General features: G+C 47.9%; 1 protein-coding gene and 1 pseudogene across 1 annotated transcript; both read left to right on the top strand.

Moving 5' to 3' along the window:
• The first annotated feature begins 7,093 nt into the window (after positions 1 to 7,093).
• LOC135885066 (paired amphipathic helix protein Sin3a-like) lies at positions 7,094 to 34,849 on the top strand (annotated as a pseudogene).
• SCAMP5 (secretory carrier membrane protein 5) lies at positions 31,951 to 51,154 on the top strand. The gene is made up of 7 exons (XM_065411683.1): positions 31,951 to 32,034; positions 38,607 to 38,673; positions 39,118 to 39,246; positions 43,112 to 43,268; positions 46,148 to 46,249; positions 46,943 to 47,060; positions 49,019 to 51,154. The coding sequence occupies exons 2-7, from the start codon at positions 38,667 to 38,669 to the stop codon at positions 49,211 to 49,213; spliced, it is 708 nt and encodes a 235-aa protein (XP_065267755.1). The 5' UTR covers positions 31,951 to 32,034; positions 38,607 to 38,666; the 3' UTR covers positions 49,214 to 51,154.
• The last annotated feature ends 275 nt before the right edge of the window (positions 51,155 to 51,429 follow it).

Raw genomic sequence — 51,429 nt, 5'->3', positions numbered from 1 at the left:
AGAATTAGTAGGGAAGCAAAAGTGGATGGGAACCTGGGAGGCAGTAACCATGAGATGGTCGAGTTCAGAATCCTGACACAAGGAAGAAAGGAGAGCAGCAGAATACGGACCCTAGACTTCAGAAAAGCAGACTTTGCCTCCCTCAGGGAACTGATGGGTAGGATCCCCTGGGAGAATAACGTGAGGGGGAAAGGAGTCCAGGAGAGCTGGCTGTATTTTAAAGAATCCTTACTGAGGTTGCAGGAACAAACCATCCCGATGTGTAGAAAGAATAGTAAATAACAGTGAAATCCTTGCTGATCTTAAACACAAAAAAGAAGCTTACAAGAAGTGGAAGATTGGACAAATGACCAGGGAGGAGTATAAAAATATTGCTCAGGCATGCAGGAGTGAAATCAGGAAGGCCAAATCACACTTGGAGTTGCAGCTAGCAAGAGATGTTAAGAGTAACAAGAAGGGTTTCTTCAGGTATGTTAGCAACAAGCTAATGTACTCAGTGCTTTTTTTGCCTCTGTCTTCACGAACAAGGTCAGCTCCCAGACTACTGCACTGGGCAGCACAGCATGGGGAGGAGGTGACCAGCCCTCTGTGGAGAAAGAAGTGGTTCGGGACTATTTAGAAAAGCTGGACGAGCACAAGTCCATGGGGCCAGATGTGCTGCATCCGAGGGTGCTAAAGGACAGGGCCGGCTCCAGGTTTTTTGCCGCCCCAAGCGGCGAAGTGGGGGAAAAAAAAAAAAAGATAAAGCCGCGATCGGCGGCACTTCGGCGGCAGCTCTGCCACGCCGCTTCATTCTTTGGCAGCAATTCGGCAGTGGGTCCTTCACTTCGAGAGGGACTGAGGGACCCGCCCCCGAATTGCCGCCAAAGACCCGGACGTGCCGCCCCTTTCCATTGGCCGCCCCAAGCACCTGCTTCCTGCACTGGTGCCTGGAGCCAGCCCTGCTAAAGGAGTTGGCGGAGGTGATTGCAGAGCCATTGGTCATTACCTTTGAAAATTCATGGCGATCGGGGGAGGTCCCAGATCACTGGAAAAAGGCTAATGTAGTGCCCATCTTTAAAAAAGGGAAGAAGGAGGATCTGGGGAACTACAGGCCAGTCAGCCTCACCTCAGTCCCTGGAAAAATCATGGAGCAGGTCCTCAAGGAATCAATTCTGAAGCACTTAGAGGAGAGGAAAGTGATGAGGAACAATCAGCATGGATTCACCAAGAGCAAGTCATGCCTGACTAACCTAATTGCCTTCTATGACGAGATAACTGGCTCTGTGGATGAGGGGAAAGCAGTGGATGTGTTATTCCTTGACTTTAGTAAAGCTTTTGATACGGTCTCCCACAGTATTCTTGCCGGCAAGTTAAAGAAGTATAGGCTGGATGAATGGACTATAAGGTAGATAGAATGCTGGCTAGATCGTCGGGCTCAAGGGGTAGTGATCAATGGCTCCATGTCTAGTTGGCAGCCGGTATGAAGCGGAGTGCCCCAAGGGTCGGTCCTGGGGCTGGTTTTGTTCAATATCTTCATTGATGATCTGGAGGATAGCATGGACTGCATCCTCAGCGAGTTTGCAGATGACACTAAACTGGGAGGAGTGGTAGATACTTTGGAGGGTAGGGATAGGATACAGAGGGACCTAGACAAATTAGAGGATTGGGCCAAAAGAAATCTGATGAGGTTCAACAAGGACAAGTGCAGAGTCCTGCACTTAGGACGGAAGAATCCCATGCACTGCTACAGACTAGGGACCGAATGGCTAGGCAGCAGTTCTGCAGAAAAGAACCTAGGGGTTACAGTGGACGAGAAGCTGGATATGAGTCAACAGTGTGCCCTTGTTGCCAAGAAGGCTAACAGCATTTTGGGCTGTATAAGTAGGGGCACTGCCAGCAGATCGAGGGACGTGATCGTTCCCTTCTATTTGACATTGGTGAGGCCTCATCTGGAGTACTGTGTCCAGTTTGGGGCCCCACACTACAAGAAGGATGTGGAAAAATTGGAAAGAGTCCAGCGGAGGGCAACAAAAATGATTAGGGGTCTGGAGCACATGACTTATGAGGAGAGGCTGAGGGAACTGGGATTGTTTAGTCTGCAGAAGAGAAGAATGAGGGGGGATTTGATAGCTGCTTTCAACTACCTGAAAGGGGGTTCCAAAGAGGGTGGATCTAGACTGTTCTCAGTGGTAGCAGATGACAGAACAAGGAGTAATGGTCTCAAGTTGCAGTGGGGGAGGTTTAGGTTGGATATTAGGAAAAACTTTTTCACTAGGAGGGTGGTGAAGCACTGCAATGGGTTACCTAGGGAAGTGGTGGAATCTCCTTCCTTAGAGGTTTTTAAGGTCAGGCTTGACAAAGCCCTGGCTGGGATGATTTAGTTGGGGATTGGTCCTGCTTTGAGCAGGGGGTTGGACTAGATGACCTCCTGAGGTCCCTTCCAACCCTGATAGTCTATGATTCTATGACTGGCAAGATGGGGCAACAGCCTGGATGTGGGGTTGGGGGAGGGGGAAGGGTAGAGTTGTAGCTGACCCCAAGGTTCAGACCGTGAGAGGAGGGTGGCTGTGGGGCCGGCACTAGGAGGGGAGGGTGTGGGGCAGCTGGGCAATGCAGCTCTCCCAAGGGCTAGTATGAGGTGGGGGCAGAGAGGCAGCCATAGCCTGGAAGGTTTTTGTATTCGGTTTAATGGAATATATTGGCCTCGAGATTGAAAGGTGTTAACATGACTCCTGCCACTGTACAGCACTAAACAGTGAAACAAGGCTTGGGATTTTGGAACACACAGACATTGGTCTGCTTAGTCTCCCAGCAAACACCCCCTTAAAAATCTTTGTAACCTTTTATTAAAGACACAAAACAAGAAGGAAACAGTTCACACATTTGAAATGTAGGGTATTGAGTGAGGCTTTTGTTTTAACAATATTCTTTTGCTATAGAGAGTTTTTAGAAGGGAAAAGCCCTGTCTGGAGGTCTCTTTGATGGTATTAAAGATGGTAATAACTGTCCTTTGTTTTTCTCTTTGTTATTTTGGGTTTTTTGTTTGCTTTTGTTTGTTTGGTTTTGGTAAAGAGAAGGAGTTAGTTGAGATGGGCTGGATCTGTTGTTGCAGACGGCTGCTGTTTCCGAAAAGACAGAACAAGCCAAAAACACACAAAAAGGGGAAGATTGAAAAAGCAGCTTCAGTTTCTGGTGTTGACTTTCACTTGCAGCCTTACTGCTGGCAAACTAAAGGCACAGCACACGGTCCCATCAGCCACTCTGAGACCTGGCAAACTTGTACCAGCATTGGGCTGCTTAGAATATTGCTTTTTGCTGCCTCTTTAATCACAGGATCACAGCAGGGTTGCAAAATATGCAGTCTTGCCCAGCTCAGCCAGACCCTTACTAAACAGAAGGCAAAAGGAGAGGGAAAGGAAAGAGGAGAAATAGGAGGGAAGGAAAATGACACACAAAGGTGGGGGCGGTGGTGACAGCAGGAACCAAAGTCTTACATCCCAGGTGGTGTTTGGGATTTGGCTGGAGCCAGTGGAGGTGGCCGTGTCATCTGAATCCCTCTCTCTCAGGCCTGGTCTGGACAGGACATTTCTCAGCATCAGGATCAGGATCATGAAGGCCCAACAGCGTTACGGTGGATCCTGAGGTCCCGAGGAGATGGCGGATGTGGCAGCCATGCGGTGAAGTTCATTTCTTCCTGTCCACCCATCTCCCAGTCAGAGCACTTCATTCTCCCTGAAGGTCTTTTTTCTAACGGACCCCAAAGGGAGCGATGGATGGAATAGTCCTTCCCCTTATTATTTTGTCTACCAATTAGACCTCATTTCCGACACACCAGTTTTGGTCCCTTGATTTCCAGCCCCACAGTTCTCTTGTTGACCAGGCATGATCTTAACACTGTCCTTGAGTTACTAGTTGGCCTTTCTGTTTGGGCTCATTCAGTCTGTCTCCCTTTCCTCAACATTCCCTGTTATGAGTTATTGGAACATTTGATCAACTTTTTATCCACTTACCCAAAGTTAAGCTTACAATCGGGTTAGGCGTACGAGGCCCAAATTATTACAACAGGCTCCACTAACCCGGCTGGATCATAACGTGGTGGCTTGTCTTGCTCTCTCCTCCCCTTGAGCCATTTCTTTATCCCTTCTTCTCCCTATGATTTTTATTCCCCCTTCATCTTCTCCCTCTCTCTCTCTCATTCTTTTCTATTCTCTTCCTCTGCACCTCCTCCAACCCCTTTCCCTAGGGCCTGTGGGCTCTTCTCTCCCCCCCCCCCCCGCCTCTTTCTTTCCTTCTGTCCCTTTTTGGCTCTTCCTCCCCCAACCCACTTGCTTCCCATTCCCCATGGGTGTCTTTCCCTAGTGCCTGTCTCTGCTCCCTGCCTCCTCTCCCTGCTTTTTCCTACCCATATAGGTACACACCCATGTACTTTCTCTCTCTGTATCCACACACTCACACAGAGTGACTGAGGAAGAGTCTAATTTAGAATGAATCAAAGCTCTTGACTCTCTTAAGGAAAAGCTGCCAAACTATAGGATGGTCCCTGGCTCCGGCTTTCTGATCATCTCAATGTTCCTTTGTAACAAGAATATCTTGTCCCCCCAACCCCAGGCAGTATTGTCAGGGGCATCTGCTCTTCCAATGTACCACCGAGGAGCAGTTTAGTGTCCATGAGAGATGCAAAGGCAGTCTAGAATTGTTCAGTGGACGCATATTTTCACTGGGCATTCCAGGGACTCAGTCAAAGGGGTGGGAAGCAATATGGCTGCTGCTAGGTCTCTGATCCGTGTGTGAGGAAAGTTCCTCTCTCTCTACAGTCTCTCCAACAAGCATTACCAAGCGTTCGTCATTCAAAGTGCTTTAGCAAGGTGGGTGAGGAGTATTATCTCCATTTTACAGATGGGGAAACTGAGGCACGGAGAGGGGGAGGTCAATGTTCTCAAAAACAGCTACTGAGTTTTGGGTGCCTTCATTTCTTGTGCCCAACTGGGGACACCTGGGGGCTGATTTTCAGTGGGGCTGTGGAGCCAGTGTTCCCATTGCCTTCAACTGAATTTGGGGATAGAGCTGGTCTGGAGGTAAAAGACCTCTGCATGGAGAGCCCTGGCCTTCTGCGGTGCTCTGGGGATGTGCAGGGCTTGAGGGTGGGCCTTGTGGCTTTGTTCCCTCTTCGCCCCCTACCAGGATGATGTGGAGGTATCTCAGCTAGGGTCTCCTCATGGAGATTTCCTCCCCCAGAGCCTTCTACCATGGCTTTGACCATGAGGGTGGGATGACTTAGCCGCAGAATCCCAAGAAACTGCATCCTGAAAACAATTCGGGTCAGATCAAAACCCTCATTGGACAAAGGATCACGGTGCAGTATGAGTGAATGGAGAGAACAAGCAACGACGGTGTGGAACTTTCTGTACTCTGCTACTTTCTGGAAGCCAAATTCTGCAACATGGGAAATTCACAGGGCCCAAATTCTTCTCTTACAGAGATGTATCTTTAAATGACTGCCCTTGTCTGATTTCTAGCTCCATAATAGCCCATGCTTATTAAACTCTTAGGGAACAACGTGAATGCCTATTGAGCACATTTGCAGAAGTGGAGATAGAGAGTGTATATTTTAATGCATTCTTGAGTTCAAGCTTCTCTGGCTGCTCACACTTCTGGGAATGATTTCAGCAACTGTTCTGATCATCAAACAAGTTGTCACAACGAAGGCCCCGATGTTACAAGCTGATCATTGTGGGTGGCTCACTGCACCTAGGATGAAGCTCACCGAAGACTCTGCGGGCGTCCACCTACACGGAGCTGCTAGCAGGGTTTGAGCCTGAGAGTGTGTGAAATGGGGTCCCCTGTCTACCTAGGATTCATTTACAATGCAGCTGATGTAACAGTGACAACATAGTGGTGTGAGTAAAAATATTGGAAGGTGTAAAATTGCCATGCAATGGGGTCAAACTCAGTAGAAGTCCCAGTGCTATCACTAATTAAAATGGATTAATCATCTCTCTTGGGTGCAGTGATGACTATAAAGTAGCACATTAAAGGGAGATGTTTGTAAATGCTGAGATGAAAAAGCCGTATTCTTTCAAAGGTCCCAGTTTTAGAATGAGATGAGTGTGGGTCGACCCCTGCGGCTGTACGGAGCTCAAACAAGTTTGGGGGCCAAAGCCACTGATCCACATGGAAGGACTTTTGTGCATGTGCAGAGCCCCAGTGAAGTCAATTAGACTATTCACATGAGCAAACTCATGCGGAACTGACACAATCCCGCAAACGGGTCCACTTTGGTGGATCCCTGCATGCGTGTGGCAGACTCTCCTTGGCTTCCGTGGAGCTCCTTGCAGGTGTAAGGACTCGAGTGCGCAGGGCAGCTTGTGAAATCCTGGCCAGTGTTTGCAGGGACAGGGCCTGATTTAAAACAAGATGCAACAAGTGAGTGTGACAAACACTAGGAGGAAAGGACGTGTGAAATGAGAGTGACAGGAACAAGTTCAGCCTGGTCCATGGGCTAGTTGTGTGTGGTTGGTTTGTGGGTGTTTTTTATGACATACATTACCCTGCATGGTTCTGTTTGGGACTGTGTGTGTGTGTGTGTGTTTTTTCTCATATCTTTGCCTGTTTGTAGTCTGTCTTAGGTACTCCTGTGGCCCCATTACTGTAGGAGCTGAGCACCTCCCAATCTTTAAGGTCTTTATCCTCACACCACCACTGGGAGGCAGGGCAGGGCTGTAACCCCCACTGCAGGGGTGGGGAACTGAGGCACAGAGAAGGTAGGACTTCGGTGGGATTTAGGTGCCTAAACCCATGAGGATCTGGGCCCAAGTGACTGGCCCACCCTGGCACTGGGAGGCTGCGGCACAGCAGGGTCTGGTTCCCACGGCAATCCTGGGGCTGATCCAATGGCTGTTCACAGCCGGGCCCGGGGCCCTTCCCCAGAGCGGTGCGAGGGACCCCGCCGGGGTGCGCGCCCCGCTCTCTCCCAGCAGCGGCCGCATGGGGGCAGCAGGGGGGAGTCCGTGCCAGGAATCTAGGATTGCCCGTTGCTAGGCGACAGGGCGAGGCGGGACCCAGGCCCCGCCCCCGGGGCGCTCACTCCCCACCGTACCCCCCGGCCCCGCACATGCGCAGTAGCCCACAGGTACAGGCTTCTCCTGTTGCCGGACTCCGGAGCTGTGGCTCGGCCCGTGTCCGCGCTGCTCCGCGGGGCCATGGCCGGGTCCCAGTGCTGAAGCGGCGGCGCACCGCGCTGGAGCGGGCCGAGATGTTCCTCTCCGAGCCCCGCTTCCCCGACTGCAACCTCCGGGGCAGGTGGGAGCCGGACCGGTCCGCCGCGGGTTTCGCCCCCTCCGGCCGGGAAACAGCGGCCTGCGGGCGTCCCCCGGGCCGGGCCTGCGCTCCCGCTCGGGGCGGGGTCCGGCCGCCCCCAGCCCCTGCGGCGGGGCTTGCCCCCCTCCCCCACTCAGCGCCCTCACTTCCAGTGCCCCTCCCCCCGGTGCCTGCAGCGGCCCGGCCCGGCGTGCCAGGACCGAGGTGGGCGCGGGGCTGGCTCGGGACGCTGGGCGGGGGGGGGGGGCGCTAGCTGCGGAGCGAGCCCCGCTGGCCGGCGGGGGACCCGAGCCGACACCGGCCCCTGGTTCCTGCTGGCCCGGCTATGAGCACGGGCCGGGATCGGACGGGTCTGGATGTGGAAAGCGACGTGGCTTCTCCCCCGGGAAACCCGCTGCTCGGGCTGTGGGTCTGCCTGAGAGTCGCAGTGACTCCAGCCGTGCCCCGGGGAGGGGGGCGATCGGGTGGGGTATTCCCACCTCCTACAGCCCGGGTGTCGCTGCTCTGAAAGCTTGGAGCAGGCGGGGGAGAAGGGACACTTGCAAAATCCTTTTTGTGCATTTAAAGGCTTTAAAAATCAAAGGCTCTGCTGCTTTTTCTTTCCCCTTTGCTGTTTCACTCTCCAGTTAGGCTGGTCAGTTTCAGTTTTGCTGCTTCCTTCTCTCCGGTTCTGACCAGCCTTTTGGGTTTCTCACAGTGTAGGACAGAGGTTCTTCTTTTCACCCTGTGGAGCAGCCCATAACAGAGATCCTCTCACAGACCCATCTGCGTTACCAGCACCACAATCTTCCTGTTATTTAGCTCTCAAATATTTAAACAAAAAGACTTTTTTCATAGACCCTACCATGACTGCATCTGTTCCTGGCAGCTGTCACGTAAATCCTTGCTCCTAAGGCTTCGTCTTCACTACCCGCCTGAATCGGCGGGTAGAAATCGATCTCTTGGGGATCGAATTATCGCGTCTCGTCGGGACGCGACAATCGATCCCCGAATCGACGCTTGTACTCCACCAGCGCAGGTAGAAGTAAGCGCCGTCAACGGGGGAGCCGCGGCGGTCAATTTGCCGCCGTCCTCACAGTGGGGTAAGTCGGCTCGGATACGTCGAATTCAGCTACGCTGTTCGCGTAGCTGAATTTGCGTATCTTAAATCGATTCCTCCCCCCTTCCCCAGTGAAGACGTAGCCTATAACTGGCTCTGCTCAGGAGGACCCCAGCGTCGAGGCTGAACCTCATTGAAATTAATGGGGCTTCTGCGTAGACGCACAGCCCGTCCACTTAAAATAAATTGCAGGATTGGGGCCTGAATCTATGCATGCACAGGAAGCTAGATGTGAGATCAACAGGATTGCCACATGTGTGTGTCCCCCTCCAATCCTGCCATGGGGCTCAAAGGAGTCAGTCTGCATTGGGTGGGAGAAAGTGGGAACCAACCAGCCTCAGAGCGATACAGTAACCCCTCGCTTAATGTTGTAGTTATGTTCCTGAAAAATGCGACTTTAAGCGAAATGATGTTAAGCGAATCCAATTTCCCCATAAGAATTAATGTAAATAGAGGGGATGAGGTTCCAGGGAAATTTTTTTCACCAGACAAAAAACTATAGGCTGTATATATATAGCTATACACACAGTATACGTTTTAAACAAACAATTTAATACTGTTCACAGCTATGATGATTGTGAAGCTTGGTTGAGGTGGTGAAGTTAGAGGGTGGAAGAGGGAGGGATATTTCCCAGGGAATGCCTTGCTGCTAAATGATGAACTAGCACTCGGCTGAGCCTTCAAGGGTTAACACGTTGTTAATGTAACCTCTCACACGAGGGAGGGGAGACAGCATAGCAGACAGAGACAGACACACACCTTGTGTGTGGGAGAGAGAGAGAGAGAGAGATGCACACTGCCCCTTTAAATAAGCTGACCCACTCTTACGTGCATTGTCTTTTTAAGTGGATCAGGAAGTTGAGACAGCAGCTGCTGCCCCAAGCTCTCTCTGTCTCCCTGCTCTATATGGAGAAGGGGTAAGCGGGGTGCAGGAGCAGGGGGGAGGGGGACACCCTGATATTAGCCCCCCTTCCTCCCCTGCACAGCAAGCAGGAGTCTCTGGGAGCAGCTCCAAGGCAGAGGGCAGGAGCAGCACATGGCAGTGGGGGGAAGGATAGCTGAACTGCCAGGAATTGATACTCTGCTGGGTGGCTGCAGCACAGGGAACTTAGGGGAGCGGGGAGCTGATAGCGGGACTGCCGGTCCACCCTGGTTCCAAGCCCCCACAAGCTAGCTGCAATGGGCTGCTCTTCCTGCAAGCAGTGGACAAAGCAGGCGGCTGCCAAAGGACGTTAGAAGGGAGCATTGCACAACTTTAAATGACATGTTCCGTAATTGATCAGCAAGGTAACAACGAAACAACGTTTACCGGGCTGACTTTAAGTGAGGAGTTACTGTATCTATATTTGAATAGAAAGTCCCTACATAAAGCCATAGGCACCGTAACAATTAATTATGCTTACAATAACCCAGTGAGACCACCCAGCATCATTAAACAATCATATTCACAGAACAGATTTAACTCAGCCAGCCAATAAATCCAAAGCAGCAGAAAAACTACTTTCACCCTTCTCTTTGACTTCTCTAGGAGAAAAGCCACTAGCTTTCCCCCAGACAGTGTCAAATCAATGGCTTTTGCAGCATGCCCAGAAGGTCGAGTTTTGGCTATAAGGGATCCTGTGGTATGTACAGGAGAGAATGTTCACCAAGGAAAAGAGACAATGGATGTAGGGAATCGGAGATTCCTTGTCAGAGAAACATGTGATAATATAAATTTGGGTGTCTGCTCTGATGGCTCAGAGAAAAGATCCATCAGTCTTCTGCTTTTCTCCTTCACCTAAGGTTTTGAATGATACTTGGGTCTCCTTCCCTTCCCGGTCTGAGGATTCTACCTTCGTTAGCTCCAAGAAGACACAATACGAAGAACACATCTACAGATGTGAGGACGAGCGTTTTGAGGTAGAATTCTTCCAAAATCATTTCTTGGAAAGGCTGGGATTCTATGAACTGGTTAGCTATATGGTATAATACTGCTTAAATACTGATGCCCGGACTTTTTTTCTTGGTTATAGGATCATAGAGTCATAAAAATGTAGGGCTGGAAATGACCTCAAGAAGTCATCAAGTCTAGCCCCCTGCACTGAGTTGGACCAAGTAAACCTAGACCATCCCTGACAAAAGTTTGTCCAACCTGTTCTTAAAAACCTCCAATGATGGGGAGTTCACAGTCTTCCTTGGAAGCCTATTCCAGTGCTTAACTACCCTTATAGTTAGAAAGTTTTCCTAATATCTAACCTAAATCTCCTTTGCTGCAGATTAAGCCCATTACTACTTGTCCTGCCTTTGGTGGACATGGTTATGCTTCTACCTAAGGACTGTTCAACCTCTGTGAATACAAGAATCAAAATCCAAGTAACTGCTTCTGATCACCAACTCCTTCCCCTCCAACCCATTGACTTTATCGTGGTCGGTAGCTTTGGCACAGCTTTCTTTCTCTTCTCTTTAGGTCATTCCAAATGAAACTGTTCAATGGCAGATGCATAATTGATGCTTCCTTTTATTAGTACATAGAGGCTGAAATATATTTCTGTGTTAAAAATCTGAAAAATGACATTCACAGAGTGTTAAATGATTGACACTCCAAATGGAACTCAGCACAGCAATTATTTGCCGATGCTAAGATTTATCGCTTCCTTTTGTAGTAATGCTGTCAATTGTGTACCTCCCACCCATGCAGGGCCGGCTCTGGCTTTTTTGCCGCCCCAGGCAAAAAAGCCTCCGCCGCCCCCCCCCTTGCGGGGGGGGGGGGGGGCGGAGCCGGGGGGGGGGCGGTGAGCTCTCCCGCCGGGGGGAGGGCGGCCGGAGCCCCGGGGCGAGGGTGGCGAGCCCCGGCGGGGGCTCCGCTCTCCCCCCGGCCGCCGGGGGGAGGGCGCCGGAGGGGAGGGCGGCCGGAGCCCTGGGAGGAGGGCGGTGAGCCCCGGCGGGGGCTCGGCTCTCCCCCCCCCCGGCGGCCAGAGCGCCGGGGGCAGGGCGGCGAGCCCCGGCGGGGGCAGGGCGGCGAGCCCCGGCGGCCAGAGCGCAGGGCGGGCTCGCCGCTCTCCCCCCGGCACCCGGGGGGAGGGCGCGGGGGGAGGGCGGCCAGAGCGCCGGGGGGAGGGCGGCGAGCCCGGCTGTGGCCCCGCTCTCCCCGGCGGCCCGAGCGCCGCGCCGCCCCCCTCCAGGTGCCGCCCCAAGCACCAGCTTGGTTGCCTGGTGCCTGGAGCCGGCCCTGCACCCATGGAAAATCTTATTTCCTGAAGGAAGCATTTTAGTAGCCTGTAACTTCTTGTGAAAAGAGGCAATACTGTATAGGAAGCAGATGAAATATAGGTAGATTAGAACAACCAAATGTGGAAATATTAAACCATTTCTCAAGTGCCTCCTGTTTTACGTGCACAGCATTACAGAAGTATTAAGTTCTTGTTTTGGTTCACTTAAATGTTAGGGTAAGTCGACACTTAAAACGCTGCAGCTGTGCTGATGCAGTGCTTAAGTGAAGAAACTCCTATGCCAACAGGAGAGCTTCTCCAATCAGCTTAGTTAATCCACCTCCCCAAGACGTGATAGCTGTGTCGATGGGAGAAGCTCTCCCGTTGACATGACGCTGTCTACGTGGGGGATTAGGTCGATGTAACTGCGTTGCTCAGTGTGGATTTTTCACACCCCTCAGCAACATAGTTACACCAATATAGGTCTGTAGTGTAGACCTGACCTTTATTTCCAGAAAGTAATATTGTACTATGGCTAACACATCTTCCCTTTCAGCTGGATGTTGTCTTGGAGACCAACCTGGCAACAATCAGAGTCTTAGAGGCAATCCAAAGAAACTCTCCCGCTTGTCTGCTGAGGAGCAAGCCAAATTCCGGCTGGACAACACTCTGGGTGGCACGTCGGAAGTGATCCACCGCAAGGCGCTGCAGAGGATATATGCTGACAAAGCGGCCGACATCATAGACGGGCTGAGGAAAAACCCATCTGTTGCAGTTCCTATTGTGCTGAAAAGGTACTTCCCAGGTTTCGGCATTATTACTTGTGTTTGGGTAAAACTCATCGTACGCTAGGCACTATTCAAACGTATAACTATTCAAACGCTAGGCACTATTCAAACGTATATAAACGTACAGTGATGTTTTGGCTTTACTAGACACAAGAGTAGCTGGGTACTTTCATAGTACCCAGCTACTCTTGTGTCTAGTAAAGCCAAAACATCACTGGCCCTGCTGGCAGGGTATGGATTTTTTATTTTTCCTACCCAAGATAGGGCAGTCTTGAGTTCAAAAATCAAGCTGGGGTGGGGTTCTGTATTGTCAGTTTTGGACACAACTGAGTTTGATCCCATTATAAATCCCATCTGTGAAAGTGAACAAGGCTTTGACGTGTAGAGTCTGTATTAGATTCAGGTTCCAACTCAAAAATGACGATGTTCTACTGCCAGCCTCCTGATCAGAAAAAGGAAGTGAGTGCACAATATTGAGGGGGGGCCAGAGACCGCTCTCTTGAATAATAGTTATAACGGGCAATTTCAACTCCCCACATATAAAATATCAACCTCTGGAGAAGGTGAGGAGAAGGAGTTTTTCAATATTTTAAATGATTGCTTCTTGTAATAGCTAGTCTGTAGCTACACAAGAGGAGAGGTTATTGATTTAGCCCTGAATAACACTTAGATGCTGAATCAAGAAATAACTATGGTCAAACCATTGAGTGGTAGCGATCACAATATATAACAGTCCAGCATCCTTGGTGGAAGGGATTATACCAAAAATTAGTACTGTGATATGAGACGTAGGAAAGTGGAAGCTAAGTCAAAAGTTGGACAATTTTACAGTCTTTAAAGCATAGGTTCCTGATCTATAGACTACAGGTCGTCAGTGTGGTCTTGAATAGAAAGAGAGGTGGTTGACAGAATCTTCTTATACAGCCTCAATCTCTGCTATGAATTGAAGCAAATATGCCATTACTGTATATTGAAAAAACTAACAAATCCCCCACCTAGCTGGAATTCTGTGTTGTGGTCACCCTATCTCAAGAAGGACATCTCAGTAATAAAGGACTCAGAAATGAGCATGGGGGGGACGATGAGACATGGGAAGACTGTGAGAAGTGATTGATGGTAATGAGACTGTTTAGGTTTGAGAGATAGTGGTATCAGAGGCGTTTTTACAGAGGTATACAAAATCTGATTACTGCTGCTATTTACCTTTTCATATACGGACAAGGGGATATGAAAATGTGAAAATGAAAGGCAGGAAATGTAAAATTGATGAAAGGAAGTACTCTTCTCTAGTACCATCTGTGTAGGACTTTTTCTTTTGTGTCTTAGAACCTTAGCACAAGACTTTCCGAACTTCCCTAGCTCTTCCTTTTTTTACCCTTGAGGGCAGCCATGGTAGAGTGGAGTAAGAGCCAAGCCCCCTAGTGGTCACCACGTGTCACTCTTGAGTTTAAGTGCTGTCTTCCACCCAGTTCCTTGTTGAGCATGGTCAGTGAGCTGTAAAGAGAAGGTGGAAATTGAACTACAGTATTCAAAGAATGTGCGGAATGTGCCCCTACTAAACTGGCTGAAGGGGATAGTCCATAAATGAATGGAAACTAACCTTTGTGTTCTTTATAGCTTCTCTGTCCTCCTGGCTGGTTCTGGATTTACACAGCAAGAGGCTACAACAGCATTTTGATGGAACCGTGTCATCATACTTTCCCACTTTCCCGATACATCTCTAACAATGTAGAACAAAGGATAATTAGAAATGAAAGTAATTCCCTTTAGCATTGTAGTTGCGGATTGTCAGATCTTTTTTATGGTGGCTCCCTAATGTCCCCGTCAGAATTGGGGCCCCGTTATACAAATGCAGAAAGAGAACTCATGTCCGGAAGGACTTGCTTTTATGTTGCATCATGTTGAGGACGTCTGCAGTCTCCAGCAGGTTCTCTACTGAGGCAGGGCATAATGTGAGAACTAGACGTAAAGAAACGAGAGATGAAAGGAGAGGGGTAAGACTGTGAGGAGGTGCTCTTAGACACCAGGGTATGGACATGGTATGAAAACTAGATTAGAGGAGGGATATAGGTTTGCGAAGGGACTGCCAAGTAAGAGGTACTTCTGGGATCTGTGTGCTTCTAGACTCCTGGAACGTTCAGCAATTATATCTCTGCAAAGTTCCTATGTCTCATCAAAAGTATGTAGGCTGCCTAGATGTAAATTGTGATTCCTTAATCCTCAGTGAAGAGAGAGAGCTGGTTTTTCCATTATGTCAAGATGTGAGAGGTCAAGGGTTGTCTGATTCCCAACTTGTGGTGTTTTTCCTTTAAACATGATCAAGTTGGATACAGTGCACTCTTTGTGAAGTGACAGAATGGACTTCTTTCTTCTAGGCTAGGTATAAGCTGGCTGAGAGGTTCAGAGTTTTGTGTATGCCTGTGTTGCATGGGGTGAAAAGAATATCTAGTTACAGGACCATAACAAGTATCAGAGACGTTTGAGAGCTCTGAAATGTCTGGCAAGTGGTTAAATCCATGTATTAAATAAATGATGGGATGTCACAGATACCAGGGACTCTTTGGGGCAGCTGGTTACAACAGTTGAGATTTCTGATATTTGTAACTTCTCACAAAGCAGAATTCTGGGATATTGACAATGAACCCAGACCCAGTCCTGGGACTCTGTAGGAGGTATACAGGAAAAAAAAAAGTTTGGTTTATGTTCTGTTGAATGCCCTCATCATCACCCTGGTTAGTGGGGTATAGCCATGCATTTGTGGCCTATTTAACCTTCTGTAAAATAACATAGCCACAAAACCAATCTAAAGATTCATGGCCATTCCTGGAGAATTTTGCTATGCACGTTGTACCTCATTTGAAGTCCTTCTGAAACTTTCTGCTGTTTCAGTGGGCGATGGGCACTGAGCAGAAGCCTTACTGCCTCCAGCTTGTCTGGTCTAGGTTTTTATCCTACACCCATCAATGTGGTATCTTAGCATCTCTTAGTTTCTGTTTTGTTTTTTGTTGCTGCTAAGGTTAAAGATGAAAGAGGAAGAGTGGCGAGAAGCCCAGAGAGGATTCAACAAGGTCTGGAGGGAGCAGAATGAGAAACATTACCTGAAATCCCTGGATCACCAGGGCATCGGCTTCAAACAGAATGACACCAAGGCCCTGTATGCAATATGTGTAGGCCCTTGACACCAGAACTTGGGTTGTTGTGATGGATAATGTGAACTCTGGCCCTTCCCCCATAGGGTTTGGGGTTATAATGAAAGAGGAAATCCAGTTCACTGCCAGTGCTTTGTACAAGGGTCTTAAAGACGTGGTAAGTTGCATATGTGAGACTCACCCATGCTCTGTGTATTTGCTCTTCCTCCCTCAGAGGCAAGAGCAGGCATCAGAAGATAATGCTGGAGTACCCATAGGCCCACACCTGTCACTAGCCTATGAGGACAGGCAAATCCTGGAGGATGCTGCTTCTCTTTATCATCCACCACGTGAAACAGCAGACAGGAATTCAGAAAGAGGACAAGTACAAAATCAAACAGATCATGTACCACTTCATTCCGGACTTGCTGTTTGCTGGGCGGTGCGAGCTCTCAGACGTGGAGGAGGAAATGGATGTGGATGAAGCCACTGGGGCTGCGAAAAAGCACAACAGAGTTGGGGGCAGCCTCCCTAAAGCCAAGCTGCTGTTCAGCTACACAGCGGCCCAGAAGCTACCGGGGGGAGGGGCGGAGGGGGGACGAAGTGTACACCCTCTTCTATGTCAACAACAACTGGTACATCTTCATGCGGCTTCACCAAATCCTATGCTTGCTGCTGCTGAGGATTTGCACCCAGGCTGAGCGGCAAATCGAAGAGGACAACCGGGAAAGGGAATGGGAGCGGGAAGTGCTAGGCATAAAATGAGACAAGAATGATAGCCCAGTGTGTGGATCTGGTACTTGATCTGTTTCCTGGTGTCTTGAGGAATCTGTGTTCCTCCCTCTCACCTGCCTTTAGGTCTTGTCTCTGTAAAATCCGGTACCTGCATTTTGGTAGTTTCCAAAATGTGAAATATAAGGATGCTGGTGGGCACTGAATGTAGCACAGCATGTTATCAAGGAGGAGATCTCTAGACCTGACCCTGGGACTTGGAACATCCTACTTCATGGGGCTGTGGGCGAGAGGCGTGGTATTTTGTATTGCTTTTACACTCCTTGCCAGCTGAATTTCTTAATTTTGGATTGTGCTATTTTTCTACCTCATGAATTTACAAGTTGGATAAAAATCTTCTCTTGCCCCAAGCTTGTTATAAACTATCTCAATGGAGGAGTCAGCCCCTGGCAATTGACAAAGCAGTCAGTTTTGGCTCTGGTATTAAAAAGTGTGTGTCCTTTTAAACCGGTGTTCAAATGATTTACCGACTAAAGAAAGCAGGGCAGGCCAAACCCAAGTAAGTCCAGGCAGTCCTATGTAGACCAGTAAAGAGCCTCCTTGATCTTCCATTTTCTGTTACAATATTCGTGTAATCTGAGTGGTCTCAGGAAATATATGTATTTAGAATTCTCCAAGGGCTGGTTTCCTTAGTGGTGATAATGCTACAGTACATGGCTGCCTGTTTCCTGCCAGCTAAAACCAGAGTAAAGTAGCTAATTTGGATTAAAGCAAAGGAGGAAGTGTGGACAGTCTTTGTTGGCCTTGAGGGATGCAGAGGTGTTTGAACCTATAACAATTAAAAACAAACAGAAAACACAGAGAACTTTTCAAATTCCCTTTAAAATGGCATTGTTCCTTAACCAGTATTTTTAAAAACTTTATTTTCATCTTCCCTTGATGCCTATACCGCAGTGATGAGTGTTAGTTCAAAACTGGGTGTACCCTGAATGGCTTTTTTCATTTTCTTCCCCTTTTTACTGTGTTTCTGCTACAGCCCACAAAACCTTTTAGAAGCTACATTGGCACATTCAGCTTGGAAAGGCGGTAACTGTCTGTGTAGCTTGCTCTGGATAAGGTGCTGGAGAAACAGGAGACCTGGGTTCTAGTCCAAGCTCTGCTACTTAGTTACTATGTGACCTCAGGCAAGTTGCTTCCCCCAACCCCCTTGGTCTCTGTTTTACATTCTTCAAGGCGGGGACTAGTTGGTTGTGTGTCTGAATGGTGGCAAGCACAGAGGGGTCGCAGATATAGTTTGGGACCTCTGGGTGCTAGTGAAATACAAGTTAATAATAACGTGCAATGGGTATATTTCATAAGAGCCTTAGGACATATCTGCGTTCATATCTTTTTGGTGAGGTCTCTGCTTTAATGGTGTGCATAATGTTGTTTTGGTATCAAGAACCTCTTTAGTTCTCTTTAGTTCTGAGAATTTTACCACCTCTGCCCTCCTCCGTGAGGCCTCTGACGGGTTACAGACCTGGCATTAATTTGAAAAGCTCTCATTTAAAGTCTTACAATGTTGTTCCTCATTTTATTGACCATTCTGGTAATTCATCAATTTGTCTGAGACCTTCAACATGTGGCCCTTTTGCTCCCAGAACTCATAGTGGGCCTGTAGGAACTGCCTTTGAGGGGTGTTACAATGTAGTTCATGTTGCACCTTCTCTTCCTCTAGTGGATATTGATGTGGAGGATTACTACCCAGCTTTCAGAGGGGTAGCCATGTTAGTCTGTATCAGTAAAAACAACGAGGAGTCCTTGTGGCATCTTAGAGACTAACAAATTTATTTGGGCATAAGCTTTTGTGGGCTATAACCCACTTCATCAGATGCACGGAGTGGAAAATACAGTAAGCAGGTATAAATATACAGCACATGAAAAGATGGGAGTTGCCTTACCAAGTGCAGACTGTCCTCCACTATCCAAGAGATGCCTAGTATCAGATGGGACCACGTTTGAAGTGTTCTCTTGCTCTTAGAAAACCTGAAGCATTTGTAAACACAAGAACCAAAACTGTAAGGACTCTTGGAAAAGGTTCTGTATTTCTTTTGAATAACAACTTCCTTCTGGATTTCACGCACGCTGGCTGGCTCTTGAAGCTGGTATATTTGTGGCTTTCAGCTGCTTGTTGTCACTTGAACTCTGTAAGCCCAAGTGTCAACTCTCACATGCTGGCTACCTCGATGATCCAATTTCTATGGAGAATTGTTAAGCACAAATTAGAGTATAAAGACAGGGCTAAAAACAAGTTCTTAATTTCAGTTTTGACAGGAAATCGGCAGTCAACCGGCTCTTTATTTCAATTTGAGAATATAATTAATAATTAGAATTTGATTTAATTATTTTTAATTTCCCCTCCACAAACAACCAACTAATCAACCTTTGGATTTGGTGTAGCGATTCCATAGCAAGAGAACTGCCTAACAAGCCCTTCCCGCGTACCTCGATGGTCTAAATCTTTGCCAGCTGTCAGGCATTTCCTTCATAATGCTCACTTAAAGGTTATTAATCCGTAGTTACTTTGTATGTGTAACTGTACTTTGCCAGCATCATTATTTATTTTAAAGGACACAATGTTTTCCAATGGGTGTAGTAGTAATTCACAATAGAAGAGGCTACTATGTTCATAACCTAAATAATTGTTTTTTAGTTTTAATACTTAGATGGCTAGAATTTTTTTTTTTTGCGGTGGTTTGACCAGACAGAGGTTTGAAGCAGGAATTTTTAAGGGTATGTTCATTTCTAATCTGCATTGATGGACATATTCTTTAGCTGTTTCTGAGACTTGCATGGTGCATAGTGGAGAAGAACTGGAAATCTGACCAATTCTGCCACAGCGTATATGTATGCAGGGGAGATAAAATAGTTTCTCTCTCATCAATTATAGCGTTTGACATAAGTGTTTGCATGCAAACATGTAAGTCTAGAAGTGCAGGCAAATGATGAAGGCTCAGCCTGGCTTGTTTTGATTAATGTCAAACTCTGCTTGTTGCCACATGGAGAAGTTTATTTTGGAGATTTTCTTAGTGTTCTATTTTGTCTACGGCCTGACTGCAAAGGCAGGTTGTCCATAGTGCACACTAGTGCAAAGCCCTCTGACTGACTTGGCTTGGGGAAAGGGGGCTACTGCAGTATACAGTGCACCAAGTCCAGAGGCATTTAAAACCACTTCACTAACTCCTCTTCTCTGTGTCCTTCCTGCTCCCAGCTTCAGCACACAGTGAGCGAGGAGATCTGCATGCAGGTGACAGAGCTTTACCTGTCGGAGAATAGCAACGGAGCTACCGGAATCCTGCTGTCGTCACAGTCATCTCGGGCCCTTGTGGAGGCCACGTACCAGCGCAAAGCCGAGCAGCCCATGTCAGACGAGAACTGTTTCAAGGTAAAAACCATATCTGCCTGCAGTGACGCTTGGAGGAGGACTCCTGGAGGAGCTTGCTGAGAGAGGAGGGGAAGAACGAAGGCTCGCTGAGAAAGGAGAATGGGCTCAGCTTTTCATTTTACGTAACTATCCAAATATCCCAAGGACCTCTGGACACCTGTGTGCTCCGCAGCTGTCATAGAGCTTGACAGGGCGACCTGGTTGTGCATTCTAGCCTGGTGGAGCTGCCGAGTACCTGCTCTGTGACTGTCGGTCTTAATATAGCCCTTGGCGGGGCTTGCATCAATCCAGACAGGAACTGTAGAACGAACAGAAAAAACAGATAAATATTTCTATAAAGAGTTCCTCGGAAATGGGACATTTGCAAGGAAGATGGAAAAATACGTATCCTGAAGTAAAGCTGGGATTTGTCCCTGTATTTCCCAGTGTCCCAAAGCCAGAGTAATACTGTATTGAGTGATTGCTGTCACTAGGCTTTTAATCTCTGTCTCTCCCTCCCTCCCGTGGGGTGGGTCACTGACGCTTTCCACCTTTTTCTCCATCTCATCCATTGTAGACTGTAACGGTCTCTTACTAATATTTGTCACCTATGCGTTAAATAAACCTGACTCACAGTTCAAATCAAATTCATACTTCTTGTCACTGTGAAATCAGAAGTGGCCGGGCCCATCTTGAACTAGTGAAATTCATTGATAATGGCTTTGATATTTATAGGGCGTCTCTGTGTTCCCGCTGAGAGTCTCAAAATAAGCAGGGAAGTAAAGAATTGAAACTGCACAAATTGATCAGAAAACAGCATGCTGCTAAAAGGGGTCCAGCTCCTTGCTTTGCCTTTATAAACATCCCAATTTCGAGCAAACTCTGTGGGTAACAGAGATTTTTTCTGATCGTTAATAAAATACCAACTGTTCACTGCAGCAATTCATGCTTTTTTCTTCCACCTCTCTTTAAGTATGTCATGGTTCTCTATCCAGGAATTCTCTTCTGCCCATATATGTAGAATAATTTCTTTATCCGTTTACCCTCTGTTAGATTAGCTCCTTAGTGATCTAGAACTTTCCACTCATTGTCAAAACTCCTTCTGTGTTCAGATTGTGTAACTGGGGCTAGTATCCCCCCGTTGTTCGCAGCAAAGTGGAAGGCACAGTATTATGCTGGAGAGTTGCATAAAGTTTATTGGATTTATTTTTCTGAATAATTGGTTACTAAGTCCCCTTCCGCATTCTGCTTTGTAGCTGATGTTCATTCAGAGCAGAGGCCAGGTCCAATTAACCATCGAGCTGCTGGACACCGAAGAGGAGAACTCGGATGACTCCGTAGAGGCAGAGGTAAGAGCCGATTGTCCTCGGAGTTCAGCTGCAGCTATTAAGCATGTAAAGTTTAAATGGGGGTATAACTGGATGAAGATGGCAGCGCTGTCAGTGTTTCAGATGCTATAGTTTATGACCTGCTTCTAGTCCTACAGGACACATTGATTATGTGACACAGTGCACTCAGTGAATTGGGTTGAACAAGCCTTGTTGGCATCTCTTATTAACAATTTCAAAAACCAGACAGTGCAGGTGCATATAGGGGGAGGGATAACTCAGTGGTTTGAGCATTGGCCTGCTAAACCCAGGGTTGTGAGTTCAATCCTTGAGGGGGCCACTTAAGGATCTGGGGCAACAATCAGTACTTGGTCCTGCTAGTGAAGGCAGGGGGCTGGACTCGATGACCTTTCAGGGTCCCTTCCAGTACTATGATATAGGTATATCCATCCATGGGGGGAGAGTGAGTGGGACCTGTGTGAAATATATGGAGTCTCCAAAGATTGCTTTTCTTTCATCTACTTCCAACCAAACCCCTTCAGAGTTGGGTTTGAATTGTTTGATTTGGCAGATGTTGGTTAACCCCTTGTGTTCTGTGCCCAATTTCAGCGTTGGTCAGACTACATAGAACGGTACGTCAGCTCTGATTCTACCTCTCCCGAACTTCGGGAACACCTGGCCCAGAAGCCGGTTTTCCTGCCAAGGTGAGTGAACAAGCTGGGGCTGTGAAAAGTGACCCACAGACCACAAGTACCCATGTCAGCAGAGGGAGAAAATCTTACTCTGTCACAGTGTTGGCTATTGCAGTCTCTTGTTTGTTTTTAGTACTCTGCCACTTTAGAAGACATTAACCTGGGAGTAGCATATAGAGAGACAGTGCTGCTGTTTATTCCAAGAGCCCACCCTGGGCTCCTGCTCTCCAGTGACTAAGGCCTGGTCTACACTAGGAGGTTATGTCGAATTTAGCAGCGTTAAATCGAATTAACCCTGCACCCATCCACACAACAAAGCTATTTAGTTCGGGGATTCTGTAATTCTATCAATGTACTGCTTGTGTCACTTGTGTTTTCATATGGAGCTCTACTTCTCCCTTCTGCAAGTCCCCTCCCAATGGAGCTACCCTGCAGGACCTAGGTTCCCTAGGGCTGGGTTTCTCCAGCCCCAGAAGAACACACCTACACCCACACATACATTAACAGAGCAAGTCTGAGCGGACCGGGTCAATCAGCACTGTCAAGCTGACCCCTTGTATGTCTCTGGACTCACTGGGCTGGATGAAGCAGCACTTTTAAGCTGCCTCTCCTTATATGCCCCTGGGCTCCATGGACTGGGTCAAGCAGCACTTTCAAGCTGTTACCCTTATGCGTCCCAGAGTCAGTACGTCTCTATCCCCACTCTCACATCACAATTGTACTGGCAGTAACCTACTTGATTAGCAAACCCCACAGTATTTTGGGCGCTGCAGGGATCTTTAGCTTAGGTAAAAGAAGCGTTGCTGTAGAGTGAATGGGGGAAGCTAAAAACACAAAAGAGTAAAGTTCAGCGAGAGAGAGAGAGAGAGAAGCAACCAGCTTAACCATAAAAGTTATTTATTGAATAATAGTGATAACTACACAAGGAGGGCTAAACCAACATAACATACATTATTAAAGGTTAATACCTAAGGTAGAAAGGAAAACAGAGAGAAAGAGGGGGGGGGAATCTCACCCACTCCATGAGGCTTGAACTGGTCGGGGTACCCAGGTGATGGTGGTAGCAGAGGGTCCTGAATGCTGGAGAGATCAGTCAGGAGAAGATGGAGTTCCAGTGGAACTGATGCATAGTTTGGATCTAAGCATCAGAACACTGACTGGAGGGTGAGTAGGATTTTCGTAGAGAAATTACAATGGTTGAAGGGAGAACACTAGATTTGTTTATAGGTAAGCTGATGACTCAAGGGTTTTCTTTAGGCTAGACAATAGGAGCTGATCACTCTTGGGCCTGGTCTACACTACGAGTTTATCTCGAATTTAGCAGCATTAAACTGAATTAACCCTGCACCCGTCCACACAACGAAGCCCTTTACTTCAATATAAAGGGCTCTTAATATCGATATCTGTACTCCTCCCCGACGAGGGGAGTAGCGCTGAAATCGGTATTGCCATTTCGAATTAGGGTTAGTGTGGCCGCAATTCGACGGTATTGGCCTCCGGGAGCTATCCCACAGTGCACCATTGTGACCGCTCTGGACAGCAATCTGAACTCGGATGCACTGGCGAGGTAGACAGGAAAAGCCCCGCGAACTTCTGAATTTCATTTCCTGTTTGCCCAGTGTGGAGAGCACAGGTGACCACGCAGAGCTCATCACCACAGGTAACCATGCAGTCCGAGAATCAAAAAAGAGCACCAGCATGGACCGTACGGGAGGTACTGGATCTGATCGCTATATGGGGAGAGGATTCCATGCTAGCAGAACTACGTTCCAAAAGACGAAATGCCAAAACATTTGAAAAAATCTCCAAGGGCATGATGGAGAGAGGCCACAATAGGGACTCACTACAGTGCCGCGTGAAAGTCAAGGAGCTCAGACAAGCCTACCAGAAGACCAAAGAAGCAAACGGAAGGTCCGGGGCAGAGCCGCAGACATGCCGTTTCGATGCTGAACTGCATGCAATTCTAGGGGGGGGGGTCGCCACCACTACCCCACCTCTGACCATGGATTCCGAGCAGGGGGTAATCTCAGCCATGCCTGAGGATTCTGCGGACGGGGAAGATGAGGAGAAGGAGGATGACGACGAGCTTGCGGAGAGCACACAGCACTCCATTCTCCCCAACAGCCAGGATCTTTTTCTCAGCCTGACTGAAGTACCCTCCCAACCCCCAGATAATGAGGCCATGGAAGGGACCTACGCTAAGTGTACCTTTGTAAATATAAAACATGGTTTAAAAGCAAGAGTTTTTTAATGATTAATTTGCCCTGAGGACTTGGGATGCATTCGCGGCCAGTACAACTACTGGAAAAGTCTGTTAACGTGTCTGGGGATGGAGCGGAAATCCTCCAGGGACATCTCCATGAAGCTCTCCTGGAGGTACTCCAAAAGCCTTTCCACAAGGTTTCTGGACAGTGCAGCCTTATTCCGTCCTCCATGGTAGGACACTTGACCACACCATGCTAGTAGCAAGTAATCTGGTATCATTGCATGACAAAGTCTGGCAGCATATGGTCCCGGTGTTTGCTGGCATTCAAGCAACATCTGTTCTTTATCTCGCTGTGTTATCCTCAGGAGAGTGATATCGTTCATGGTAACCTGGTTGAAATACGGGAATTTAATTAAGGGGACAGAGGTGGCCGTTCCTACTGGGCTGTTTGCCTGTGGCTGAAAAGAAATCCTTCCCTGCAGTTAGCCAAGCGGGGGGGGGGGGGGGGGGAGGGGGATCATTGGCACTGAGCTTTTCGCATTTGGCTAACAGGGATCTTCCCTGATACCAGTCATGCAGTGGGGGGAGGGGTAAAGCGATGGGGGGGGGGGTTAGTTTGGTTTCTGCAGGGATCTTCCCTGATACCAGCCATGCAGGGGGGGGGGGGGAGGGATAAAGCGATCATCCCAGAGAATTGGATGAGGGGGGGTTAGTTTGGTTTCTGCTGCTGCACGTTAACAGGAAAACCGCAGCACTCAACGGGCTTTGCTTGGTATGTGGGAAAGCAGGGCACTGCTTTTCTGAAGGCTACAGAAGCCAAAAGACAATGGCTTACCATGGCTGCATGCAAGCCGAATTCTGTTGCCCGGACCTGCGTCTGTGCTCTCTAACACCAAAGCCGCAGGCACTCAATATTAAGATGCAAAATGCGACCTTGTACCAAAATCACATGTGCTACGTAATGTGAATAGTGTTGTTCACCGTGAAAGAGTATAAGCATTGTTCTGTAAAATGTATCTTTTTAAATACTTCTCTCCCTTTTTTCCCTCCCTCCCGCAGCTGCAAATTTTTCAAGCCTCCCTCCTCCATTCCGAAGGCTATCTCAGATAAGGTGGCGAAAAAAAAGGATGCGATACGAAATGTTCTCTGAAATCATGGAATCCACCCACAATGAAAGAGCTCATCTGAATGAGTGGAAGGACACGGTATCAAAGTACAGGAAAGATGCCAGTGAACGTGAGGCCATGAGGGACGCTCGAGATGAGAGGTGGCAGGCTGCAACGCTGGGGCTGCTGCGTGATCAAACGGACATGCTCCTGGAGCTTCAGGAATGGCAGCAGGATCACAGAGTGCCGCTGCAGCCGCTGTATAACCTCCCTCCTCCCTCACCATGTTCCATAGCCTCCTCACCCAGATGTGTAAGAACACGGGGGGTGGGGGGGAGGCTCCGTGCACCCTCCCACTCCACCCCAGTGGACAGCCCAAGCAAAAGGCTGTCATTACTTTGAACTTTTTTAGTGGCCTTTTCCTTCCCTCCTATCCTCCTCCCAAACCCCACCTGGGCTACCTTGTCAGTTCTCTCCCTATGTTTATAATCAATTAATAAAGAATACATGATTTTTAAACGATAGTGACTTTATTTCCTTTGAAAGCAAGCTGTGATCGAAGGGGGGAGGGTGGTTTGCTTACAGGGAATGAGTCAATCAAGGGGGCGGGTTTTCAACAAACAGAAATTTCACACCGTAGCCTGGCCAGTCATGAAACTGGTTTTCAAAGCTTCTCTGATGCGCAGCGCTTCCTGGTGTGCTCTTCTAATCGCCCTGGTGTCTGGCTGCGCGTAATCAGCGGCCAGGTGATTTGCCTCAGCCTCCCACCCCGCCATAAAGGCTCCCCCTTACTCTCACAGAAATTGTGGAGCACACAGCAAGCAGCAATAACAATGGGAATATTGGTTTGACTGAGGTCTGAGCGAGTCAGTAACGTGCGCCAGCGACCCTTTAAATGTCCAAATGCACATGTTACCACCATTCTGCACTTGCTCAGCCTGTAGTTGAATAGCTCCTGACTACTGTCCAGGATGCCTGTGTATGGCTTCATGAGCCATGGCATTAAGGGGTAGGCTGGGTCCCCAAGGATAACTATAGGCATTTCAACATCCCCAACGGTTATTTTCTGGTCTGGGAAGTAAATCCCTTGCTGCAGCCGTTTAAACAGATTAGTGTTCCTGAAGACGCGAACGTCATGAACCCTTCCCGGCCATCCCACGTTGATGTTGGTGAAACATCCCTTGTGATCCACCAGTGCTTGCAGCACCATTGAAAAGTACCCCTTGCGGTTTATGTACTGGCTACCCTGGTGCTCCGGTGCCAAGATAGGGATATGGGTTCCATCTATCGCCCCACCACAGAGAGGGAATCCCATTGCAGCAAAGCCATCCACTATGTCCTGCACATTTCCCAGAGTCTCTACCTTTCGTAGCAGCAGCTCAGTGATTGCTTTGGCTACTTGCATCACAGCAGCCCCCACAGTAGATTTGCCCACTCCAAATTGATTCCCGACTGACCGGTAGCTGTCTGGCATTGCAAGCTTCCACAGGGCTATCGCCACTCGCTTCTCAACTGTGAGGGCTGCTCTCATCTTGGTATTCTGGCACTTCAGGGCAGGGGAAAGCAAGTCACAAAGTTCCATGAAAGTGCCCTTACGCATGCGAAAGTTTCACAGCCACTTCGAATCGTCCCAGACCTGCAACACTATGCAGTCCCACCAGTCTGTGCTTGTTTCCCGGGCCCAGAATCGGTGTTCCCCGGCTATATCCTGCCCCATTAACAGCATGATCTCCAAAGCGCCGGGGCCCGCGGTTTGATAGAATTCCATGTCCATGTCCTCATCACTCTCGTTGCTGCGCTGCCCTAGCCTACTCCTCGTCGCCTGGTTTTGCAGGTTCAGCATAAACTGCACGATAACGTGCGAGGTGTTTACAATGTTCATGACTGCTGTCTTGAGCTGAGCGGGCTCCATGCTTGCCGCGGTATGGTGTCTGCACTGTTCACCCAGGAAAAAGGCGCGAAAAGGTTGTCTGCCGTTGCTTTCCCGGAGGGAGGGTGAGGATGTACCCAGAACTACCCGCAACAGTGTTTTTGGCCCCATCATGCATTGGGATCTCAACTCAGAATTCCAATGGGCAGAGGAGACTGTGGGAACTATGGGATAGCAACCCACAGTGCAACGCTCCGGAAGTCGATGCTAGCCTCGGTACATGGACGCACACCGCCAAATTAATGTGCTTAGTGTGGCCGCATACACTCGACTTTATACAATCAGTTGCCAAAAATCGAATTCTGTAAATTCAGATTAATCCCGTAGTGTAGACATACCCTTGGCTATGGGTGGTGTTTTCTTCCAGGGAGCTCACAATGCAACTAGGCTGCTTCAGTATTTGGATATCAGTTAAGGATTCATTACTAGAATTGGTCTAATAATTGCTGAGCTGGGTGTGTGCAGACATAGGTTTATTAGCATATGGAGCAGAGATTCCCATGATGCAGTGCTTCCCTGCTTTTTCTGGTCCCAGAGTTCATTGCAGTTCTCTGTTCTCCATTCTGTATGCAAATTGAGATGTCTTCCTGTCCCATCTTTCATGCAGATGAGGCTAGGGGAGTTGTCTCTGCTCCCCATTCTATATGCTAATGGAGATGTCTTAATCTTGTCACCCTTGTCAGGAAGGGTCTAGGTGTGTCTCCCAACACCCTTCACTGCTCTCTGCAAGTTTTCCCCCCCCCCCTCTGAAGGGTTTTGGTTTAAGCAGAGGCTGGGGGGGGAGTGTCTTTCATGAGTCAGGCTGGATACTGCACCCTGGTTCCCCAAGAACACAGAGGTGTCTGCTATCATAACTCAACAACAGCTACTCTACACTTTCTGTAACAAACTCCCATTAACTTCAGTGGGAGAAGAAGTGGGCACCAGCAGAGCTGCAAATGGCTTATCTTTTTCTACTAGGTGAAGCAAGAGCTTTCTCTGTTCCAGTAGTTCCCCTTAGGGAACTGATGGGCAGGATCCCCTGGGAAGCTAATATGTGGGGGCAAGGAGTCCAGGAGAACTGGCTGTATTTTAAAGAAGCCTTATTGAGGGCGCAGGAACAAACCATCCCTGAAAGAATGGCAAATATGGCAGGCAACCAGCTTGGCTTAACAGTGAACTCTTCAGTGAGCTTAAACTCAAAAAGGAAGCTTACAAGAAGTGGAAGTTTGGACAGATGACTAGGGAGGAGTATAAAAATATTGCTAGAGCATGCAGGGGTGTAATCAGCAAGGCCATGGCACAACTGGAGTTGCAGCTAGCAAGGGATGTGAAGGGTAACAAGAAGGGTTTCTACAGGTAGGTTAGCAACAAGAAGAAGATCAGGTAAAGTGTGGGAGCCTTACTGAACGGGGGAGGCAACATAGTAACAGATGATGTGGAAAAAGCTGAAGTACTCAATGCTTTTTTTGCCTCGGTCTTCACAGACAAGCTCAGCTCCCAGACTACTGCACTGGGCAACACAGTATGAGGAGGAGGTGAGCAGCCCTCAGTAGTGAAAGAACAGGTTAAGGACTATTTAGAAAAGCTGGAGGTGCACAAGTCCCTGGGTACAGATCTAATGCATCCAAGGGTGCTGAGGGAGTTGGCTGATGTGATTGCAGAGCCATTGGCCATTACCTTTGAAAACTCGTGGAGGTCCCGGACGATTGAAAAAAGGCAAATATAGTGCCCATATTTTAAAAAGGAAGAAAGAGAACCCAGGGAACTACAGAGCGGTCACCCTCACTTCAGTCCCCGGCAAAATCACGGAGCAGATACTCAAGGAATCCATTTTGAAGCACTTGGAGGAGAGGAAGGTGATCAGGAACAGTCAACATGGATTTACCAAGGGCAAGTCATGCCTGACCAACCTGATTGCCTTCTATAATGAGATAACTGGCTCTGTGGATATGGGAAAAGCCGTGGATGTGATATATCTTGACTTTAGCAAAGCTTTTGATATGGTCTTCCACAGTATTCTTGCCAGCAAGTTAAAAAAGTATGGAATGGATGAATGGACTATAAGGTGGATAGAAAGCTGGCTAGATTGTCGGGCTCAATGGGTAGAGATCAACGGCTCGATGTCTAGTTGGCAGCTGATATCAAGTGGAGTGCCCAAGGGGTCGGTCCTGGGGCTGTTTTTGTTCAACATCTTTATTAATGATCTGGGTGATGGGATTAATTGCACCCTCAGCAAATTCGCAGATGACCATAAGCTGGGAGGAGCGGTAGATACGCTGGAGGGTAGGGATAGGGTCCAGAGTGACCTAGTCAAATTGGAGGATTGGGCCAAAAGAAATCTGATGAGTTCAAAAAGGACAAGTGCAGAGTCCTACACTTAGGAAGGAAGAATCCCATGCACCGCTACAGGCTGGGGACCGACTGGCTAAGCAGCAGTTCTGCAGAAAAGGATCTGGGGATTACAGTGGATGAGAAGCTGGATATGAGTCAGCAGTGTGCCCTCTTTGCCAAGAAGGCCAACGGCATATTGGGCTCTATTAGTAGGAGCATTGCCAGCAGATCGAGGGAAGTGATTATTCCCCTCTATTCGACACTGGTGAGGCCACACCTGGAGTATTGCGTCCAGTTTTGGTCCCCCCCACTACAGAAGGGATGTGGACAAATTGTAGAGAGTCCAGCGGAGGGCAACGAAAATGATTAGGGGGCTGGGGCACATGACTTACAAGGAGAGGCTGAGGGAACTGGGGTTATTTAGTCTGCAGAAGAGAAGAGTGAGGGGGGATTTGATAGCAGCCTTCAACTACCTGAAGGGGGGTTCTGAAGAGAATGGAGCTAGGCTCTTCTCAGTGGTGGCAGATGACAGAACAAGAAGCAATGGTCTCAAGTTGCAGTGGGGGAGATCTAGGTTGGATATTAGGAAACACTATTTCACTAGGAGGGTGCTAAAGCACTGGAATAGATTTCCTAGGGAGGTGGTGGAATCTCCATCCTTAGAGGTTTTTAAGGCCCGGCTTTGACAAAGTCTTGGCTGGGATGATTTAGTTGGTGTTGGTCTTGCTTTGAGAAGGGGATTGGACTAGATGACCTCCTGAGGTCTCTTCCAACCCTAATATTCTATGATTCTATGGTAACTGCACTGAAATTACTCCATATTAACATTAGTGTAACTGAGATCAACAGTGAATTGTAAAATGAACTGGAATCCTGTATTCAGCTGAAGAGGTCACTGTTACCTTGTGCTCCTACCCCACTCCATCCCTCTGTTTGTTGTATCCACCTGTTGCCTCTTGTCACATAGTTAGATTGTAAATTCTTTAGGGCAGGGACCATGTTTTCATTATATATGTGTATAGCACCTTGAAAAATGGGACACCAATCCTGATTGGAACATCTAGAAATAATAATAACAACAACAACAGACCCAGGCTGGAATCTGGCCAGGATAGAGATTAACACTGGATTTGCAAAAAGTGCAATGGGATCTTTAATGACCACAAATGGTCAGATCTTCACTTCTATATTTCATGTGAAAGGAAGAAAAATCAACAGCACTGTGGCTCATAACACCAGGCTAGGGTATTATTTTGGTACTGATTCAGAAGGAAGAGCACCATGTCCTGAATCATCAGCACAACTTCTTGTGGCATCCTGTTTTTTCTTTCACAGTTTCTTACTAAACTGATCTCACCTGACCTATCTTGAGCAAAATGGTAGGCAGTATGCACCATTGCCTGTACTGGTGGAGATGTGTCTCCCATGGTGTGCTATTATCCAACAAAGTCCTTGTTGACTATGTCTATTTCTTCAGTAGGTTATCTTCACTGTGTCCTGCTAATAAAACAACCAATAAGAAGGCAGGAATGATCTGTGCAGATTGTCACAATGAGTACTTTGTGTGTCATGCCTACTATTTTTATCTCTGCCTAGGAATTGCACTGCTGTCAGAAGAAGTGAGTTAAACTATTATGCTGCTGCATACTTCCAATGGAAGCACTCCATAAAGTCACTGAATATGTGTGTGTGGGTTGTCATAGTTCCTATTGTCTGAGCAGTTTCTCTCTGTTTGATTAAACACCAAATAACAATTAAAAAAAAAAGCAACAGCAATCAACATGAATGGTGCAAACACTACATGTTACATTCATGTTGCTGTAGCGTTTGAGGACTCTAAATACATATTGCAATAATTTTGATAGTTCTTGTATTATTAATAATAATACATTGATTTTCTATGGTACCTTTCATCTGAAAAACCATTTATAAATGTGATGGAATTAAGCTTCACAATCCCCGTGAATGTATCTATACCTTATAATCAAGTAATCTCTCTGTCTTCTTTTTGATAAACTGAACAGACTGAAAGATACTGGAGAATCCTGTAGTGGTATAATTTTGGGGCCTCCAGCCTGCCCTGCCCATCTCAAAGCCTGCCACCAACAGACCAGTGGGCCCTTCTGTGCTCCCTGCCCCCCCCAGGGCCAGCCCCCCCCCTCAGACTCTGGTCCCTCCTTCCCCTCTCAGAGCCCGGTACCCCCTCCCTCCTGGAGTCTGGACCCCCCTCAGAGCCTGGTCCCTCCTGCCCCCATAGAACCTGGGGCACCCCACCCCCCTCAGAGCCTGGTACTCCCTGCCCCCTGGAGCCTGGGGCACCCGACCCCCCTCAGAGCCTGGTCCCCCCTCCTCCCTGGGGCGCCTGATCCCCCCTCCCCCCGGAGCACCCAACCCCCCTCACAGACCGGTACCTCCTCCCCCCTCAGAACTTGGTCCCTCCTGCCCCCGTCAGAGCCCGGTACCCCCCGTGTCCCTAGCGCCGGGGGCCCCCTCCCGCCTCAGAGATTAGAGCCTGGTCCCCCGTGTCCCCTCCCGCTCGCGCTGGGCCCCGCCGGAACCAGCCCGGGCTGTGGGGATCGGAGCCCGCGCCGCCACCGGGCCCAGCACTTTGGACAGCGTCCGCTAGGCTGCTCCGTCTCTCGCGAGAGTTGCGGGCACCGCCCGTGGCGGGGAGGGGGGCAGTGAGGGGGCGGAGCCAGGCGCGAGCCGTGGTCGCTGCGGCAGGAGGCGGGGGCTGTGGGGCGCGGAACCGGAGCTGCCTGCCCGGGACGGGGAAGGGCTGCGGGGCCTGACGCTCTGCACTGCACGGGCGCTGCAGGGAGGTGAGTCCCGCGGGCCTGTCAGCCTCGCAGTGACGGCAGCCGCGCCCCCGCGGCTCCAGCCCCGCTGGGCGAGCATTGCGGGGCTGGCCGGGCTGGGGGCTGCCAGTGTGCGCGTGCCAAGGGCCCTGCACCCCCCCGTGTGCGCGCCTGTGCCAAGGCGCCTTGCGCTCCGCCCCACCCGTGGGTGCGCGCCCGTGCCCAGAAGGGGCCTTTCGCCCTCGCCCGTGGGTGCGCGGCCGTGCCAAGGCGTCTTGCGCCCCCCCACCCGCCCATGGGTGCGCGCCCGTGCCCAGAAGGGGCCTTGCGCCCCCCCACCCGTGGGTGCGCGCCCGTGCCCAGAAGGGGCCTTGCGTCCCTCCCACCCGTAGGTACGCACGTGCCTTGAGGGGGCCTTGCACTGCCCAACCCGTGGGTGTGCACGTGCCAAAGGGCCTTTGCACCCCCCCTTCCTGAGTGTGCACGTGTGCCCAGAGGGGGCCCTGCCCCGCCAATTCGTGTGTGTGCTCGTGCCCAGAAGGGGCTTTGCACCCCCATAGCCCATGTGCATTCAGGCACCCAGAAGGGGCCGTGCAGCCCCCAGTTCTTGCGGGCGCATGCCTGCCAATATGCCGCCCCTCTTCTTCCCCCCCCCCCCGTGTATGTGTGCACCAGCACGCATGCGAACGGGCCGTCCATCTCCCCTGTGTGTGCGCACATTCAACAGGGTCTCCCCCACCTTGTGTGTGTGTGTGCATGCAAAGGGGACCCCCACCACTTCTCTTGTGCATGTGTGCAAGTGGTCTTTTCACTAACCTTTTCACATTCGTGCAAATCAACAAAAATACCCTTGCAGGTGTGTGTATGCAAAGAAACCTTCTGCCCCCCCCCCCCCCGTGGGTGTGTTTGCATGTGCAAAGGAGCCTTCCACCACCTAATATCTCTCTCACTGAGTGTGCAGGGATTTTTTTTGGAAGGCTTGATTGCCTTCTGCAAGGTGACATAATCAGTGGAATGCACAACTGGCTTGTTTATTAACATGCAGTGAGTAACTGTCATGTGTATTGCAATGAAAGATGGGCCCAAGCAGAGAAAACCTACTTCCCTGATATTGTGGGGTGTTTTGAAATTGGAACTTGGATTTGATTTTTGTCCAGGGCCCCCATTTTTATAATGTGCTGAACCAAAACCCTAGATCTGAATGCCTTAGCATGCTGGGATATTGGCTAACCAGATGCAAGTCTTGTGTCTTGATCCCAGCTCCAATTACAATGCAAGAGAAAATTCCTTCCTAAAGTGGTAGGCGGGTGAAGTAATGCTGCCCAGTTGAAATACACTGGGGCCTTGTGCCTACTGCGTGTGGGAGGTGGGTTAATAACCCAGTGACTCTCACCACAGACCTCCCTATTACAGGAGAGAGAGGAGTTGAGTATTCCAGTGAAATCCCCACCACAGTCCCCATCTGAAGATGAGTGGCAGGGTTGTGGGAGAAGATATTGTACCTGCTTATTTTTATGGTCCTTTTTCTCACTTGTATGTTTTTCTCTATCAAGGGGAAAGTGTGAATTAGTGTAAACCCTATTACCACCCAGTGTGTCACATTTTAGGGAGCTGGAGGTGTTAGTCGTTTCAGATAAATGTTAAGGATAGATTCAGAGAGTGCTTTTCCATGTATAGCATTGACTATACAGAAAAACCGGGCCCCGATCTTGGAAATGTGGAGCCCGCATGCAGATGATTTGCAGGCAGTAGTGGGAATTTCACTGCATAAAGAGAAAATGTCCATTACTTTTATTATGAAGGCCAAATGGTGGTCCAATTAAAGTCAATGGCAAAATGTCCATTGTCTCCAGTAGGGCTAGGATTTGGTCCCAAATATGTGTCGTGTATTTGTTTTACTTTTCATCACTCGTAGTTAACCTATTGGACCTTGTCTGTGCAAATGATTTTCTTACTGGAGGGCTAGATAGGCCCCGTTGGTAAAAGTGACCCTCTCTGGTCTGCACTTGCACTTCTACCACAAGTAATAACAGAGGAACTGGAATATTCAGCAAGCTGACTGTCTGAGCATGAACTTAATAGCTGTACTAGATGTGCAGGTGAGGGGGACAGTAGGCTGGGTTCGGACGGTTGTGTTGGGTGACTTTGTTTATGTGAAAGTGACTTTGCGTCAGTTTAAGCCCCATATGTGGGTTTGATCACTAAAGGGGCTTTACAGATTTATGTGCTAGGGTTTTTGTAAATGTGTTTGCTAATTTTCTGAGCATCCGTGATTGGGCACTTAACTTGAGCACCCTTGGGGCACAATCTTGGAGTTGATCCTTTGGAATTGCTGAGCAGCGCCAACTCCCATTGTCTGCAAGTGGAGCTATGTGTGCTCAACTATTTTAAAAATCAGGCCCAGTGTGTCTCCTGTTGGAGCACATGCTGTCAGAGGCCTCAGCTGCTCATCTTGGCAGAAATGCCAAGGCAGTGTGTGTTATCCCCAATGCCAGACCTTCTTCTGCATCCTCCTGGATGCCAAAAGCACCAGCTATCAGGACCTCACTTTCCCCTGGCACATTCTGTGATGCTCTTCTCTGTTTTCTATGCAAAAATCTCATCATCACTCCCATAACCGCATTGGTCATTGGGGCACCATCATTGATGAGCAATCAACCAGTTGTCTCCACCCCTGATGATTGTGTGTCAGTGCTTGAGTCTCCGCGAAGTCCATTCCTGTCCACCTTTTTATGTTGTCAATCCATCTCTTCTTCTGTCTACCTCTTTTTCTCTTCTTGTAGATGCAAAAATCGACAGCACGGTAAAAATTGAAAACATGGAGATGGTATCCAATTGAGCTTCTTATCCAAATAATACGGGAGCTGCGGTAGTGACTTGTTTATTTCCATACTTAATTCAATGAAACCACCAACGAAACTGCCTTGCTGCAAAATTTAGGTCCAGCTTGCCATTGGTACAGGGACTTAATAATAAGGTGCTATTTGTACATATCTATTTATGGTATTTTTTTATAGTATCTAAGCACTATCACTTTAAAGCTCACCAAGGAGATACACTGGGAGAGCTTCAGACAGAGACCTACAAGATGAACATATGCCCCTCATGGTTAGTAAAATCAAACAGGTACTAGGTCTGTTATTGAGAAAAATGCCTCCCTGTGAGAGGGCATGGTGTCAGTTTAACTCGAGTGGTGGTTAGGCCTCTGCTACAATTAAGAATCTCGCTAGTGCAGCTTTGGTATCACCTGGAGTCCCTTAGATTTCCTTGATCCGCTAAATCTTGCTTTTGGTTTGGGTAGTGTGATATGCAATTGACACTACTGTAGCCTAGTTGGTGAGCAAACTCTGCCTAGTGATGGACAAAGGGTAGGTGTTTATCTTGCTTCTTTTAGATCTATCTTTGGGACCATCATCTGAGGTTTTGTTTAGCCTGAAAGCCAGGATTGGGTGGATGGTACTGCTCTCGAGTGCTTCCGGTTTTCCTCTCTAGAAGGATCCCAGAAGGTGTTTTGAAGGAGTGGCTTACCTGTCTTGTGGGCTCGTGTGCAGGCTTAAGTGGGGTTCTATTCAAGAGTATGTACGCACCCATTTCTTCTCGGTGTACATATGAGGACGTTGTGGGAGCTAGACCATTTGAGCTGTGATGCAGTTAGTTCAGAGCTCTACAGCTCTACACATGCTCCATGTGGCTACTGACCTATTTGGCAACCTTGGTGCATATATTAAACCGGAGTTCTGACAAATGTTCTTCCTTCTGGGTGCAATTCATGGTGCTGATACTGATTTCTAATACCCTATGTGTGCCCCTAGCCCTATCAATCTAAAAATCCCTGGAGCTTAATTTCCTGAGAGACTCTCTCCTTCCCTATGCACAGCAGTAGTAGCTGAGGTCACTATGGGTCCTTGAGCAGTCAGCCCATATCTTTAAATGCCTGGGGACATGGCATTCTAAGTGGATGGCCCTTGACTCTAGAATTCTCATTCCTTCTCCTCCTTCCCCACCTACTCCCCCAGTTGATCTAACCAAACCCAAGTCTGCTGACCTTCAGGGCCTAGTGTAAGGCATTTGAGATTATTTATTCATTTATTTTGCAGTGTATTGTTTTTTAAACTCTGCATGTGCCCAGAACTGATCTGTACTTGGTGCACTTTATAAATTAAAAACGTTCACAAGCACTTTAATTTCTGAATACAAGTAAGTTGTAGATCAGGGGTCTCAAACACGCGGGCTGCATGCGGCCCGTGGAGTTATTTCCTGTGGCCTGGCATAGGCGCCGACTCCACCGGCAGCCAAGCTCCCCTCCACCGGCAGCCAAGCTCTCCTCACCCCCACCCCACCCCCCGAACGCACTGCGTCCCTTCTCCTCCGCCTAACTCCCAGCGCTTCCCAATGCCAAACAGCTGTTTGGTGGCGCTTAGGACTTTCCAGAAGGGAGGTGGGAGGAGCGGGGACATCGACACAGTGCAGTGTAGCCACCGCGGTAAGTGGATCTAACTACATCGACTTCAGTTACATTATTCACATGACTGAAGTTGCATAAGTTAGATCGATTTACCGCACAGTGGAAACCAGGCCTAAGCCTCTCCCTGCCCCACATTGCTGAATCTTCTTTTACTCTTCTGGCTGCAGCCAGCACTTTAATCATCATCATAGAATATCAGGGTTGGAAGGGACCTCAGGAGATCATCTAGTCCAACCCCCTGCTCAAAGCAGGACCAATCCCCAGACAGATTTTTTTACCCCAGTTCCCTAAATGGCCCCCTCAAGGATTGAACTCACAACCCTGAGTTTAGCAGGCCAATACTCAAACCACTGAGCTATCCCTCCCCCCTGTTTAGTTCAAACACGTGTTTTAGGCCTTTGTAGCCAGTGGGCTACTCTAATGGCTTTCCCAGGGGTGGATAATAGATCTGGGTATATGTATAAATACTGTAGAGATGCGTGTCTAATATATATAAAAACTCCTTCATTTTCAGTTTAACCCATTTTTTATCCCTAATAATCCTGGGTTTTACAAAAAGTATTATGATTTTTTCCGATTTTTCATCCTACTTTTGTGTCATTCAAATATATAAAAAAAACTTGTTTTATTAGGAAAACATGAGATATATGTATTATGATAATGCATTAGTCTGTGTGTGCATGCAAAGCTGCCTGTTGAAGCAAGGCTATGTATTAGGCAAGGTCTACACTACAGCGGGGGTCCGACCTAAGATACGCAACTTCAGCTACGTGAATACCGTAGCTGAAGTTGCGTATTTTAGGTCGGCTTACCTAGCGGTGAGAACGCGGGAAAGTCGACCGCTGCCGCCGCCTCCGCTGCCGCCTCCTGCCGAGGTGGATTTCCGGAGTCGACGGCAGAGCGATCAGGGATCGATTTTACCGCGTCTTCACTAGACGCGGTAAGTCGATCCCCGATAGACCGATTGCTACCCGCCGGATCGGCGGGTAGTGAAGACAAAGCCTTAGTCTAGAAGATAAACACAATAAACAAACAGGTATGCACACAAGCTCTGAAATGCGTGCGCATCTGAACGTACTGATGAATCTCACGCCCACCACGTACACATTTCAGGCTGTTAGCAGACAATGGTTTAAAGATCTGACACACTAAAATGGGGAAAAAAACTAAAATCTGTATTAGAATACGTTTCAGAACACAAGGAAATATTCGAAAGTTTAAAAAAAAAAAAAAAAAAACGGAGAAAAGGATGCAGTTGAGTATGTGCACTGCAAATGGTGAGGCCCAATTATTAAATGTAAATATTTATAGGCTAATAGTTCTAAGTCTGCAACAGTTTTAACTGTTTATTCAAGTAAAAAGTTGTATTTGGGGATTAGCGATATATTGTTTTCTTAAACTAAGAGGTGGCATTATGTTTTGAGTTCTGTTTTAGTTCTGCAGCAAACCACATTGAATTCTGTTAATCAAAGCATTAATTTACCGAATACTTCCTCCCCCAGTTCTTCCATGGACCAAAATAAACCCCAATATTGACCCAGAAAAATTAATATTTTTTGCACCAATTTCCGCCTGTTTTAATAATAAACACCGATAAATTCCCAGGAAAAATAAAATAAAATAAAAACCTAAAATGAAGGGATATATATAGCATAAACAATGGGAAATTCAACCATGCCTTATTATAGCACTGTCCTTGGGAGCCAGTTATTTCTGTAAAGGGGTGATTTGCCGTACCAGGGGTGATTTTCATGCTGATTGAAGGTAGCTGGGATCTTTCTGTCTGAGGATCATCCCATGGAATGTTGCAGTGAAGCCAGCTGTTTTTGGTTTTTTTTTGGTTGGTTTTTTTTGGGGGGATGGGCGGGGGGGGGGAGGAGGAGGCAGGAAAGGATTAAATTTACTCCCTTAATTTGGGAAGGATATACATTGGAGAAATGCCAAGAGATTACATGGATTTCCCCAGGCTTGAATCAGTGGGGTGGTGGGGAGGGATTATGGTGTTAGGACATTTGCACTTCCGGTAACAGAGTAAATCCTGGGAAGTGGTTGAATGTAGAGGAAACATTATTTCCTGTTGTTCTCGGTGTCTGTTTCCTTAGTGTCGTTACTGTCTCTTGATTTCTTCCAGTTTTGGCAGAGGTGCAAGCTGTTCTCTAACTTAGCTGCGGAGTAGAGACGGACAGACACCATGGCAGGTAAGGAAAAAATCTCTGCTGGATCTTGTAGAACTGGTTTTTCTATTAAAGGGCTCAGTGCTTTAATGAAGGTAACATATTGGCCTTTGCAACCAAGTTTACCTTCAGTGGGATCATATGTGTCACAAATGGTATAATTTGGCATGCATAATCTTTATTCCTGGTGATTGTGTGTGGAAAGAAAGAGCCCAGCTGGAGTGTCGGAGCCCAAGCTGAGTTGCAAGGCTGGCAATGAGGGGAAATCATCTTTTTTTACTTATAAACTGAGCAAATCTGAGCTGGAAATCAGTGAGACACAAACACATAACCCCACTAGGCTACTTTCAAAGTCACTGCTCAGGTTAGATCAGCGCTTTAACCAATCAGCAACATCAGATCAGTTTGGAGGAACAGAGACTTGTGTTGGGCTCTGTTCAGTGATACATATTTTATCTCTTGTCACAGAAAAGGTGAACAATTTTCCTCCACTCCCAAGATTCATCCCCTTGAAGCCATGTTTCTACCAGGATTTTGATGATGACATTCCACCACAGCATCGAACCTTGGCCAAGCGCCTTTACTACCTCTGGATGTGTGAGTCATCCCTGGGGCAGGCACCCTGCCTCTGCAGGAGAGGAAGGGATCAGATGGGTCGAGAGAGAAATGCTCATGCCTGCTTCTCTGAATGCTCTTCTCTAGAAGTGTTAGTGTAAAGAACAAAGTGGCACTAAGGGAAACATCATCCTGCCCCCGAGTCTAGGGACTTTTTGTCTCTTGCGTATTTCTGAAGAGGTTTAAACTAGTGATGGGATCTGGGTCCTGACATTCAGCTCCAAATCTCAGCTTCTCCATATTTGGGGAGTGGGGTTCTGGGTTGGGCCATTATAAAGAGGCCCCAGTCACAGAGTTTAGGTTCCAATTGGGGTCTGATTTTCTGGAAGGCTTGAGCTCATCTCTAGCTTTAACTCTGCTGGAGCCAGCCCTAGAACTCGTCTCAGGGTGTCCTCTCCCACCCTCTAGGTGATCACGTGCACTTCACAAACTAGAGACCACTCATGAACTCTGCTCCCTCACAGAGCCTGCCCTAAGGTGGAACAGATCAGCCAATGAGTCTCTCTTTGCTGAAGGATTTACTGCTCTGATTTTCTCCCTGTCAGGCTCCCTCAGCCAGAGGGCTCGTCACTTGGGAAATGTAGGCCCCACCAGCACACTTCCAAGTATTTAATTGCAGCGATATCTGTGCTTGGGCTCTCCCCTGCCAAAAAACCCATGCAAGGTTTCTGCAAATCCTGCCAGGGCCCTCCTGAATCAGGAATCTGAGCCAGATTGAGGTGGAAGACGTGGAGCTGTCCTCCAGCTTTGTGTTTTTAGGTCACTACTCCCCCATTTCCCAGTTTGCAAATTCCACATCCAGCCCAAAGCCGCATGGCTGCCTCTGAAGCTGAAATGCCACTTTAAATTACTGAGTACAGGGCCTCTGATGCAGTGAGCGGTCGCTTTCGCCCAGCCAAAAAGTGTAATCTCTGCAGTACCCTGCTCCCCAGGGTGCAGGCGCTTGAGGCTTTCCTCAGAGCCAAACCTCACCTGCCCCTTCTGCAGCTGCTGAGTGATGTGCTCTCCCCCAAGCTGTGGTCCCTTGGGTAGTTCCTAATGCCACTGATGCAACTAGCTGGCTGCTGGAATCGATTTCCCTTGCATAGGGACCATCTACTAGTTTGACCTGTGGACAAGTAAAGCAGACAGAGTGGCAGGCTTCCCTATGAGGGGAAGAGGATAGGTTTTACACCCCCTTTGGGCTGCTCTTCCTTCAGGTGTATTTTTCCCCCTTCTGAAGCCTGGTGTGGAGCTTGCCATCTCTTTGCTCCGGGTATCCTGACCCCAAGGGCATTCAGTGTAGCAAGAGTGCACAGTTCATGTAACTTTACTAAACAGAGTGCAGCTAAGTGAGTAAATTTCCCCAGGATATACACTTGCTTAGGAAATCCAGCCAGTGCTGAGAGTCAGTGTCACAACTGCCCGAGCAAATTGGGTTATGTGGGGAAAGTTTAATCAGAAATCCACGTCTGAGAAACCACCACTGCATTTGGCATGATTTGACCCCTTTACTGGCTAGCCCGGAGGAGAAGCCAAGGATTGAATGGCCCTTGGAAACTAAACTTGTTCCCAGAGGAGATCCCTCCAGTTTGAGGTTACAGCACTCCTGGTGGAGAAGCTTGCATGGCTACTCCACCTGACCTGTGCCTAAATCGAGGACTTCTGTGTAGCAGTGACAGTCCTAGTGACTGAAGTCACTACCCTTTTTTAAAATGAGATGGAAGATTGTTCCACCAGTGTCCAGGGCCGTCCCGACCCATACGCAAAGTACGCAGCTGCGTAGGGCACCAGGAAATTCGGGGTACCAAATTTCCTGGTGCCCTGTGCCACTGTGTGCTGCTCCAACCCCTGCCCCGCCTCTTCCCCATGGCCTCTGCCTCTTCCCACCCTTCTCTGCCCCAGCCCCACCCCCACTCCCCTGAGGACTGAAGCAGGGCTGGGCCTGCACTCACTGGCGGAGGGAAGTGCAGCAACCCAGCTCCAGCTGCGCCGCCAGTGACTGCTGGGGGGTGGTTCCCCCTGTCCCCCCAAACCAGCCCCACCCACCCCCTGCGGGGGGGGCTGCGTAGGGCCCCAGAATAGCTAGGGACGGCCCTGCCCATGTCCCTCCCCTCCCCACATTCTGTTTCTGAAGCTTTACTGGTGAGTTTGCTGCTATGTAAACCAGGACAGTGCAGATGTTTTTTTTAGGTAGACGTTCTGAGATGGGGTAGGATGGAAGCAGGGAGAGGAGGAGCTGTTAATGAACATTTCCATCCTCCTCCTTGGGAGGGGGGGATGCTGCTGGGTGATTGGATGGCACATACAGGGTCTGTGGGAGCAGGCACCGGGCACCCTCTGCCTTTAAGATGACCTCTGTTCCTTATCAGGTGTTCTCTCTGAACATTGAAAGCAAAATGGAGTATTGCATTGAAGCAACCTTCCCTGGGGAGTGGTGTGTGCTCCAAGTGCAGGTTAGAAGGAGCTGAATCAGCACCAAAGGGACTGGGTGTTTATGCTTTTAACTCATGCATCTGTCTCCTCCAGTGGACTTCCCACCCTGCTGACTTGCCCAGTTTTCAGCATTGGTTCTGTGTGCTGCTAGGAGTCTGGAGCTGCGCTAGCTTTCCCCTTCCTCATTCAGGGAGGCTGTTGTAGTGACACTGACAAATTATTCTGTTAAATGTATTTTGCTGGGTGCCAGGAGGGAGGTGTACAATCACTTTGACGCCCCATCCCTGATTTGGCTGCACTCATTACACTTGTATTTAATAGGCCCCTTTTTGTTCTTGAGCCTTGAAAAGCAAAAGCACAAACACCACATCTCTGTTGAACTTGCTGAGATTGTTTCTATTAACTTGCTGTCCAAGGAGACCCTTTAGGTGAGCCTGTCCCCTGGGGAGAAGACATGTCAGAAAGGAGTCCAAAACGTCCCCTGGGGGGGGAAAAAGCGGGGGCTGGGGGGAGGGCTCAGACAGTGATGGGACATCCTTGAGTGCTGCATGATGTAATGCACATGTGGATGCCCTGCCCGTCAGATCACTGGGTTGGCTGAACATTTTCATCTCGTACAGCGAAGCATCCCAGCTGGCTGCTCCATTACATTGCTTGGTGGGCATTAATTCTGATTGGAACAAAGATTCATCCTGAAGTTCTGAGGCACAGAAGTGCAGATGACAGATTCTCCTCTGCATTGTCTAGTCTCTGGTAGGCTTCCCTTCATTGTAGTAGGCCTGTATCACTTAGCCTCCTAGTATCTTATTGGAGAAATATTTTTCCTGTTGAACTGATCTGGACGTGCCATAGACCATCAGGAACTTGTGACTTCAGTTCTCAGAATCGGTCAGTTGGTGTTCAATGGCTCAAGCAGATTTGTCCTGGGAAAGGCAGCTTGGCTACTTGGTCCAACTTGCCTGGGAGCGCACTCCCTTTAGTGAAGCCATTGCTGGTGGCAAGTGAGGAGCTTCCTTTAGTTTTCTCATTTCCATCCTTTGGTGGCAAGAGAGAAATTAATTGTGTTTCAGTTACTCTCACTCGTAGATTATTGTACCTTTCCGCCGCCCCCAAACTCTCACCACCTGTAATGGGTGACATATGGAGGGGAGCCACAATTGGGCCATGATTCATTGATGCCAGCCTGCTCCGGCTAGCTTGGAACCATTGCCCCAGGGAGCCTGGTGGGCATGGAAAGACTAATTGTGAAAATTATAGAGGGGAGAAAGATGATAAAAACTGAAGACAAAACCCCACCCTTGGATTAAACCTGCCTGAACATTTCTGAACCCCATGGACGTAGCCACCTGAAGGGTCCCTTCAGTCACAGCTTACTTTCTTGCCGTGTGCTATTTTGCTCCCTCTGTGTGTCTGTGTGTATATATGTTTGCAGTGAACAGCATCACCTTGGCAGTGAATCTGATTGGCTGCCTCGCATGGCTGATTGGAGGCGGTGGAGCTGTTAATTTTGGACTGGCAATTCTCTGGCTCCTTCTCTTTACACCCTGCTCCTATGTCTGCTGGTTTAGACCTATTTACAAAGCCTTCAAGTAAGTGGTCACAGCTGGGCACAGCTTCTCACTGTCTTTCCCCTTTCTTCTCATGACTAACCAATGCTTAGACTGGGTCACCTCTATTTGGGAATCCCTCCCTTCCCTTCCTACCTTTAACTTTACTTTCCCACCTTGAAATCTTGGATGTTCAGGATTAAGATCTCAGCTCTCCATAAAGACTACTATATCAAATATATATTTTCCCTCTGAGTGGGGTTCTTGACAGTGAGTCATGGGAGATTGGGAAGTGTATGTGAACAGAAAACTTTGAATGCTGTGTTCTATCACATGGTAACTTGGACCAGAGTCCACAGGTACAGTGCATAATGAATGGATACATTCCAGCTGTTCCTGTCCAAGTTGACAGACTCTGTGCTTTTGCTGCAGAATGTGGAGGCTCCTGAAGAGAGATGCCTTGGGGATCAGAGAAACTCTGACAGCCCTTCTCTGATACTAGAACTGGAGATGGGAAAATAGGTCAATATTTAGATGAGTTGCAAGTGCTTCTTCCTAACATCACAGCCCCCTCGTTCCAGCTAAGAACTACAGGGTACCAGCAATCTTAGTGTTTACAGCACGCTTCTCTGACTCTAGAATCCTCTGCATTGAGTCAATAACCAAAGGGTTCTACAGTCCCGAGAGATAGAGGAGGGAGAGCAGCTAAACAGCTCCTCCTCTGGCTCTGATTTAGCAATGTACTTAAGCGCCCGCTTAATTTTAAGCATATGATTTGTCCCGGTGAAGTCAACAGAATGTAGGAACATGCTTGTGTATCTTGCTGAATCAGGGCCTTTAATTCTAAGGTTCATGCTTTGACTTTCAAGTCTCATTGGGCCATGACGCAAAAGCATGAGGGAAGAGGTATTGGAAGTTGAGGTTCTTACAAATTCCTTTTTCCTGGCACTAGAAGCTCAGATTCATTCTCAGGAAACCCGAAGACAGATCCTCAGCTGGTCTAAAGCTGCAAAGGTCCATTGAAGTCAATGGAACGATGGCAGTTTAGATTAGTTGTTGGGTATCCAACTATCCCATTACCTCAAGAAATGTGGCTCTGTGGACCTCTGTTTGTCCTAGACAACACACTAGCTCCAGAAACTCAGTTCTCTGCAGTCCCAGCTTGCGGGGGAGATCTGATTTTTATTTTTGGGGGTGAATATTTTCTTTCTACTAGAGACTCCTTTTACAAACCTTTTGGGGGTGGAGAGCATGTATTTGTGTTGGTTATGTGTGCAAATTAGAGCAATCCATGCATCACCAAATGTAAAGTACACTATTCTACCAGTCCCCTGCAGTTTGCTGAATGCTTCATTAGTTCCCTACTTGAGAGCAGGGTGGACTGATTTAAATCAAGGCGATTTTAAATCACCAAGTGGAATGCCTTGAGTTAAATAATCGATTTTAATCAACTTTTCCATTTGCACTTCAGTCATTTTCTGAAGAGAGGTGCATTCTCATTGGTTGGTATAACCATTAAAGCATGTTCACTTACAACTAAATAGTGCTTTACATTAGTTTCGGTACGTCTTTTTTGCTACCTAGGAGGGTATGCTATAACTATATACATGTATTTAAGCAGTTATATAGCTTAATATTTTCAGATTTATTCATTGTATATTTTAGTATCTTAGAAACTGGTGAACAGTATATTGTATATTTGCCAGATAATTTACTTTTTGCTTATGATTTGTGTCAAGCTGCATTGTGATGGTAACTGGAATTGAATGTAGCACTCGGAACAGCATATAAAATTAATTTTTATTAAACAAAACAAGCCCTTAATACAGTACATGACCTTTGTGCCATATTTATAAAGCTTGACCTCAGAAGCTATATGTTTTCCCCCTGATTCTTTCTTAATACAGAAAAACAGCCTTTAACTCAGTTTTTTGATACAGGTTTATGGATTTAGCTTAGTTGTTTTTTATTTAAATGTTTTAAGAGCTTATAATAATTTTAGGCCTTAACCGATTTCTTTAAACAGGTTTATTTTTAATTTAAATAACAAAATAAAAAAATTAAATTAAAAAAATGGATTTTTTGGTCCACCCTGCTTGCGAGGAGGAAGGATGGTCCAGTGGATAGGGCACTGCACATGGACTCAGGAGAGCTGGGTTCAATTCCCCAGTCAGACACAGATTGGTGTGACTTTGTCCATTTCCTAGCTGCAAATTCACTGCTTCACAGGGGTGTTGATGATAAAATCTGCTAACTATGAGGTGCTCTAATAATATGGTAATTAGGACTATGTAAGTAGCTAAATAGGGTACGTCTACACAGGGATAAAAGACCTGCAGCAGGCCCAGGTCAACTGATTCAGGCTCATTGAGCTCAGGCTGTGGGGTTAAAAAGCACTGTGTGGATGTTAGGGCTCCAGCTGGAGCCCCAGCTCTGGGACCGTCCACCCCTTGCAGGGTCCCAGAGCTCTGGCTCCAGCCTGAACCCAAATGCCTACACAGCAGATTTTTCAGCCCAAGAGCCCCACAAGCCCGAGTCAGGCCAGTCACAGATTTTTTTATTCCTGTGTAGACATAGCCATAGAGCCTTGGAGAAGCTCTGCTCTCTGACACCCGTTTGCCCAGCTTGAGCCCCTCATTTTCCTTTCTCCTTCCTTATGCTGTGATGTCACTATCCTGACTATTCTTTGAGGGCAGCTCTTGTTCACACTGGACCATCCGTTCCCATTCTCATCCACCGCATCATGGCAAAAAAAATCTCTGCTGGAATAAAAGGGATTGTTTAGCTGAGCTGGTGGCAGAGATATTGGGTGTTCAGGATGACGAGAGCTTCCTTGCTGCCATTCGGAGTGCAGCTTGAGTACCGATTGAGACACGGGTAGCAGTGAGGAGGAGGAGGATGATAAATTGTTTCTCTTGTAGGACAGACAGTTCTTTCAGCTTCATGGCTTTCTTCTTCACCTTCATGGCCCAGCTGGTGATCAGCATTATCCAGGCAGTGGGGATCCCTGGCTGGGGAGTCTGGTAAGGAATTTGTCACGTTCAACCTTTCTTCTCTTCAGGTGCTAGGCACAGCTGACTCCTGTTAGGATGGAGGAAGAAAAAAATTCCAGAGTCCCCTGGCTCAGCTAGTTCAGGACATCGAGTGGGTGGAAGTGGGAGTATGGAAGGAGTGTATTAGTGGAGTGGGAGGAGAAGGGTGATGAAGGATGTGATGTGGCGGAGAAAGGAGGTAGAACATAAGAACAACCATACTGGATCAGACCAAAGGTCCATCTAGCCCAGTATCCTGTCTTCTGACAGTGGCCAATGCCAGGTACCCCAGAGGGAATGAACAGAACAGGTAACATCCAGTGATCTGTTTCTTGTCGCCCATTCCCAGCTTCTAACAAACAGAGGCTAGGGACACTATCCCTGCCCATCCTGGCTAATAGCCATTGATGGACCTATCCTCCATGAACTTATCTAGTTCTTTTAGGAGGCATTGGGGAGGCCCTTAGGGTGCTTGTTGGTTTCAGGAATGGCTTAGCATTATCTTTTGTCAGCCAGGGAAAGGGTCATCCAAGATACTGAAGGGTTTGGGAGAAGAATCATTTTAGAGTGAGGTTTGCCACTTGCAGCATACAAAGCCAATGGGGAAAAAAAACATAGCTACTGGATATGCATGGCTGCAACAATGCCGTTGTTTAACCAGAACCCTTTTTCATCTCCCTGCAGTGGCTGGATTGCAGCAATATCCTTCTTTGGGACCAACGTGGGTGCAGCTGTGGTGATGCTTATCCCCACCATCATGTTTACAGTCGTGGCAGTCTTCTCCTTCATTGCCCTCAGTATGGTATGAGTGCTGGATTAGAGACCAGAAATTGTGACATTTTCTGGGTGGTCTTCTGGGGAGGAGATCCAAGCTGGGATGTTCATTGCTTCATGGTGTTTCTAGAGAGAGCTCCACTGGGTACTTTGCATCCTTTGTTCTGTTAGGAGCAACCCTTTGTTCACAATTTCTGGTGCCACTGTTGCATTTAGGGCTGAAACAACTGCTTTTGTCAAACTGAGAACCTCTCCATATCTAGTGCTGTCAGATCTAGGACAGGACTTGACCCTTGATGTTTGAGTTCCCTTAGGCTCTGGCAAGATGCAGGTTGTGGGCTGCTGAATTTAAAAAAAAACAGAGAAGTACTCTTATTGCTCAGCTCATACTAGAAGCTGAGCAAGAATGACTTAAATAAGAAAGTTGATTGATTGGGCTCCCTTGAGAAATTCTTGGGTACGGTAAGTAATGTTTAGAATTTTTAAAAAGTTTAGCAAGAATCTAAAATAAATCAAACTCAAGTCTTCACTAAAGCCCCAAACTTTCCGTTTCTCCTGTTCCTGGACTTCGTTCTCACTTACAGAGGTCCGCTGCCCTGTGATTGGTTCCTTGATGGTGATCTTTATGGTTTAGAGCTAGGAACGAGCTCTTTAAAGCCTTCACCTTATTTTTTTCCTGTCTTTGATGTGTGGGTTGCTCAGTCTTAATTACAACTTCTCTAATCCCCCAAAGCACAGACATGCATTCTCTGAGGTTAGCAAGTTGGGTGGGGGCTCTTGAGGTTAGAAAATGAGGTAGGTGTTTGTGAAAGGTGTCTGCAGGGCCGGTGCTACCATTAAGGCAAACTAGGCGGTTGCCTAGGGCACCAAGATTTGGGGGTGCCAAAAAGCGGTGCCCCCAATTTTTTTTTTACAGCGTTCCTGGGCTGGGCTGCCGGCGGCGCGCTGACACGTGTGGCTCAGACTCCCTCTCCCAGCGCAGCGGCCGCTCCACTTCTCCCGCCTCCCAGGCTTGTGGCGCCAATCGGCTGTTTGGCGCCGCAAGCCTGGGAGGGGAGGAGAATTAGAGTGGGGGCAGTGTGCTCGGGGAGGAGGCGGAGCAGAGGTGAGCTGGGGTGGAGAGCTGGTGCACGGCTCCCCGGGGGGGGGGGCGCCTCAGGGCGAAGGGGGGGTCGGGGAGCTGCCGCAGGGCTGGGGGGTGGGGGCGCAAGGTGGAAGTTTCGCCTAGGGCGCGAAACTTCCTTGCACCGGCCCTGGGTGTCTGATGAAATGCAACTTTCCGTCTATCCTGTTTCCTGCCTTAGGAATATGGATATAGAGGGGACTGAATCAGGGCTTTGGAGCTGTGCTCCGGCTCTGCTCCAGCTCCAGGCAAAATCCTGCAGCTCCACTGCTCTGGAGCTGCTCCGTGCTCCAGCTCCGCTCCAAAGCCCTGGACTGAATGACTCTGGGGAAGACTTGTAATAGGGTAGGTTGTCTGTACCAATCTATAGTGACCAATCAATGATTGATCGGTGGCATATGTGCGTTGAATTGATGGTTCACTAGAAACAGTAGTGAGACAGTTGCCCACATCATGAACTACCATCCCAACAGGTCAATTTGCTTCTCTTGTTGGCAGTCTAGGTAGAGCACAAAAACTAAATGGAGATGGAGGATGAACTGCTTTCACCCATCAGAGCGGGTCCCATTAGGTCAGGGTTGAGCCTCTTTGGTCAGAATTGTTGCACTGCCAGGGTTGTTGCATGGAGCATCCCAGTCTCCAGGGCTGTCATTCCAACATCTGTCGGTTTCAGTCCTGATTCTGAGGGGTTGAGCACTTGTAACTGCCCATGAAGTCAATGGGAGCTGCAAGTGCTCAGCACCTCTCGGGATCGGACACTTTGCGTTAGGTTCTGTCAGGCTAGCCAGATAATTAAAAAAATAGTTGGGGGCTTGCCTGTGTGAATCAGTGATCTCTTTTCTCTCTACCTCTGCCCCACACAGGTGCATAAATTTTACCGGGGCAGCGGAGGGAGTTTCAGCAAAGCGCAAGAAGAGTGGACCACGGGAGCTTGGAAGAACCCGCATGTACAACAGGCAGCGCACAATGCGGCAGTCGGTGCTGCACAAGGGGCCACGATGCAGCATGAAACACCGTATTCTGCCACCCCTAACTACACCTATTCCAATGAGATGTGATCAGAAGACTCTGTCCTGAGGGGTGGGAGAGAGGGAGAATACTGCTGAGCCAAGTCTGTGTAAGCATTTCAACAAGGGAAGTGTAAGATACTTGATTTTTCCCTCTACTCTAGAACAGGGTATTTTTTGTTTGTTTTTTTCTGATTCTCTTTTCTCATTTTGAAGAAGCTGTGAGTTGACCTGCAGGACACTTGTGCTGTGCAGTAGTAACTGTGTGCTTGTGTTCCCCCGTGAAGTAGTGTACGGTGGTGATTTTTAAATTACTGTGGTGATAGGTGTATGTTTATAACATCAGCAAAAAAAAAAAAAAACCAACAAGCTCACTAAAATGTCAAGAGCAAAACTGAAGATCCCTGACAACTTGGGAGTTCCAGTGGCTAATACTTCCAGTTGCTAATGTGTGGTTAGTAGTGGCAGCCTCTAGCGAGGACTGGTACCAGTTTATCCAATCCCAGGAATTCTCCTTTTTCTTGTAGCAGGTTACTAGCTGATTTAGCACTTAAATTCTCTGAAGCCAGTCCATATCCTCCCTCCTAGGTTCAGAGAAAACAGGTTCTCCTAACACATGGTGTTGTAATAATTTATTCTTCGATGTATTGTGAGGAATACAGTATTGGTGTGTAACTGTACAGCAAGAGCCCCAAGGCAATGCTGGGAATTTGCCCTGTTGAATTGTAGCGGACCTTCCCATTAGTGTGAAACTTTGGTACATTCCAGAAGCTCCGGACTGAGTTCCATGCTCTGAGCCATATATTTTTAAGGTGTTCCGGTGGGGAAAAGTGATTGTAAAATTGGCGCTGTGTTTTTCAACAGATCTACTCTTCGGCATAGTAAGGGCCAAATCTTGTTACTAGACACATTGCTTCAATGGTATTGCTTATGTTGTAAATAGTGTGAACAGAATTTGGCCCTATAAATTATCATCTGCTGGTGTTAGGCTCCTTTGAAAACCAGAGCCTAAGGGAATGAAGTGCCCAACTTCCCTTGAAATTCAGTGGGATCAGGCTTGCTTGCAAATCCCAACCTTAATGTCCAAGAAGTGTTTACTCCTGTTGGCCCTGAAAACCCCATACAGCTAGGGGAGAGCGAGTTGGATTCAGATGTCATGCACTTTGTCAGTGCAGTGGTCAACTAAACTTGCACTGCACATTTGCTGATACAAAATGCAGAAGAAAACAACAACTTCAATTGCAGATCCTGGCTGGAATTTACGGCCCTGGCGGTTAAAAGAAAATGGATGTTACTGGGAAGGAATAGGGGTGAAATATGCTTATTTTTAGAGAGAGACATTTTAGACTTTGAATGCACTTTAAGTAGGGAGGCCAGATTTTCTCCAAACCATAATCAGAAATTAGTTCAAATTTAATCTAATCTGGCCCCTTTGATCAAGTGTCTCCTTTCTTCCCTGATCAATGCTCCCCAAAGTCTTAAACATGTAGCAGGCAAATGGTGGTCCTGTAATTTAGCAACCCAACATTCCACAGCTTATTAGTTTTCTAGTTGCCCTGCTTTTCAGGCCATCAAAACCCCATCTCTTAGCTGTCTAATAATGTCTGTATATGAAATATATATGCAAGAATTATGCCAATATGAATGATTTTTTTCCAGCAAAGCCAACCAAGAATAAAGAAGTTTCCTTTTTAAGGATGCAACTTAAATAATTCTGCAGCAGCCAGTTGTCTTTTGACAAGGCTGTGAAATAAAGGTATGATAAAAATGTATATATCTTATGGAGGAAAGGAAGCCTTCACTGAGCCTATTATATACTTAATCAGATTTTAAATATTGTGCAATTAATTATAGCTAGTCTAAAATGTATTCTACCAAACCTTGTGGTCTGTTAGTCCCCTGGTTGAGAATGTACAAATTAACAGTGATTATTTCGCCTTCTGTATTTATTGTAAGAAAGACAAGCTATTAAAACAAGCAGTAACACAAACATACAGCTTTAGCCAACTCTCCTCTCTATTACATCCCCAAAATCTATGAATGTGACTGATTCTCAGTAAAATGACACTGAATGCATCAGCATGGCTGCCACCGATGACAGAAGCTGTGCAGAATACGGTACCTTGATTTAATTATTTGTACTTAACCTGTGACTGCTAGCCGAGTGATGCCAAGAGTTTAGATACTGCTCTAACTCTGGAGTAATGCCAATGAAATCAAAGGATTTACAGCAGATTCTCACCAGTATGAGATAATAATCTGCTCTG

This window comes from Emys orbicularis, chromosome 10 (genome assembly GCF_028017835.1).
Source record: "Emys orbicularis isolate rEmyOrb1 chromosome 10, rEmyOrb1.hap1, whole genome shotgun sequence".
In the NCBI taxonomy this organism is placed as follows: Eukaryota; Metazoa; Chordata; order Testudines; family Emydidae; genus Emys; species Emys orbicularis.
Note: the sequence above shows the minus strand (reverse complement) of the source record. Positions and strands in the feature narration are given on the sequence as shown.

Excerpts from the sequence above, each read along its gene's own strand:
- SCAMP5 (XM_065411683.1), top strand. Across the intron at positions 39,247-43,111 it reads CCTTTACTACCTCTGGATGT|TGAACAGCATCACCTTGGCA; the intron begins GTGAGTCATCCC and ends ATATGTTTGCAG. Across the intron at positions 46,250-46,942 it reads ATCCCTGGCTGGGGAGTCTG|TGGCTGGATTGCAGCAATAT; the intron begins GTAAGGAATTTG and ends ATCTCCCTGCAG.